The sequence below is a fragment of the Lycorma delicatula genome, chromosome 7 (assembly GCF_047948215.1).
Source record: "Lycorma delicatula isolate Av1 chromosome 7, ASM4794821v1, whole genome shotgun sequence".
Taxonomy (NCBI): Eukaryota; Metazoa; Arthropoda; class Insecta; order Hemiptera; family Fulgoridae; genus Lycorma; species Lycorma delicatula.
Genome location: NC_134461.1, coordinates 75,118,016 through 75,190,104, shown reverse-complemented (window position 1 = coordinate 75,190,104; position 72,089 = coordinate 75,118,016). Strand labels below are relative to the sequence as shown.

At 30.0% G+C, this 72,089-nt stretch overlaps 1 protein-coding gene across 1 annotated transcript; it reads left to right on the top strand.

The window, feature by feature from the left end:
* The first annotated feature begins 14,463 nt into the window (after positions 1-14,463).
* On the top strand, positions 14,464-53,800 carry Tbh (Tyramine beta hydroxylase). The gene is made up of 9 exons (XM_075371584.1): positions 14,464-14,899; positions 27,639-27,785; positions 31,861-32,127; positions 32,989-33,186; positions 33,651-33,735; positions 38,653-38,819; positions 48,672-48,854; positions 52,193-52,380; positions 53,406-53,800. Exons 1-9 carry the CDS (start codon positions 14,516-14,518, stop codon positions 53,629-53,631), a joined length of 1,845 nt encoding a protein of 614 aa, XP_075227699.1. The 5' UTR covers positions 14,464-14,515; the 3' UTR covers positions 53,632-53,800.
* Positions 53,801-72,089: the final 18,289 nt, after the last annotated feature.

Here is a 72,089-nt window from a genome sequence, read left to right as displayed (position 1 = left end):
TGTGTGTGTGTGTGTGTGTGTGTGTGTGTGTGTGTGTGTGTGTGTGTGTGTGTGTGTGTGTGTGTGTGTGTGTGTGTGTGTGTGTGTAAACACATAATTGAAAGAATTAAATATAATTACGTGTTTTCAAATGAGAAATGAAGGAAGGCTTATGTAAAATGTCTAGAAGAAATTTATCACTAAAGGTAATATATATCTTATTTTTTACAACAATCTTACAAACTGTTGTAATCTATATAAAACGAAGCTGCATTAATTTTATACTTTCATTGTTAGTTTTATCAGTAACTATGTATTTATATTTGACAGTAATAAAGAACCTGTTGACTCCTATAATTTTTGACAAGGTACAGCCCACCACTTCAATGCTCTTTGGCTTTGTATAAAATTTTCTGTTTTCACTGATGAAGCAAATGTTTGAATCAAACTAGTCCTTCAACTGAATAATCACATAGACAGTATTATTATTATTATTATACATTATTTATATTACATTATTATAATTACATTGACAATATTTATTATTTTGTTTATGAAAAAGATAGTTGTAATTTTCTGTTCACAAATTTAAGTTAGATATTTATAAAACAAACTAAAAAATCAGATACTTTAAAGTTTTGTGAAAATTGTCACATTTTATGATAAACAAGATAAAGACAACAGAAATTTTGAGAAGTAATGGTGATAGCACTGGCTAATAGAAATGAGAGTTGAAAGTTTATAATAATTGGAAGAAAAGGTAATTTTTGCAATGAATTTGTAAATACAGGAATTGCACTATCATATGTTAGATTGGACAAGTTAAATGTAGATTCACCCACATAAATACAAAGAATATAAATAGGCACAACACAAAAATAAAAATCAGCTTTTGTAAATCATCTCATAGAAACAGGACACACATTTAAAAATGCAAAGCACACATACATGTAAAATTACAAAATGCAAATTTTACATGTAGCAAGTGAAAATAAAATCTTAAAATCACTTGAAGGATTTAAAATTTACAGATATCTACATATTAAATGAACAAGTAAACATAGATCAATTATGTAATTTGACTAAACACTAAAAAAAGATTTCCTAACATTTAAGCAGAAGGGACAATTAATAACAACGGCAATAATAACTAACTGAAGAAGCAGCATAATTATGTCTAAAAGGTTCTCTAGAAAATAATTTTCATATTATTTAGTGAGCCATTACTAATATTTAATAGTTTTAAAGGTCTGTTACATTTCATCCATACAATTCTTTGAATTCGAAGATTAAGTAATTGAAATTGCCAATAATTAAAATCGAATCAAACCGTAAAATAGTAATTATTATTTGTTTTAAACCAATTAGTATGCACCAACTTAGACAAGAATCAGAAAAACTAAAGCAACTGTAAAAAACATCTTTAATATTACATTTTAAATTAAAAGATTAACATGAAACATAATGGCATGTAATTTTAGGTCAAAGAATTTTTTTTAATAACTACTGATAAAATATTTACAGTTAAGTGTTATTAATTTTTGTATAAAATAAACAATGTATTCCACAAAAAATTTATCTATAAACAAAATAGAGGATGTAATATTTTGCCTTGGTTTTTTCAGACAGAACGATTAGACTGAGTAACAAAGGAGTGGCTGAAATGTAATGCACCGTCACTCATAACTCATAAATAAAAGGAGATAATGAAATGAAACAAGTATAGCATAAAAGTACATTTTATTTCATACAAAAACTTAAATTTATTCTTCTACATAGTCACCAATTATAGCTACACATTTTTCCCAACAGTGAACCATTTTTCTCATTTTGTCAGTAAGAATGCTCACGGTCTTGCCGTGATCCACAACCTCACAGTATCCTTCAGTTCATCATTCGTTCTGAAATTAATATTCATAACATCCCTCTCTAATTGCAGAAAGAAGTGAAAATCCTAGGACACCAAACCTTTTTTGGAGTGTGGGTCTAAATTTCAATTTACGAGGGCCTTGGTTTCATGCTATGTGTGTGACTGAGCATTATCATGGTGCAAATTTATTGGCTCCTTGGATTGTCAAAAACAACACACATGTCTCCAAAATGATTAATATCTCTATGTATCACACAAATTTACAATTGACCCAACTTTAGATCGTCAGTCACATATTCGTGTTTGGAATCACTGAACACAGTCAAGAGTAGAGGTGTTTTGAGTTTTTTTTTTTATTGTGGAAAATCACAGTGTTATATTTGATGCTCTACCTTCTTTTTTCTTGATTGTAATAATCCACCTACATTTCTTCCCACCTGATAATACTGAAAAGAAAATTATCTTGCTCCTCATGATAATGTTTCAGAAATTGTTCACAATATTCCTTTGCTGTTGTTCATTTTCTTCTGCGAGTTTGTGTGGCACCCACCACCAACAAATTTTACAGTAGTTCAATTGCACAATAATGTGTTCTACTCATTCTTTCAGAATGCCTATCTGGATGGGATTAATTGTGCGATACATTTTGAATAATTCATCCATTTTTTTAGTGCTTCTCATTAATCACAGAAACTGGTCAACTACTTGTCAACATTCATCTTCAATATTGGCAGTACTAGCTTCTGATGCATGAAATTTTATTCTTCATCTACTCACAGAATTTCAATCAACAGTTTCATCTCCGTAGATAGCTTTTAGACAACGATGAATGTCACTAGCATTCACTTTTCACTGTTTAAGATTCAATCATTACATGTTGTTTTGAAAACTTTGACATAACAGCAGTACTCAACTGCATAACATCAATGACTGATAGAAAATGAGTATGCATGGGTCGACAAGTTTTGGGATATTAATAATAAGAAATTTTAAGATAGCAGCACCTGTCACTTTGTGCGAATTGTGTTCTTCCATTATGTTCCAGTGTACATTTTATTTCAGTGGCCCTTGCATTTGTCTGATAGTATATTCCCAACAATCTGTGGGAAAAAACAGTTTATCCTGGGGTATAAATGAATTGTTATTTTTAAGATATCAAAATTAAATTAAATATATACTTTACAAATTAAAAAGAAATTTATGTGTTAAGATGGTGATTTTGAAACTTCATCTGGTTAGTTGACACACTTTAAGCAGATTCGCAGTATTTAGCAGAAAAACTATATGATAATACAACTGCTGTTAAAAAATTTTTACCACATCTCACAGATTTTTATTAAAAGAGAACTTCTAAACCAGTAAAAACTATAACACAAATGGGACTAAACTTAACTGGAAATGTTTACTTTAAAAAAAAAAGACCTTCTACCTATAGTGATACAGAAGAAAACAACTTACCCACACATTATTACACTCAGAAAGAATTTAGGAAGAGTAAGAGAATATTTTGTGGAATAATTAAAAATTTTGAATGATTCTAAATTATTTTTTAGACCATTTAAAAATGATTGCCTATCTGTAAAAGCCGTCATTCTTTTAGAATATTACACCAAAACAAAGTGGTTATTTTTTCATAGCAGTAGGGTGAAAGAGTGACTTCCTCAGTAAACTGATTTTGTCATAAATTTTCTATAGAAATGTAAAGAAAAATGAAATATTCAGAAACCATTAAAAAAAAAGTCTGTTCCTGGTACAATTATGAGATGAAAATTTTTGTGTTTTATCTTTTAAGTTTTTTTATTTTATTTGTTACTTTACAAACTTTGTATTTAGTTTTTCTTCTTTAAAAATATTGAGTCTACATAATATACAAGTCTTGAATGGTGCAAATATGTTATTTCAATTATTTTTGCTACTACAGTTTAGATGCAATAAAATGTTATCCAAAATGATTACTAAAATAGATCTATAAATAAAATTTCTCAAAACTGTTTGTTTATTTTAAATTTTATTTTAGGGTTTTTTTAATATTTATATTTCATATTTCCCTATTTCTTTATGTTTATTTAATAATTAAAATGTACAATTAGTAATAGGTCATTAATTTTTCAAATGGTTTTGAAGGATTTTTTGTAGTCTATCTTCATGAATTTTTACATGCTTTGCCAAATTTTGCATTATTCATGGATCCTGTCACCACCATTATTTTATTACTGTAATATATATGGTTCCAGGCTAGACAGAAAACTATGATCTACACAGATCAGTGAAGTTTCTCTTTTGATTAATCATCTACACACTCCCATCCATTAGCTTTCATCCATGTTCTCTTGAATAAAAACATAGGAACTGCATGGATGCTGTCCTAGACCTATCTATCTATGGTAAAATGCTCTAGTAATCTTCTATTAATGGAATCTTCTAGTAATCATTACGGCAGCTGCTTCTTTCTTTCCTGGGACACATTAGTTGACAACTTGTTATTCCTATGTGAGAGTTTCAGAGAAAATAAATCTAGTAGCCCAATTGCAGTTTGGGTAAAACAATGTCTTCTACTCATCTAAAATCTCTTTATAAAATAAATCTCACTTTTATTCTGTAAATTTACTTCCTATCGCCCTAAACTTAGTTGATTATATTAACATAGATATTTTATGAAAAAATTACTTACTTCTAAATTGACAGAGTTGTGCTTATAGCAAAAATTTTTCACATTATTTTAGAATTTCTTTTATTATATTTTTAAAGTAAGTTTTTTTTTTTAAGTCTAATACTATTTTTTTGTGCTCTAAAACACAATTAAGTAACGATTAATAAACTTAATATCATTATCTAGTAAATCATTATTAATTTTAAGAAAACAGATCAATTTATAGCATACTACTATTTTTATAGTTTGAAACAGGGCTTTGGAGTGACCACTTTTTTGAGTTGCTCTGCTCCAACATCAAAGTATTTGCTCCAGCTCTGCTCTGTACTCCGGTTAAAGTATTCTTATAGGAATTACATTAATTTTTTCTTTGATATTATAAGTACATATAAAAAAAAAAACTTGTTTATGTACATCTAATATATTTATTATTAAAAAAAAATTAACATACAACCTAAAATTTATTCATTGATTTTAATAAATAAAATGTCAGACAGAAAATCGTCCTTCATTGATTGCTTATTATCATTTAAAATTAATCTTAATCCGGAAAATAGATGCTCAACACTTGCTTGAGAAATTGGTATACTTGAAGCAACTCTGCATACCTTTTTTGATGTGCTCCGGATAATGGTCAATGGCTTCGAATACATTCACCTTTAATTTTTTTTTATAAAATAGAAAAATTAAAAGTGTGAGAAGGTCTTTCACACATCCAATGGCAAATCAAAAGGCAAATACTAATTCATTTGGCTGAAGAGCCAGCAATTGTTGAGCTGTCACAGTCAACCTGTAATATAATAAAAATAGATTCGGAAGACAATGATTTTGAAAAAGAATTGGATAGAAGAGAAAACAGTCTTTGAATTTTCACTAAACATAATAAAGATGACAACAAAATAGACAAATATAGTGAGGAAGACTGCAATGCAATAGAGGATATGGAGAGATTAAAGGTGAATGTATTTGAAGCCATTGACCATTATCCAGAGCACATCAGCATTAGGTCGTTGTCCATGAGGAAAATTCACAACTTTATCTCCATAAGGCTAGAACCTTGATCTATGACTTAAAACCTGCGATAATATGAATGCATCTTGAAAATTTAAAAGCAATTGGACAGTTGGTTCTTGTGTAATGCTGTTGCAAATGACAGAACCTCCACAAACATTTACATTTATATAAAAGATATATAAATCTCACAGAGCTAACTAGGAGATATTGCTTTGTTATACGTTATCAACAAAGCATTCATATTTATAACTTAAAGGTAAACAACGCTAACAAAGATTTCGTTTCCATCTTTTTAATTATTACATGACTGCCCAAACAGGAGTATAATGTATTTAGGGTATATGTATGTATGTAAGTATGTTTGTTGAACATAACCTAACAGATTAATGGCTTAACCGATCTAGATCTATGACCCCATGTTGGAATCCTTACATTACCGGAAGTGCCATAGGCTTTATAAATACATAGATAATATATGTAGTAGTGGAGGTTTGCCGGTTGAATCATAAATTTTAATAAATTGAATTAATTAACTGTGAACTGGGAGCTTCTATCACTGTGTGAACTGGGTTTGAACTGAATGATTGAAATCAATCGAATGAATACTTTTTTTTTAACCTCCAGGACCGCCATTAGGTATTGCTTCAGAAGATGAGATGATTGATTTTTAGCGTGTGTGTAAATGCCATGCCTGACCGGGATTCGAACCCGGGAGCTTCGGATGAAAGGCCGAGACGGTACGACTCGCACCACGGAGGCCGGCTAATGAATTGTACTTCAAAAATAATAAAATTAAATTTACGTTCTTCTCCTTCTTCTTTTGATCTCTAGCTGGCGTTTGGTTGGATAGACTCTCCTAAGCCCGTACGCTGTTGTGGGTGTCAATGCTTGTCTGATTTCACAACAAGACGCTTCCATGCGTGGCAATCCACGGCCGTTGTTCTTGCCTCATTAAGGTTTAGTCAGAGGTTTTTTTATATCATTATCGATCTACTTGACCCACGCTTTCTTTGGAGCTGTTCACTGGACTCTGCAATGGGTGGGTCGTTCATGCAAGAAGGGTTTATGTGGTAGTCAGTTTTCACTCATTCTGCAGACCTGTCCAAACCATCGCAGTCTTCGTTTTTGAATCTGTTCCTCGACTGTTGGCTGTTGTTCGCAGCGATGGAGGATATCCTCATTTCGGATGTGATGCATGTGACATCGCATTTGGAAAACTTCAAGCTTGCTTAGATCTTTTTTTTTCTTTTCTTTTTCTTTTTCCGGGGGCGTGTCCTTTAACTCAAAGGAGGCCTCCTCACCCACCGGCTAAAAATCCGGCACGGCAGGTCAGCCGCCTCCCGGTTGGATCTTCTGTTGCCTGCCTCAAATCCCCAGCGGACAGTAACCAGGCCCGAATATGTCGTTCCCAGCCCGCCCGCCAGAGACCGTGTATCGGTCATTAGCATTGCCTGTCTTTAACCACGGGAAGGGGAAGAACCAGGCCCGGCTCAGATCTGTCCACGTTAAATACTATTTTATTTTAAGTAAATCTACGTTAAATATAATAATATTTAATAAATTTAAAATGTTTCTGTTTAATAGTAATGAGTTGCGTGTGAGGCTAGAATGATGAGGTGATGTGAGTATCTCATGCGAGGCTAGGCAAAATCATCACTATCAACTGCTAACAAACAGTGTCCCTATGTGGCACTGTTTTGTGAGATGCAATAAGGTGCTCTTATAATATTTCTGCAATCAATCGTTTGATTTTCAAAATTTAAAACAGATATTTGTTAGTAGGTTGAAGGCTAACTTTTTCATGCATCAGGTACACTCTCGATCTAACAGATCACGACTATTCAGAAATGTTGTTTTATCTTCGTAAACAATTTTCCAATTTTCAAAATACAAATGAAATTCAAAATTAAATACAAAATCACGATGGAACCAAACCAGAAGAAAAAGCGAAATGTTTGTCAACAATGTTTTTTCGGTAGTAGTTTTTTTTTTATTTTTAATATTTATTAATAAAATATAAACCCTCAAAAAGTTTATGTATTATTTTGGGATTCTTTCTATGTTACATAGAATCCCAAAACAATATATATATATATATATGTGTGTGTGTGTGTGTGTGTGTGTGTGTGTGTGTGTGTGTATGTGCGCGTGCGCGTTTATATCTTACTGCTAAATATCCTGTTTTTACTTATTTTATTAAATTAAACTAACCACAGTTTCCACAATGACTCATTCATTTATAAATAGACAAGCTAAGAATACTAAGGCAATTTCCTTATTATTGTTTTTATAAGAAAAAACTATAAAACAATAACAGTTATAAAATAATATATTATTCAAAGTTAATTAAACTTCATTTATATTTTTTAAAAATGAAGATGAAAGTAAGTACTATTTTTTTGATTTTTTTTTTTTTTTTAATTTTATGTGAAGATTTTCCGTATTTTTTATATTTTTAAACAACGAGGTTCATTAAATAATTAAATACACAAATAGCTGTTGAGGTAAAACAGTTTGTAAGAGCCTTATGATACTTTCAAAAAAGGAACTTGAAAACGCTGTGGTGACTTTTTATCAGCTATTTTATTAAAGTTGATTATAACTTCAAAATTTAATTTTACGATTATAAATCTTCTTGAAATTAGCGAATTAGTTGAACAGTATTCTGTGATCAGTTTTTTGCTATCCGAAGGCGAAAATACGGTTAACATTTACTTTCTATGACCAAAGAATACGGACAAAGTTGTATAAACCGCAGAAATATATATAAGCGGATAGAAAAATTTAAACACTATCAAACGTCAATGAATGACGAGTACCGTTCTGGAACGTCAACTGAAGTTTCAACTCCAGCGATTGAAACTCGCATAGAATCTCTCATCCAACAACACACGGATTACAGTTAGATTACTACTGAATACTTGTTTTACCGTACTCAAGCTTGTGGTGGTAATATTATGAACTGTACAAACACTTACTTGTAATTATTCTAAAAGAGTTTGACAGATAACTATAAGGAGATTGTACTTTGCACGTACACAGAGCTGAAACTATAGTATCAGAAGAAAGGTAATGTTTTTTGCACAGTTTGGTAGTTTTTCGATTTACGCCATCCCACTTTTTCGCATTTTTTTACATAAATATTACTTAATAAAGCATGTTTTATAATAATTGATGAATAAAACATTAGAGAAATACCGTAGTAACCCTATAACTCAAAAAAATAATATTATTTTGTGATAAAATGATTAACGTAAAAACATAGACGTCATTGAACTATCACACACATTTATTTCTCTTATTCGCTATATCAATGACGAAGAGAGTGCTACAAAATTTTTTCAATAAAAAAAAATAATACAAACTACAAGAATTGGTAAAAAAAAAAATAAAATGAAATGAAATTGAAATTTCATTTAAAACATTCGTGTTGAATGTGTAGGAAAAGATCTTGCAGAGAAGAATTTGATTTGAGAAAAAAACACGTGGCCACGGTTAGTAGACTGTCGCTACAAAACATTGTACTGTTTATATACTGTTGTGGTCATGAATACGAGGTGTGATAAAAAATACGGTGAATAATTTTTTATTAAAAAAAGTAGTAAGGTTACATAGAATTCGATTTAATCTCCTTCAAACTACTGTCCTTGGCTAGCAATGCACTTATTCCAACGTTGACTCCATGACTGGAAGCATTTCTGGAAGGCGTCTTTCGGAAGGGCTTTCAGCTGCTCGGTCGTGGCCCTCTCAATGTCAGCAATGGTGTCAAAATGTTTTTCTTTAAGCACAGTTTTAATTTTTGGGAAGAGCCAAAAGTCGCATGGTGCTAAATCCGGTGAGTATGGCGGATGTGGACAGACAGGAACACTTTTTTCGGCCAAAAACTCGCAAATGAGAAGCGAGGTGTGACACGGCGCGTTGTCGTGGTGAAGAAGGAAGCCATTGGTCCATTTTTCTGGTCGCTTTCTTCGTACGTCGTTTCGCAAACGTTGCAGTACACCCTTATAAAATTCAGAGTTTACAGTTGTTCCCCTTGGAACGAACTCTGATCGCACTATGCACTATCGAAAAAAACAACGAGCATGACCTTGATGTTGGATTTTGACTAACGTGCCTTTTTAGGGCGAGGAGATGAACTGGTTTTCCATTGGGAACTCTGCATTTTGGTTTGCAACTTTCATCTCCAGTTACAATTTTGGCCATGAAGTCCGGATCTGCATGAAGACGACCCTTCAACTCCGTGCAAATTGACACACGATTTTCCTTCTGTTCATCACTCAAAAGTCTGGGAACAAATTTTGCACTCACTCGTCTCATTTGCAATTCATTAGTTAAAATGCTTTGAACGGATCCGTTCAAGATGTTAAGGTCTTCCGATAGCTCTCGAATAGTCTTTCGCCTGTTTGAACGAACCATTGTTTCCACTTTTTGCACATTTTCAACTGTTTTTGAGGTTACTGGACATCCCGCACGCTGCTCGTCTTCAACAGACTCATTTCCGTTTTTAAATCGGTCATACAACTTGTACACAGTCTTCAAAGTTCCACATTATCGCCGTACACCGATTCTAACATTTCGTAAGCGTGAGCTTCTTTGGCACTCTTTTGCAACTTAAAACAAAACTTAATGTTAATGCGTTGTTCAAAATCCATGTTGCGCGACAGACACGATAAACACAACCTCACTCTAGCGGCTCTGGCAGCTGACTGGCAAGCTCAAACGTTTTCCAACTTGTCCCTGCCTGTCTGTTGATCACGCTATTGGACAAATGACAGCATATGGATGTAGCGTCGGCAGCTGCCGCTATAAAAATTCATTCACCGTATTTTTTGATCGCAACTCGTATACTACAACTAGGTTTTACTCGAAATAACTGCAGATGTCAAGTGAAGCGATAACGGACTGGAAAATGTACCTTAGAGAGAGAGAGAGAGAGAGAGGTGTGTGTGTGTGTGCGCGCGCTGATCATTTATTAAACAAAACCCAAAAAAGGTAGATAGTCCAGGAATGACGGTAGAAATAGACGAATGCTCATTTTCAAAAAGAAAGTACGATAAAGGTATAAATCTTCCAAATCAGTGGGTATTTCAAGGTAATTCAACAAAAAAAAAAACACGTGATTGTTTCATGTAGGCTGTTCCGGATCGTAACAAAGATACATTAATTGAGACAATAACAACCTGCATTGAAAAAGGATCAACAATAATGTCTGATAAATGGAAATCCTATGATGGTATTTCTCATTTGGATGGATATAATTTTCAACATTATACAGTAAATCACTTAGAAAATTTTGTCGATCCAATCACCGGTGCTCAAAAACAAAATACCGAAAATGTGTTCCAAAAACACGTATTAAAGAGGGAAAGTAGAGTCGCTTGACGAAATGGTTGGATTCATATTTGTGCGAACTCAAGCGTAATTAATAATATAAAAATGAAAATGAATTTAATTTTATATTAAAACACGTTAGCGAATTCTATCCAATAAAATGAAACCAAACATTTGGTTTGGTTTGGCTGATATACATACGATTCGTCAGTACAAGGAATCAATATAATCTAACCAAACTTAAACTACGCTTTCTTCGCTCGCTTATCATGACTAATTAACAGTAATGTTTTGATTATTTAAAAAATAAATTCAGTAATTATTTTTTATAATCTAGTTGTTTTTTTTTTTAATATGTAAAGTATGAAGAACGTTTAAAATGACCGGTATAAAACAGCATGTTGTGTGTTTTCTCTATTGTTTTATTGATCGATTATTATAAAACATGCTATATTACGTAATTTTTATGTGAAAAAATACGGAAAAGTGGGACTGTCAACGAAAAAGCACCCACAATATTTTAATTTGTGATGAAGCATTAATTCACCATTTTGAACTGGAATCAAAAATTGAGGGCATGGAATGGAAGTGCACCTGTCAAGAAAAACGTTTGGATCCTACCATCAGTATGAAAAAACATGTTGATAATTTTTTGAGATGCAAAGATTATCATTGGAAAACACAGGATTGTTTTGTCGAATTTCTAAAAGGATCAGTGAACGATAAATAGTGCATACTACTATGACATTCCTATCGACAAAGTGAAGACAGAAGTCTTGAAAAAACGCTTTGGATTTCAGCGCAAAGGCATCACTCTGGTTCACGAAAACGCTCAGTCATAAACAGCTCAGATACCTCGAGAAACCATCAAAAACTTGAATCAGGAAGTAGTTTCTCACTTCCTATACAGTTCTAAACTTGGTTCCATCGGATTTTTATTTGTTTGGTCCACTCAAGGAGAAGTTACGCGGTAAGAAATTTAATGACACAGATGACGTAAAAGAAAATTCGCTAAATTTTTTCCGGTATAAAAAAAAAATTTTTTTTGCAGTAGGCATGGAGAAATAAGATGACTCAGAGAAGGAACTAGTATACTAATGTTGGTGGAGATTATGTCGAAAAGTGAAAAAAAATGTTCCATTGATTAAATAAACTGTTTTAGCTTCAGAAAAATTTGTGTCTTTAATTATTTAATAATCCTCGTATTTAGAATATTCTGTAATAAAAAAAAGGATTATCATTTAATATTTAGTAGAGGTTCTTGAAATCGTTAAGAAAATATAAATCTGTCGATCTCTATAATGATGTGATATCGCCTCATACTTTCATTTTGGAAATTTTTGATTCGAATGCCGAATCATACTTGACTTTTTTCATATTTAAAAAAAATTCTATTCTATATTCTGAGGAATAAATTTCGATCTTAAGTGATTCTTAATTATTCAAAAACAAAAATTTTAAGAAAAAAGTCTGACAGTAAAGTTGTAATACTTTCCTAGCATTGGTTACTTATTCTTATTTAATGGAAAAATAATGATAGAAGAAAAAAGATATCTTAGATTTCTTTTCTGGGATGGGGGTAATTTATTGAAACGTTTTATTGTAAAATTATCATTATATGTTTAAATAAACCAAAAAAAGTTATAAAAACTCAAATAATCGGTATTTTTCTGTTCCCTCACCTCCAAAATCACCTTCCAAGAAAACTTTTTGATTTTTCTAACGTTTGCTACGTTGAATGGAAGAAACCAAAATAAATCTATTGAAAAATCAACTGTAACTAAATCAAATGTAACTAATAAAAAGTTACCTATGATTTATCTTTTGACGGTGGAGGGTGAATTTTGATAAAATTCTATTGTAATTATTATTAAAAGTTCAGGAAAACTAAAAAACGTTTATAAAAGATTAATAAAATTTATATTCTCAAATTCTGATCGGTTCCCCCAACCCAATATTGCCACCAAAGTACTATTTTGGATGACTTGCACTACCTTTTTTTTTCTTTGTTAAAGAGGTGGGGAATCCCATTTACGGACGCCTAAGTAGTGTCGGGCTCGCTAACAGGTACCGCAAGGTGTTATTAATATGCGTATGTAAACCTGCGCACTACCGACTTAACCGCCACCCCTGGCTACCACCCTTCCTGGAACTGCTGACAAAGCATTCCTTCTGGATGCGGGGGGGGGGTTTACACGCCCACTCACACACTCATACGTCATAGTGCAATCGCATCATAATAGGAAAATCAACAGAAACACATCAGTTACAGCAAACAAAATACATCACCATACATCAAGTTACAGAAAACAGATTATGAAAGTACATACAAAGAAAAAAGTCACACAATATATATAAATACAAGAGAAGAAAAACTCAAGAAAACTACTACCATGCCTAGGAAGACGTAAATAAAACCCTTTAAAAAATATACAATAAATAAAAAGATTTCTTTTTTTAATTTTTAGAAAAGGGGAAAAATAAAAAAAAAAATGATAAGGTAAGCATGTCTGCATGTACTGAACTTACTATAAAGTAGGATTATGTTCGCAAAATTTTGAGAAAATTGACACCAAAAATCAATCTACCTCACCATCCTAAAGATATTGACCCCAAAATTTTACCAACAAATTGTCCCATATTCATGAGCATCTGTACAATATTTCATCAAAATCGGTTCATCCAGTTAAAAGTTATTAAGCTTCAAACATGACACACGTAGATTCATATGTACGAACATTAACTTTTTTTAAAGTTTTTTGGGAACCCTGGGTCATGAAATGTCGAGAAATGTAAAAAAAACTCCATATCCCATTTTTTGACTGATTACTATATTCTCCTTGCATCGCAGCTCTAAAGCTGTGATGCTAGGAAATAAATAATGTTTAAAAATTAATAATGATCAAAAGGAATTATTATTTAATAAACTTGGAAGAAAAAATTTCAAAACTTGAATATAAGAATTTAAAATGGATCTAATTGCTATAAATTTGAATTAATATAACAAAGATTATATTATGAAAAAAAAACTGGTAAAATAGTTGTAAAAATATAAATGAATTAGTTTTGTTCAAGAATAATAATAAATAATAATTACAGGCATGATAAAGGTAAGGTAAATTAAAGCTGAGCACCCATTTTGATGAAACATGGTACTTTTAGATCAAATAAGATTGGTCAACATTATATTCATTAGCATTTATTATTATTATTAATTTCACTTTTAAAAACCTACAAGGAAAAACTGTAGAGATAATAATGCGGAAAACAACACAGTTTAAATTGTAATCTCTTACTTACAAATAAATAATAAATTGAAAAAAAATATTTTCATTCGAAATTAATGTATTAATTATAATTTATGGGAAGAATGAGAAACTAACAGAACAGAGCTAAAAATAAGGGGTCCTTTGAGTAAGGGCAGAAATATTACTATCGCACTCTGTTTACCGTCTCTCTACTTATCCAACAAACAAAAAGGGCGGAGTGGTTAAGTTTTGCTCTTAGAATATGGAAGCAGCAGTAGCGTGGTGGAACATTTTATTAGAAGTGGAGGGGGAATTAAGACTAAAAAGAGGAGAGTTTATGGGGGTATATCAAGCGAGTAGTTTGATCTCAACGCGCGTCAAGTTTAAGTGTGTGCTTTAATACGAAGAACTTTGTACGCCATAATGTTCAACTTATGGTTCATATTATTTACTACCTGTTTAATGCATGTAACGATATCGATACAATTTGATAAATTACCGTTAATTCAGAATTTAAAGAACAAACGGAATGAAAAGCATCATGAACATAACATGCAATTACAATACAATAACGATATTAATAAACATCGACAGTTACAAAATTTCTATCAGATACCGTTAGATACTTCTGGTAATATTAATCTTTATTGGACTCTTGATTATAAATTAAAACAGGTTAATTTTGAAGTACATGCCAAAATAAAACGGAAACAATGGATCGCTATTGGTTTTTCTGATTACGGAGATTTGGAAAATGCTGATTATTGTGTTTTATGGCTTAATTGGAAAGGAAAATATAAATTCCAGGTAATTAAGTATTTATTTATAATAATAATAACCCAAAAATTTGAAAAACAAGTTACCCCATCATATACATAAGTGTACAAAATTTTACCGAAATCGGTTTATCCAGCCAAAAGTTATTAAACTTCAAACATGACACACATGCATACGTACGTACGAATATTACCCATTTTTTTACGTTTTTCGGGATATATGGATCATGAAAGTCGAGAAATGCAAAAAATACTCCATATTCAATTTTTAATTAATTATATTTTAATTTTTATTAATTTTTAATTAATTAATAAATAATTTTATAATTTTTATTTTTTATAATTGCATCAATAATTAAAGTCATTAGCGATTTATCAGTGTAATGTAACTCTGTACTGGTAAATGAGTCAGTCTTGAACAAACTCAGGCCGACTGTTCCTGAAACCTGTGGTTAATTGAAACCTAACCACCACAGAACACCGATATCCACGATCGGTTTCATGTGGCATTTTAAATCCGAATAAAAGTTTTAGGCATGAATTTTGATTTGACGGTTTTAGGATTTGAATTTGAGAACTCTCGACTTCAAAATTAGCTGATTTACGATGACGAGTTTAACACTATACCAACCCGGTGGGTTATTATTATTTTAATTTATTTTTATTAGTTTTTAATTATTAAGTGTTAATTAAAGTGTACTATTAATGTTAATGTTTACTTAACTATTTATTAAAAATTAATTTTCTGGTCGTTGTCAGTAGTTAATTTAGTTAAATGCATATATACTTTCTGAACCTACAAAGTAAATTGTCCTGACTGACTGATTCAAAATGTCGAGCAAAAATTACTAAAGATAAATTGATGAAAATTTGTATACATGTTCTTGTTATGGTGTAAGTGCACTCTAAGAGAAAGGATTTTTTTGGAAATTCCTAGTTTAAAGGGACAAAATGGATTTTGAATTTTTTTTTAAACCCGGACATTCTTTTTAATTTCTCGGTAACAAATGAAGATATCTCAACTTAATTTTTGTTGTGTGTAATTTCCACGTGAATATCTAAAAACCAATTTCCAGATTTTTCAAAATTCGACCTTGGAAGACGTGAAGAAAGGTAACAAATTGAACAATTATTGCAATTTTTCTCAATTTCAGACTACAGTAAAGGAGATATTCACTAGATTGGGGGTAGCAAATACTCTTCAGATAAATATCTAAAAACCATATTCGATTTTTTTGAATTTCGATTTTTTAAGGGGTGTGACTGTGTACGGCAGCGGGGCGGCTCAACCAACTCAACCACTGTTACTATATGTAAAAGGTTATTACCTGCCTCCGATTACTTGACTAAAAATATAAAATGAAAGTAATTAAAATATTTAGAAATCATGAAAAACAGTACGGTCACTTACTAGCAGTGTTTGTCAGATAACACTAAGAACCGGGCAAAATACATTTTTGTCCGTATGAAGTACGGGTAACCAGTTATAACTAATATTTTTAAGATGGAGGCCGACTGTTTTGAAACCCACATTCTTAGATCACTCTCATTTATGGATGCTGTACTGAACCAAACTGTTGCTCTGAAAAAATTACAACATACTGATATTTTTTATAAATTGAGCGGACTTTAATTGTTATTTATCATTATTATTTTTACAAGTTTAATGAAAACAGCCGGTTCAAAAAACAGAGGCCTCTTGCTAAATGGGAAAGGCGAGCGAAGCGAGCCGTAATCGGCTTAGTATCCCCTAACCGCGACGGGAATGCTAGTATACACACAAAACATGTAGAGTGATTCATAATCAACACCTAGGATTTAATTAATTTTTTTTGAATTATGTGAATATGACACATAAAAAAGGGTGAAAATTTAAAAATAATTGGAGAATGGAATGCAAGCACTGGAAAAGGAAAGAAAGGAAATGTTGTGGGTGAATACGGGCTGGGCAAAAGGAATCAAAGAGGGGACGGACTTATTGAGTTTTGTACGAACTGTAATTTAGTAATTGTCAACACCCAGGTTAAAAATCATAATAGAAGAATATATACATGGAAAAAGTCTGGTGATACTCCAAAGGTGTCAGATAGATCATATCGTGGTTAAACAAAGATTTAGAAATCAACTCGTCGACTGCAAAGCATACCCTGGAGCAGACATTGATAGGAACCATAATTTAGTGATAAGGAAATGTAGATTGGGGTTTAAAAACCTGAAGAAAAGGTATCAGATGAATCTGTGGAATTTTGAGAAGCTTGAGGAAGAGGAGGTAAAGAAGATTTTTGAGGAGGACATCGCAAGAGGATTGAGTAAAAACGATAAGGTACAAAATATATAACAAGAATGGGAGAATGTTAAAAAGGAAATTCTTAAAACAGGAGAAGCGAAATTAAGCAGAACAAAGAGAACTGGTAGAAAGCATAGGATATCAGAGGATATATTGCAACTGACGGATGAACGTATAAAGTATAAGAAAGCTAGTGATGAAGAAAGTAAAAGGAACTATCGACAATTAAGAAATACTATAAACAGGAAGTGCAAATTAGCGAAAGAAGAGTGGATTAAAGAAAAGTTTCAGAAGTGGAAAGAGACATGAGCATTGGTAAAATAGATACAGTATACAGGAAAGTTAAGGAGAATTTTGTAGTACATAAATTAGAATTTAATAATGTGTTAAATAAAGATGGTATACTGATTTAAATTCGAAAGAAAGGGCGATAGGTGGGTGGAACATATTGAAGAGTTATACGGAGAAAATGAATTAGAAATTGGTGTTATAGAGGAAGAAGAGTCAGTCAAAGAGGATGAAAAGGAAGATACAATACTGCGATCTGAATTTAAGAGAGCATTAAAAAATTTGAATGGCAGAAAGGCTCTGGGACAGATGGTATACCTGTAGAATTACTGCGCAGAGTGTGCAACTGGTGTGTAATATTTATGAAGAAAGGGAAGTTCCGTCAAACTACAAAACGAGTGTTATTGTCATAATACCAAAGAAAGCAAGAGCAGATAAATGTGAAGAATATAGAACAATTAGCTTAACTTCTCATGGGTTAAAAATCTTAACTAGAATTCTCTACAGAAGAATTAGGGGAAGACCAATTTTGTTTCAAGAAAAGTATAGGAACAAGGGAAGCAATTTTAGCGCTCATATTAATAGTAGAAGGGTATGTTCTTTTGGTTGGGTTTCAATTAATCATACATCTCAGGAATGGTTGACCTAAGACTGTACAAGACTACACTTCATTTACATTCCTACATATCATCCTCTGAAGTAATACCTTACGATGGTTCCGGAGGCTAAAGAGAAAAAAAAGGGGGGGGGGGTACTTCTAGCTCGAATTGATTTGACACCGTCTGTCATTACTGTTCCATTTTCTTTTAAACGATGGCAACTTCCTGTACGGTTAGGATTTTACACGACAATAAGCAAGGCGCAAGGACAAACTCTGGATCAAGTAGGAATTTATCTACCTGAACCAGTGTTTAGCCATGAAAAATTGCACGTTGCCCTATCACGAGCAGAATCTTTTAAAAATATGAAAGTGGAAATGAAACCTAAGGGTCGACATACAGTTAATGTTGTCTGGAAAGAAGAAGTATAAATTACAGTAAATTATTTATTACAATTTAATTTATTTACTGATGATGCGAAGTAGCACGGGCTCCCTAGAATTTATTTTTCATTAAAATGTGGATACATTATAAGTAAGTATGTCAGGAAAAATAAATAATTTTTATTTTCAAGATGAAGGAACTCCCAAAAAAATATTTAAGATATTTTTATAGATTCAGGTGGATTTTTGTGTAGATTGAAATGATTTAAATCTTAAATTTTGATATTAAAGAGAGAAAAACCCGTATCAAAATTAGGTTAAAGTTTTGCAGCCTATCGTATTACAATAGATGAATACTTACGCGTTCAAAGAATAATTTTACTACTGCATAAAGAGACGACTTTTTCGATTGTTCTTGAAAACTACGGAACCAATCATTACAAAATTTTAACTGTACCTTTCTTATGACCCCCGGAATGTTCACCTCGGTTCAAACCTCATTAAATCTTACTGCTACATAAATTATAATTTAAAAAAAAACAAAAAACCTATAAATAAATAAGTTAGAATTTATTTAATTTTTGTTAAATATTTGTTAAATTTAATGTCATTGTCTATTATGTTGGCGATCCGCGAAAACATCCTCACGCGAGTAAAGAAGCACTATCTAGATTTTTATATCCTGAACTAAGAAGTTCCATCAAGGTAAACGTACACGTAATCGGCATTGATTAGTCTTTAAATTTTGTATTAATATTTTCATAATTTCTAAGCCGGCAAGGTTACAGATAGTTAAAAGAACTTCTAAAGTTACTAGAATTTAACATCATAAAAGTGTGAATCTACGTCAGATCGTTTTAAGGGACTTGAAGAGCAACGTATACCCTCGCTCAAATTTCAGTTCAATCTTTGAGAAATAAGTTGTGAATAGAGGAAACTCTGAAAGAAGATCCCATACGTAATTATTAAAAAAACTGTTTCCAAATTTTATACGCATGTAATGCGGGCGAAGCCGCGACGGAAGATACTAGTTGTATATACTAGGAATAGTTTAGGTTGATCGATAGATGACGTAACACTCGAAAATTATACTCCATGTTTTGGTACGTTAATTTATTTATACACACAGGTCTAAATTTCTTAGTAAAAATATACACTAACAAATGGTAAAAAAAATCTGACAACACAGTTATAAGACTTCCCCGTCACACATGAAAGTCACTTTTACACTTATTCATTTATTTAATTTTACCGCTCACCTGTGGTGTCACAACATAGCGGATGACTACAACAACTGTACGTCAGTGCTACACTAGCGCTCCTTGTGGTGACAAGGGGTACTATTGTTGTAGTATGCCCACTAGTATAGAACAATTTTTTAGTCTGGGTTGCGATTTTGCAAAAATTATTTTTTGCACGATTTATATTTTGTAATTGTTAACAAATGTACCTAAAAAAAAAAAATGACCTCAATTAGGCGAAATATCGAGATGATAAGGGTGACCTTGCTGTAAAATTTGAAAATTGAATCGCATCAATACCCCATAAACAGAACTAATCTGTCAAAATTTTCCAGTAGTTCTGGAGATATAAGATAATTTAGAGTGACGCCGAACACACACGTACATACCGGGGAATTTCCATCCGGTTTTTTTTTGTTTTTTAGGTTCCTTAGGTGTCAATACATCAAGATCCGATGAAAACCACATATACACAAATTTGACCGATTACAATACCTTCCTTCTAGAGTTATAGCGCTATCTAGACGGGAAAGTAAAAATAACATCGACCAAAGAAATTTGTAAAACATGTTAGCTTGTCCATCTCGTTTTTATCGTCTGATAATAATTATCATGTGCCTCCAAAGTTAGTTATGACCGTCAGTTTATTTTAATTTAAAAATCCTCCGGGACAACCGTTAGATATTACTTCAGAGAATGAGATGAATGATAATTTTTGTAGCGTGTGAAAATGTCATGCTTGACCGGGATTCGAACCCGGTACCTCCTGATGAAAGGCCGAGACGATACCACTCGCACCACGGAGGCCGGCAATTTATTTTAATTATTTCAGCTATACACAGTACATAACGGTAAAAAATAATTATTAATATATATAATTTGAAAAGAATATATTAAGTGTTCATCACGCAATTTTTTTTTACGTAAAGGAAAATTTTAATTTTAACTATTTTCTTATAATAGCGTCAGTTATAGATAGTTTTAATACCTCTTCATTGGGATAACAAAAGGAAGGCCTGATTGTAATAATACAGTATATCCTCCCTATAAATTAATTATTTTTAGGATATTACTTTAATTATTTTGCGAATAAAACAAACATATTCAGTTAGCAGATGAAGTTCAGATACATATAAAGTTTTTACCGCTCACACATTTTTTTTACAAATAAATCCGTACCCAATCGTCATCTGCTAACTGAATACGAAGTCTAAACCCTGAATTCTTAAGTAATATAATGTATACATAAATTTTAAATATCCAATGATTTCTCTTTTTTAGCCGTAATTGATCGATAAAATACATTTTTTAGTCGATTTCATATTTTAAAAATAAGTTGTATTAAAAAGCTTATCTTTAACTTCTTGTTCCTGTAAGAAAATATTTTGTTCAATATGAGTTTATCTATAACGTATGAAAACTACAAAAAATTTAATTGAACAGTTCAATTACGGTTACAAAATCAGGAAAAAATTTATGTGCAATCTACTTACTTGAGATTTGAAAGTACCATCTGTTAAATTTCTTGTCCAGTAATAAGATAATTTTTCAACGTGAGATTATTTTAAAAATATTTGACAGATCAAGAAATGAATTGTACCGTTAAATTACAGTTAAAAATAGAAAATTCCGGGATGATTAAAATTCATATAACTTAATAGTTAAAATTTTTACCGACAACATCGGTTCGGTATTAAACTTCCATTTTTAGTTAGTAGATGCAAGGATTTTGGCGAAAAATGAATTATTACGATAAAATAAATAATTTCACAGTAAAACTGTGGTTAAAAACGAGAAATTATGCGCTAAAAATAAATTTTTAAAACTTAACTTCATTTGCTTACTGAATACGACCAGTAAAATCCACTTCCTAAAACTTTTACAATAAACTATGTTTAAAAATACAAAGTATATCTATTTAGAATTTTTTCTTTCTTTTAATTTAAACATGTATTAAAAACAGTAATTTATGTACTTCTAAAACTCCACAGATGTAATAAATAATTAATGAGGGCAATTTAATAATATTAACTTTTTAACCTGAATTATAGCATAACATTGCCAGAAGGAAACAGAAAAAATGCCCACGAAAATGAACTGCAATTCGTAGTTTACAAAAGTAAAGTAATAACATTATCCAACGATTTTAGGGGATATTATGATCAAACAAATGATGATTTTATGTTAAAAAAAAAAATGAAGGCTATTAAATGTTAAATGAATATAACACAAAATAGTTATCAAATATTTTGCGTATGTCTATTTTCGCTCGCTTTGGCAAATAAGCCAAAAGAACTTGATAGTTACTAACCTGTTGGAGAAAATAAAAATCCAGGGTTATATTAAAAATACTAAAAACAATTATAAAAATTAAAAAATACGATTGCCAAAAAACAAGTCGAACTAAAAATAACGGCAAAAATCGAATTAAAAAAAAGAAAACAAGGTATGGAAATAAAGGACTAAGCATCGTTATGAAGTATTTAATTAAATAAAATAATAGATAACCAATCAACTTTCAAACAGTTCTAATTTGTTTAAATATATTTTTCATGTTGTAGAAATAGCGGCATTTAAGACTGTCTAATGATTAAGTTTTCACCAGGTCTTACATAGATAAGAAAATTTTGTCAATCTACGAAAATATTTAAATGCAGTCGGGGGGGCTTTTTAATATAGAATTACTATTCAGATCTGTTTAATATAGGACAATTACTATTCAGAGCTCCCCGACTGCATTTAAATATTTTCATTGAAAGACAAAATTTTCTTATCGATGTAAGACCTGGCGAAAACTTAATCATGAGACAACCTTAAATGCCTGCTATTTCTAAAACATGAAAAATATATTTAAACAAATTAAAGCTGACTGAAAGTTGATTGGTTATCTATTATTTTATTTAATTAAATACTGCATAACGATTGGTAGATTTTAGAGCGAGGTTGGACTGTATGTTCATAGGTGATGAATGAAGACAACGCCTTGCTGGTTGAATAATAATTTAATGAATTGTCGTCTTGACAGTTAATAAAATGAATTGTAACATAACGTATAACTTGACATATAAAAAAAAATATATATATATATATATATAAAATTAAATAAAACATTAAAGCTAACGTTCATCCGAACAAAGAATGAAGTCCATCCGGACTAAGAGTATGACGTGACCGTCTTGGATCAGATTCGAGCGCCGAATGCTAGTAACTATGAGTAACACTGATTGTCCATCCGGACGAAATGAAAAACGCGACCGTACTGCGCGGGATTCAAACGTAGAATGCTAATACGGCTAACTCTCCGGTGAGCGTTAGCACCCACTAGATCACAGCACCGGATGGCTCAACGTGAAACGGAACAACGATGTTTAGTCCTTTATTTCCATACCTTGTATTGTTTTTTTTTTTAGATCGATTTATTTCCGTTTTTTTTAGTTCTATATTTTTTTGCAGTTCTTTTTTTAATTTTTATAATTTTATTTAATAATTTTTAGTGAGCATCGAGAAAAATTCACGATTCGATCTAACGTATTGAGCTAAATGAGGAAACTGTAAACATTTCAATTTATTTATTTAATTGGCGTATGCCAATCTAAACTTATAAATTTCTCAAGTGATTGAGTACCTCGATAGACTTTTTATCGTGGGATCATATACCAATTTTCTGGTATCCAAACAATTAATGGCTAAACTCTCCAGATGACTCTCGTGCAACTCATTGCTACAAAGGCTTGGCCCTTGGCAAAAATGTGAGTGCTCAGATCTACGACAGCTTTGTCTACGGTAGTATCTTGTAGTTTACTCACCATCAGAATCCTGCAAAATATTATTAGCAGCATACGCCGTTCCACTTTTCCCTGTCCCCGAAAAGCATAAAATTCGACAATAGTGTGTTCGATCCTAAATTAGATGCTGACAGCATAATCGTGATCTGTTAGATCCAGAGAGTACCTGATGCACACAAAAGTTAATCTTCAACCTACTAACAAATATCCTGTTTGAATTTTTTTTTATCAGACGATTGTTTGCATAGATATTATAAGAGCACCCCATTTTTCACCTCCCAAATCAACGCTCCAGGGGCACCCGTTTGGTACCAGTTGACGGTGATGATTGGTCTAGTCTCGCATCATCTTAACATTATAGCCTCACACACATCCCCCACGGGAAGACAATTATTAAACGGAATTTTTTTAAAAATTTATTTAATATTATTTTATTTCACGTAAATTTATTTCTAATAATTTTCTAATATTATTCATTTAATTGATTTGAATAATTCAGTTCAAACCCCCAGCTAACAGAGTGATAGTGGATACCGGTTTTCTTTGATGTTGGTTTTCAATTAACCACGTATCTGAGGAATAATCGACCTGAGACTATTCAAGAGTACACTTCATTTATATTCATACACATCATTCTCCGAAATAATACCTTACGGTGGTTCGGGAGGATAAACAGAAATGCAAGTCTAAAGCTAATACAGTAACGTACTTCCGGTAATCTAAGGATTCCAACGCGGAGACACATCTAAATCGGTTCCGCCATTGAGCTGCTACGGTGCAATGAACATCCTAAAAATTTCAAAATAGTTCCCTTACGACGTATAAATTCCGAAATATATATTTTCTTGCTCGGTGTGTACAATTTTTTTTTCTATGATGTGATATGTAAAAATGTCTTTCTTCTTAAGAATGACTAGGATCAAAATATAGAAATTAGTTTAAATTAATAGTGTAATTTTTTTTTTTATTATAAAATTAAATTAGTAAATTAACAAACAAAACACAATTACACAAACACACACATCTAGGCAGAGCGTGTTAAATATTATTTTATTTCATTTTTCGGTATTTTATTCTCAATTTATTACAATTTTTTTTTATGTAGAAGTAATATTTTTAATTTTTTAATATTATAACCAAAAGAAAAAAAAACATTTTGTTAAAGATGAGAATTTTTGTGCAGCACATTCAATCAGTAATTTTTTTTTTCGTAAAATCAGAATGAAGGAGTACAATATTTTCAGTTGAAAATATTATATTGAGTAATATAATACAGTACAGTGTATTGTACTGTTTAGTAATTGTGTATGTTAATAAAAAGTCAATCCATTAAAATTTTTTGAAGACAAAAATATTTTTATTTTTGTACTTTATATTGCAATATTTTTATTTTAATTATAAAATTAATATACACAATCACAATGCCCTTCTTTAAACATTATCAAAACAACACGAGAAAAAAAAATTTAGATTACAATAATAAAACAATATCTTCTTTTTCTCCTTTCAAAAAGTTCAATATAACAACAACTGATATATGGAAAAACGAATTAAAATTTTATATAAAATAATATCACTACTAATAGAAAGGATATTAAATCTGACATGCCACTTTAAAATCCCATAATTTTACTCTGAATACATTTAATGTTCATTTCATCGTAAAGTTTATAGTTTCATATAAATTCTAATATCTTGAAAGCTGACGCAATCATTTCCTTCGGCACTGATTCTAACAGGTATTATAATAATCCAATAAATTCTGAAATTAATTCTTTTGTAATTTAATTATAATTGTAATCCAGTAAATGTAAAAATCGTTAATAATTAATGCTTAACTGATTACCTTTTCTTTATATAATGCAAAAGAAACGTGCTGCTAAGTAAAGTAAATTGAAAATAAATAAAAAAATGTTCGAAAACTAAAACCATTATAGGCATTTTTTTTTTCATATGCTACATTATATTCTTACACACAAGGTGGTGAATTATCATCAATAAAAAAAAATATTAATAATAAAAACATTCTCATTAACTGGGGAAGTGGTTCAGAAATTAATTTTTAATCAATTTCTGGGTTCTGGGTTGCAAATAGTATTTAGTTTCTTTGTATATCAATTTTTTTGGGGGATTCAGGACAAAGAATTGTTTTATGAGGGATGCCTTCAATCTGTAAGTGTTTTTCCAGGGTTTGTAATATTTACCATTATTTTTTTAATATCATTCTGCTTTTGTTATAAGGAGATTCACTAAAACTTAATGAAACTGCCCTTTTGGTGTTTGTTATTTTGCAGATATATAGTAATAATTGGTATGACTTAAAAATAACAATTAAAAAAATGAACATTTATTTATTTAAATTTTTGGGAAGTAAGATTATTAATGTTGTAGTATACATTCCATGATATCTATATGTATCAGTCTCTCTCTCTCTCTCTCTCTCTCTGTGTGTGTGTGTGTGTGTGTGTGTGTGTGTGTGTGTGTATGCAAATGCAACTAGATGAAATTTTTTACCAGGAAATAACAAAATTGAAATTTTAAGTTAAATCGCATATGTAGCTTAAAAAATATTGTGTTTATTTTTGTCACCTTCTTAATACTGTTAACCTGATTTGTAGTAGTTCTCCTGATATAATATAGTTGAGTGAAAAATCAAACACAAATACTGAATAAATAAGTACATTACATATGCCATCTTGATGAATAACATTAAGCACTAACCAGCAGTTACCAGTATTTCAACTGCATATCTAAATCTAATGCAAATTCAGTATATCTGCCGAAACATGTACAAGTCAACCTTCCAAGTATTTAGTGAAGCTTAATCAAAAGCAACAGATTTTTGGATGGGTATTGCTCATACTTGTTTTGCGTATCACATGATATTTGGTGTATGGCCAACTCAACCTTGGTGCCGATTCCAACAAACTCGGCATGGAAATCAGACTGCCAAGTCAAGAGTAGCCAACCACAAAAAACCTCACCAAAACAAAGAACAACTCTTTTTCAACATTATAGCAGAGGTCACAAGCAGAGCAAATGTCACCCAGGCAGAACAATGGTAATCACAAATCCAAGTTTTGCTCAGTGGTTATTAGAACATTACCTCCACTCTCTCTGGAAGCTAACATTTGCCTGCTGTGCCTTAAATTGTGACTGGTGTTTGCGAATGCGTTCTGACAGCTGTGAAGCCAACCTGCAAACACCTAGAATTTAGGCCCCTACATGATCAGATCTTTGTGTCAGCGATCAAAAAAATATTGACCAGAATGCATGCCTTTGTTTGTTTACTGATGCAAAAGACAGCACATCAAATGAGCAACCTAGTTATATTTGGTTCTATAAGATATATTCTACCCGCTTAGTCCTTCTGCATCACTGCAATGAACTGTCTCATTCTTCACAGACCAAACTGAACTAATGCTTTGCCAATTGTTATTTTGATAGATCACACACAACTCTCTTATGATTCATATGTCAACAGAAACCTAGTAATAAGCTTTAGTGCTGTTCAGCTACTAAAAATTTCAGTTGCCAGTCAAAGTTTAGCAACCATACCAACTGAGGAATGGGTGAATTAACTGGAATTAACTTGCCTTCATTAGAGCTGGATGCCCAGCTTGTTGAGAGCTCAACTTTGATTTAAAAATGCAACCTTCCTGTCAGCTCTCTGTGATAAAGAACATTGCTACTGCACAAATCAAATCGTTTTATAACTTCATAATCTTCATTAATATTTTTGATTTTAATTAATTAATGAGAAGGCTAGGGCAACATTTCACTAATAGATCTTAACGGCAGTCTAGCCAAAATTTATATTCTGAGCACTAACTTATGTTATTTTGTACTTCGTTTTAATGTTTTTACAATGGTTTCAGAGGTGCAATATTTTCTCCTGATCACCATTTGTTGATAGGGAATATTTTACTATCACTAGTTATAAAGTTAATATTAATATATATATACTCATATATTACTATTAATTAAAAACTGTGGCTGTCGAACCAAATAAATCAAAGATATATGGAAAAACATATCACCTATTACGGTTCTCTGATATTGCCTCTGGATTATGTAACTACTTGCAGTGGTATTGGTGAGGTTCAAACCTGTTATATATAAGGTAACTATAGTACACATTATATTTTATTTAATACAATGATTTTTTAAATTAATATTATTCACAGGATGCAAATTCAGATGAGAAAGGAATTCTATCAACTGAAGAAACGCAAAATTGTAAGGATTTTCAATTAACATGGATTGGAAATTGGACTATATTTTCGTACTCCAGAAAATTTGATACATGTGATGACAAAGATTATGTTATAGAGGTAAAACATTATAAATAATTAACACTTCAAAATATCTTATTAATGTACTTATATACACACATAATTATGCAAAAAATATATCAGTAGTAATTAATTTAATGTAAAACATGTATATACATTAAAAGGTAATAGTAATGAAAAAATTAAATACAGCAATCTTTAATTTCTCTACACGTTATGATTTTACTATACATAGCTCTAAAAAAACAAAATATATTCCATTGGAGAGTGGACTACATATTGAACTTGCCTTATATTTCTATGAGGATGGTTCAAATATAAAGTTCATTCCCTTCCTATGTATCTATGATGATGTGCTAATTTTTGCATGTATAAACTTGCACTAACCTATTTGTCTTCTAGTTTATGTTATAAAAATAAAAAGAAAGAATACCTATGTTTTTTCTAAACTCTTGACCACCATCAAACATTTGTGAGATTGTGGCCAATCAGCCCAAACAAACTACCAACACAATTATCTTAGAGGCTATGAATTAAAGTTCAGTGTGCTTCAGGAAATGCTGCATATGAAATTAAAATAAGAAACAGAAAAAAGAACACTGCAAGGTGGATTTCTTGTCTTGTTACCACTAGAGAAGAAGGAAGAATATTTAGCAGCCTTGGCTTAACTTCTTTAATATTTTTAAAAGGGTTTGATGTTTCTTTTTATCTGATGAGACTAGAAGCCACTATTTTTTTTACTGAATCAGAGAGAGCAAGAACAAACAAGGTGAAACATATTTCTGTAGTAAAGTACTCTGCCAAGAAAAGCAAAGTTTCTTCTGCTTAGAAGACCACGGCTGACATGATCAAGTAATCAAAGGATCTTAATTTTTAGACTTCTTTCCTTATCACTCAAAAACCCATTGTACAGTATTATTCAATAACAATGATTTTCAAATTATATGCCAAAAGGGAAGCTAAATCTTACTTCTGTTTCCTCCAGGTGGTACTTATTTTCATTATTCTGTTTTAATTAAGTAACTCTCTCAATTGTGATGTATAACAGTATCCACCATACTGCCCTGACTTGTCTTTGTAATTATTACTTGCTCAGACCATTGGAACAATTTTCATTAAAAAATTAAGCATAATGACAAGGTTATTGAAGCTGTTTATTGAAGGTTATAAAGCTGTTTTGAGAAGAAACTGAATGAATTTTTGAGAATGGTATTTAAAAAAATTTCCCTATTAGTAATAAGATAAAAGAGACTACACTGAAAAGTAATGGAAATAGATTTATATTTTCATGTATATAAAATTTATATTAAAGGATTGCTGTTATATTTGCACCAAAATTTTATAAACTATGTAATCGGTAATGTACAAAGCACATATAATGATATTGATATAACAACCATTAATGACTAACATACACAATTCTTATTTACAGTTATAATACTGTTCAAAATTATTTTCTATGTACAGAATAAAAATTAATAAAAAAGGTAATAAAAAATTATGATTAACAAATAAACTAAGTTTTTAAATAATGTAACAATACTGTTATGTTTGGGAACTGTTAAAAGAGCTAATTAACTGTTATCAAAACGTATATGATTAGTCATTAAATCAGATTAAATTTTTAAAATTTTGTTAATTGAATATTTAATGAGAATTTTACTGATTATTTCAAAATGTTCATTGTTAAATGATGAAGAATAATGAATAGTCTTCTTATATATAAAAAAAAATTACACATAAAGAAATTAATAATCTTATTTAACTAAAATGGTAATTAAAAAAAAAATACATTAATTTTTACTTCCTTGTATGAAGTATAGGAAGTATTGTGATCACAAAAAATGTCTGTTTTCAGATTTCAACATTAATATCCATTTTGACCATCCCTGAATCCATGTTGACTAGTTTCAGCGTGACATCTGTACATATGTATCTCATAAAACTCAAAAACAATTAGCCATAGGATGTTGGAATTTTGAGTTTAGGACTGTTGTAACATCTAGTTGTCACCTCTCCTTTTGATTGCAATCGACTGGACCAAAAGTGTCAAAAAAAAAAAAAAACGCAAAATCCAAAAAGTCTGGATTTTGGACTTTTTATTAACTGCAGTAATAAGCCCTCATTGAGAGATTTTCACCTATATAAGTGCTAGTGGTAATTATTTTCATTGGTTCCAGAGTTACAGCCAAATAAAATTTTAATTAATGAAATATTTTGATCTTACATGGGAAACGCATATCAGTTGAAATTCGACTTCATTTCATTTAAAAAATGTTTTTTTTTTAATCTATATATATTGATTTATTCATAATTATAAACCTTTGTTTTTAAAAAAAAATTACAATAAATAATAATTCAATAATAACAATAAAAAAAATATATGAAAAAAAATCATAAGTTATTAGTGAAATAGAGATTTTATATACTTTTAAAAATGTATATATGCAATTTAATAGGTGTACAAGGAAGTCATGTGGTGTCCATATCAGATTTTTATACAGGTTTAAGCATCAAGAAAAACGTTTTTTGAGTAATAACTTTTGATTAAATAACTCTGCAAAAATCTAAACTTCTTTTGTTTTGAAGGATGCTGTCTGGGTTAACAATATGGCTGTTTTCAAACTATTAAATTGTAAGGGATTTAGTGTAACGAATTACTATGAGACTTTTAACATCTTATTAAATCTCTAATCAATAATGTGTAAGTACAAAACGATTAGTATTTTACGAGTATAAGTACACAAGAAAAAAACGTTACCAATTAATCCAAGTCATGTCTGAAGAAAACTATAACTAATTAAATTTTAACAAACTTTTGCTTCATGCTATACTACTTAACACAAAAATCTGGTGTGGATACTACATGACTTCCTTGTACGCCTGTTAAATTACATATACACATTTTTTTTGCTGCACTTAATTTAAACTTATTTCATTTGAAAGTGAGATATGATTCTCCAATTCTTTAATAAAGTGGACAGTTACACAACTGCAGTGGTGGACACCTCATTCCATTAGATTTTTGTGGTGTCCGTATCAGCATTTTATATTAGTTTATATATTAATTTTGTTTCACATCACTCAAGTAGTTTTGTGGTGTAAGTGAGAACATGTCGGATCTGTAACCGTGCACACATCGGTTCGAATCTGACTTCATATACATATATTTTTTTAACTTTTTTTTTTTTAATTTAAAAATATAGATTTATTAATAATTATTAACCTCTGTAAAAATTTTTGAATTAAAATGAGAAGTACATAGAATTTTATTTCACAAGTAACTGATTTTTTTCATTTTTTTATTGTTATTGAATTTGTTTTTTGTAAACTTTGTTTTTTAAAATCAAAAGTTAATAATTAATAATAAATTTAAAAAAAAACTGGTGTGGACACTACATGACTTCCGTGTACGTCTGAACTAAATTACATACACACATTTCTTTTAAATTAAAAGTACATCAAATTTTATTTCACCAATAACTTCTGACATTTTTTCATATTGTTTTTCTTTTGTTGAATTATTATTTATTGTGAATTTTTTTTTACTATCAGAAGTTAAGAATTATTAATAAATCAATATATTTAAATTAAAAAAAAAAGGAAATGAAGTAGATTAAACCAAATGTACTTTCCCCTTGTAAGATGAAAATATTTCATTAATTAAAATTTTATTTGGCTATAACTTCAGAACCAATGAAAAAAGTTCCACTTATGATATATTGTTAAAAGCTCTCAGTGAGGGCTTATTACTGCAGTTAAGAAAAAGTCAAAATCCAATTTTTTTGGATTTTGGTCTTTTTGGTCAAGTCAATTGCAATCCAAAGGGGAGGTACACAACCAGATGTTACAACAATCCTAAATCCAAAATTTCAACATTCTACGGCTAATCATTTTTGAGTTATGCAAGATACATATGTATATACTCATACATACATATGTACGTACGTGCATACAGACGTCATGCCGAAACTAGTCAAAATTCAGGGATGGTCAAAATGAATATTTCCGTTGAAATCTGAAAACCGAAATTTTTCACAATTACAATATTTCCTTTACTTCGAACACAGAAGTAAAAATTAAAAAAAAAATACACAGTAATTAATTATTGCAGGATGGTACAACACATATTATATGGGCAATTGGAAATGGACTACTTCCATACGGTTTAAATGGTTTAAAAATAACAGCAGCAAAACAGCACGGTTTACAAAGGACACAACTTTTAAAAAATGTCAATGCTTACACATATCTACCTCCTGATTCATGGAGTTTTCAAGTGCTGGCTGATAACACAAAAGTACCAAATAAGGAAACTACATACTGGTGTCGGGTAGTAAAATTGCCATCAGAATTTAAACAGAAACATCATATAATTCAGGTATGAAAAAAATTAATATATTAAATTATTACAAATTAATCACCTTAAGCAATAACTTATGGTAAAAACTACCTATTCTTAAATGTACTTTTTCTATAAAAATTTATGGCATATAAACAACATAAATCATTATTATAAATATTGTGAAACCTATTAATAAAAAATCATATTTATAAAATAAAATATGATCAGTGTTAAGTATACTTACAAGAGAGAAATCAAAAGATTATTTATGATGGTGAATGTACGTAGTCATACTTCAAGTCAATCAATTCTCTGCCAACCTTTTTGTTTACATAACAACCCTTCCAGCTTGGTATTATCAATTAGTTGAATCTTTCTCTTCCTCTCATTCTTTTGTAAAGTTAACATATAACTAAACAATTAAATAAAGTTCATAGTTTATTATTGATATCATTAATAAAATTGAACACTGAAAATTGGAGAATTAATAAGATGAAATACTAAGATAATTCTCATTGATTTGACTTTTTTTAAAATGATATAACTCTTAACATTTTTCCTTTCAAAGTTATAGTAAATTTATAATTATAGTGCTACGTAAAGAATAGTGAAATTTTGTAGCAATGTGCATCAAACTAAGAATAGACATGCAACATGTTTGATCTTATAAATCAAACTAGATTTAAAATAAAATTTATCACAAATAAAATCTATGTAATCGATTTTTATTAACAATAGAAAACACAGTTTAATTAATTTATATCAGATTATTGGTAATTTACTTCATATCATAAACTTTTATGTGTACTACAACACAGATAAATAATGGTTACAGAAGAAAAAAACTACACTTCTCTAGATTTAATCAAATTCTTCATTATTTCTTTCTTATTTTAGTTTGAATCAGTGATACAGAAAGGCAATGAACCATTAGTACATCATATGGAATTGTTTCATTGCGAAGCACCAGCAGGTAAAGAGATACCACTATATGATGGAGACTGTATGGGAAAGGACAGGCCCGAAGCAACTCAAGTTTGTAAGAAAGTTATAGCTGCATGGGCAATGGGAGCAACACCGTTTACATATCCAAAGGTAAATAAATAATAATTATTATTTTATTTTAAAGATCTGTATTTAATTTTGTATTTGATTTGTTGTATAATTATTGTATTTTCAATAAAACAATTATTTTTAATACTTTTCTTTAAATTAGTAACATTGTATAATAATAATAATAATTGTATTATACTTCAATATCATTTTTAATCTCCTAAACTTTGACTGATTCCTGAACCCAAACAATTATTTTTTACTTACAACAATTTTATATATATATATAAAACCTATATGTATAACCTTCATCATTTGATAATTTTAAATTGTCTCAATTTTAACGTTGTCCTTCATTTTCATTAAAAAATTAACCCTTTTAAGACACAGTAAATTTCATTACAACTTACAGTTATCATGGATTGTAGACTTATTTACATAACAAATAAATTACATTTTTTTATGAATTTATCATTTTAATTAAAGAAATAAAATATATATTTCAGGAAGCTGGACTTCCAGTGGGAGGACCAGACTACAATTCGTATGGGATGTTAGAAGTGCACTATAATAATCCAGAATTGAAATCAGGCAAGTTAAATTTAACAATAATAACAATTTTTTTATAATAATGTATCTCATATTCTACAAATTATGAGGGTTATTTTTTTTCAAGGTCTGATCGGTCACGAAATTAAAACCACAGTGAAAATAAATAAAGTATTTATTTTTAACAAGTACTTACATAGTCACCACTCCGATTTAGACATCTGGCGTAGCGTGGTACCAACTTTCCAATACCCTCGTCATAGAACGGAGCTGCCTGTGTTTTCAGCCATCCTTTCTACACTGGTCTGCAGCTCGATGTCTGTGTCAAAATGTTGTCCTCCTAGCCAGCGTTTCATGTGAGCAAAGAGTGAAAATCGGATGGAGCAAGTCCAGGCTGTATGGTGGTATCAAATACTTCCCAACGAAAACGCTGCAGGAGCTTCTTTGTCACAGTTGCAGTGTGCAGCCGAGCATTGTCATGGAGAAAGACAATGCCTGATGACAACATTCCTCTCCGCTTATTCTGAATTGCCCTTCGTAGACGTTGAAGAGTCACGCAGTATGAGGCTGTAGTGATGGTCAGGCCACGTTCCATGAATTCCACCAAAAGAACTCCATTCCGGTCCCACAACACAGTAGCCATACACTTTCTGTTGGAGAAGGTTCGCTTGAACTTCTTTGGTTTACTGGGAGAATGAGAATGCATCCACTGTTTGGATTGTTCTTTTGTTTCTTCAGTTTCAAAATGGACCCATGTCTCGTTCCCTGTGACAATTTTGTTCAAAAAATCTTCTCCTTCATTGTGGTAGTACTGGAGAAACGTTAGGGAGGCGTCCATTCTCATTGTTTTGTGATGGTCGGACAGCATCTTGGGAACCCATCTCGCACACAGTTTGCGGTACTGAAGTCTCTCACTCACAATGGTGTGAGAGACTTCAGCTGACCTTGAAATTTCAGGAAACTAATCACTCAGTACAGAAATTGTGAACCGACGATTTTCTCGAATTGCCTCATCCACTCGCTCAACGAGATCATAGGTTGACACTCGCTTCCTTCCCTGACCGCCTGCATCATGAACATCTGTATGTCCTGCTTTAAAGTTCCTGCACCATTGTCGCACTTTGCTGTCACTCATTGAATTTTTATTATACACATTACTTATTCGTCAATGAATTTCAGCTGCATTACATCTCTCAGCCTGAAGAAATCAAATTACCGCACGCACTTCACACTTGGCGGGAGATGCTATTGTTGTAGACATGTTTACGTGCTAGCTGCATGTTCAGAACTAAACAAAGTGACGCGGCGTGCTTGAAGGCCATACTACAGACGCTCCGCAACACATATTCGCAAAGGTTCATCCGATTTTTGCGCAGGTTTTTATTTCAAAACTGATCGGACCTTGAAAAAAAAATAACCCTCATATATATATATATATAAAAATAATTACATTGTTTTACAGTATCTGATAACCCAGAAAAAGTAATAAGTAGGTAAAATAACAAAAACAAAATTTAGTAATATTTATGAGTATATTACATCCAGTGACTGATATTTGACATTAAGTACTCCTTCAAAGTAAATTTTTCAGTTTCATAAGAAATATATTTACCCTTAACAACTAGCAAATACAAACTGAACACACATAACATTGACCAAACCACAATTTGTAATTTTAATTTCCTTCCTTATAGAATGGATGGAAAATCATTATTTTCCAACAGCAAGCTGGAAAAAAACCAGGGTGAAGAGTTATAGAAAGAGTTTAAGTACAACAAATATCTTTTTCTATAAACCAAATAATTCTTACCACACAGAAAATAAATCTAGTACAATAATCAAGTCATCATTTATTAAAAAAAAAAACAAATCTGAAACTTAATTGATAGATTCATCAAAATCTATTAGATTGTAGGAGCTATACAGATACTAAAGGCACCTTATGATGGTTTTGAAGGCTAAACAGAAAAAGAAAAGAAAAGATACTGATGATAAGAAAATATTTCATTATTATAGGTTTTTATAAAAGCATGAAAGTTTGAATAATTTCATTTTATTTATACAATATGAAGCTTTTCATTGATTAGTTCACTGAATGAAAAAATAATTAAGAACCTGGATCTAAAACAAAAAGAAAAATCTGACTTTCAGAGTGTTTCCAGGCCTCTTATATCTTGAGGGAATATCTTGAGGTATAGAGAACAGTTATCTTATAAATCAAATTAAATTTAAAATAAAATTTATTATGTGTAAAATCTATGAAATCAATTTTTATTAACAATAGAAGACACAACTTTAATTAATTTATATCGAATTACTTTATTAGCAGTTTATATTAAATTATTAGCAAATTAAATTGCTAATAATAAATTGAATAATTAATTATTCAATTAATTAATTACACTGATAGATAATAAAAAAATTTTAATGTTTTTTTAAGTGTGATACCATTTCTTGAATTGTTTTTTTGCGTACATTACAGATCTGTAAATACAATTTTTCTATCACCCTTAGTTTTAAATAAATTATGCTTCAAAAAAAATTAAGGGAAAATATAGTTAAAATCTGTAAAATTAGTAGTTTTGCATGGCCATACCTGTGTTAGAATGATTTCGCAGACGGTTTTCTTTTATAAATATCCTCAGGCACATCCCGAATTAATGTCCAACAGTAATCGGCTAGCATGTTAGTATTGCATTTCTCTTTACAGCGGCTTTCCATCACCGAAATGGCTTGGTGAAAATGTTCACTGTGTTCGTCTCTTACATCTCTGAGGTGACATCCCATAGCTCTGTATGAAATAAGTAAGAAATTGATTAACAATATCATGGTAATTGTCGGATTTTTTTTATGAGAAACTTTTTGCAAATGTCTTAAAATGAAGTCCAAGGTGCACTTTCTACATTATTAACATTGAGTTAAATACATCATCTTTGACCAACTCTCTTATTTGAGGACCAATAAATACTCTTTCTTTCATTTTTCCTTCACTTACATTTTTACAAATTTCTAATGTACAAAAATCCAGATTATCTTTCTTCATTGCTTTTACAAAACTTTTCATTAGTCCTAGCTTGATAAGGAGAGGGGGTAAAAATATTTTTTTGGGTTCAACTATGGGCTCATAAATAATATTTTCCCCATTTGGAGTTAAGTTGTCTCGTTTCTTCCACTCTTTGGTAACATAGAATTCGCAAAGAAAACACATGTATTTAGTATAGCCTAACTGCATGCCTAACAAAATAGCTACAACTTCAAATCACCACATACGTTCCAGCTATGTTTTTTATAATTTATTTTTTCAAGAATGTTATCACATCATATGTCTCTTACAAATTAATACCATTAGCGATTGGTATCGAAGGATATTTGTTACTGTTGTGTAGTAGACCACTTTTAAACTATACCTGGATGTATCTATGAAAAGGCATCAGTCCTCAGGTTTATGAACTTCTCCTAAGCGCAATAAACCAGATTATTTTCATCAATAAAGTACTGAGAAAATTCTTTTTGTCGGCTTTAAAAGCCCAAAATTGTTGTAGTTTTTGGAAGTAAATTCCAACCTTGCAGTCTTGATGCTAATAATTCAGCTTGAGTTTTTGATAAATTTAAATCCCTTACAAAGTCGTTTAATTATTTTTGTAATATAAGATGTGGCTTATTGGAAGATAATTTAAAATCAAACTCATTGTTGTCTTCTTCAGTACTGCCAGATTCTTCATCGCTGCTTTTGAAACATGCATTCACAGGTAGCTCGGGAACTGAAATAATTTCACTGTGAGGTACAGGCCTGATTGCAGATTGTAATGAAGGATATTTTACAGTATGTTTAGATTTTTAACTCATGTGTTAAAAATAACAATTGGTTACATGATCCTTTGGTTCACGTATAACAAATGGCAAAGCCTTCTGTGTGTATTTCAGCCATCCTCTTAAACATACAGAACAATTAGTGCATATTATATGAGAAGCCCACGTCCTTATCCTGATCACCAATTTTTCACTGAAATTACAAATGATATACTTCTTTAATTACAGGTGTAATGTTTTTTTTCTATTTAATTTTACAGTAAACTCACCACATACGTATCAAAAGGGATCCACTCATTTACACAATTTCAAGGCATTATGTCCTTGCACTATTAACAGATGTAAGACAGCAATAAGACAAAACAAAATTAATTCATTCCTAAATCCTGTGCTTAATACAAACAACACAGCTGTGTTTTCAGCTACATGTTTTGACTTGCACAGACATGATTAATCTTGTCCATGAAGGCTCACTCTTCAGTATTAGATAAGATGTCATAATATGTGACTATCATTTAATTCTTTGTCTAGTATTGTTTATTTATAGCTTACAAATTATATTAACAAAGTTAAATAATAAAAAAAAAATGAGCTAGCAAAGTACAATATAGGAGCTTAAAATGCTAACTATAAGTTGAAAAATGAAAAAAATCCTTTATTAAAATTAAAACATTTTTCAAAAATGGTAAGTGATAGAAAGATTCTGAGTTTATATTCGTTTTCAGCATAAAAAAAAGATTAAAATCATGTATTGCATTCTAGGAAACAAAAATTATGCTTATTAGTGTTATTTATTATTATTGCTAATAATAAATGGATTATTAATTATTAATAATTAACTTTTATGTGTACTATAACATCAAATATATAATGATGGTAAAAAAAAAAACTACACTTCTCTACCTTTAATCAAATTCTTCATTATTTCTTTGTTATTTCAGTTTAAATCAGTGATACAGAAAGGTAATGAACGATTAGTACATCATATGGAATTTTTTCACCGCAAAGCACAAGCAGGTTACAAGATACCCACTATATGATGGAGAATGTACAGGAAAGGACAGATCCAAAGCAATTCATATTTTTAATATGAATTTACATAACTGGATATTATATAAAATTTTAAACTTAACGATTTGTTTTGTTTAGATTGGGTGGATAGCTCAGGAGTGCGTGTTCATGTTACGGATAAATTAAGACATTATGATGCAGCAGTCATGGAGCTTGGTCTGGAATACATAGATAAAATGGCAATACCACCAAAACTAGAACACTTTGAACTAACTGGTTTCTGTGTTGCTGAATGTACTGGAATAGTAAGTACAAATGTCAAAGTTATTCTAATATAAATAATGGTTATGTATAATATGATGCCTCTTGAAATACTGGTATTTAATTGATATCAGCATGGATTTAGATCTCAGAGTATACTTTATAAAGGCAGAAAAAACAACAAAAGTACAAAAAGTTTACAGTGATTTTATATAAATTTCCTCGCTTAAGCATAAGTGTACTATATCCTACCAACATGTCACAATCTCCTACCAACAGGTAAGATTGTCTAGTAGTTGCTTGATAAATTTTAAGAAAAGTAACAAAATATACACAATTTATTTTACAGTATTAATTTAAAATTAAAACAATTATTTATGATAACTTAAATACTTTTTCAGTGTCAGTTAAAAATGGAAAGCTTTACAAAGAATGAATAAAAAGAAGAATTTGGTGTTTCTAATATGTAGATAAGAATTTATTAATCTGAGAATTCATAACTTAATAATTATTTACCTTTAATATTACTAACAATTAAACAGCAATTAATCTACCACTCAAATTAATTTTAACTATTAATTATTAGTAGTTACTAAAAAAATTATTACTTTCAACTTATACAGTTGTAAATTTATATTATTTTATAACTACGCAGATTTTAATCAGTCATTAGTGAATCATGTGTATAAAATTTTAGTTTTGTAATTAAAAGCAAATTCTTTCTCATTCAACCTCAATTAAACATGCCAAAAATGTGCTTAATTAAAAAAAATCATCATAAGTTGAAACTGTGCAGATATCTACCTCTACTACCCATTTTAAATGGACATATTCTTATTAAAAAAAACTTCTCTTCAAGAAGATTGTTTATAAAAAAAGATAATGTTTTATGAACACTAATATTTTTTGATATTAAAAATTTATAGATAATTTATTTGTAAATTTTTAACTTTTATTATTAAAAGTCAAACTTTTAACTATTATTATTATCACAGTAATTTTTTACTGGTTAATAGACCCACTGGCCACAAGGAGGCAAGGCAAGGGGTTAAAACTGTTGTGTAACTAAGTAAAATCATATCATATGTGGCAACTGCAACTTGGCACATGTCACAGCTTCAGGTTCATTACTCATCAAGTCCAGAGGTTATATACTTCCTCATCAAAGCACACTTGTCTAGAATCACTACATTCTGCTTTGGCAGGAAGAGGCGAGGCTGAATGCCAATGGCCCTGAGTGACTTGTGAAGTGAGTGAGGAATCTCTTCAAGTGCGCCAATGATGATGGGCACTATTATAACCTCTCCCTGGGTCCAGACCTCCCTGACCTGATCCACCAAATCCCTGAACTTCGACAAAGCTTCTTGGCAAATTTCTTCTAGATGTTAGCGGCCGGTGGTATCGTCACATCGATGATCCAGGTGATGTTTTCCTGTTTTTTAATCACAACAATATCTGGACGATTACGGGCCACTGGCTTATTCATGAGGACCGCGCGATCGTAATAAATCCTATAACAGTAATTTTCCAATACGAACAGAGGAGCATACTTTTAATAAGAAATGAACACATCAAGAAGTTCCAGGTCTAGGGCTAGCCTCTGATGGAGAATGCCACCTTATTGTGTCGGAACATGTATTCTTTTGGGGCCACAATCTGGCAGCCACTAATCACGTGCTTCACAGACTCGCTTGTACTCCCACACAAATGGCAATTACCCACGACCACCGCAGGCAGGGTCCTTCACTATGTGCTTCCAATAATTGAGCATGCTGACTACCGAATCCTGGATTGCAAACACAAATCCCTCAGTCTCAGCAAACAATCCCGCACGCCATGCATCCATCTTCTGTTTATCATCAGGAACCTTGTTCACAGGGCATAGTTATTGTCGCTAAGGCAGAGTGGAGTCAGACCTTGCTGAGATGATAGCAACTCCTCTTCTTGCTCTGTGATTAGGCGCTTGATCAAGCCTAACTATGTTGTACCCTTTCAATCTCAAAGTGTCAGTATTCCTTAAATGCATCTGTTGTAAACAAACACATAAAGGATTTTACTCTCTCATTACATATATGGGATCAACTTCTACAGTTATTAGCCCTCATCACATCCTTAAAAAAAGATTTGAATCACCGTGAGGTTCGTCATATGTAAGGGTGTAAAGAGTCGTTACATTTTATTTGAAAATACCAAAATTATTAAACACAGAACATTAATGACAAACACTGAGAACAGGGTGTAAAGATATTAAAAACAATAAATAAAACACAAAACAAAATAAAAAGAATGTTTTACAATATCATCATTATTCATATCCATTGAAATCTTTTCCTTCCCATCTTTTTTAAGCACCCTCGAGGCAACCGAAACTGCCGTTAAGCAGCACATAAGTTTCCCCAGGATGCTGTGGCAGTTGACTCTTCTCTATAAATTGTTCTAAAGGGCTTAACCCATCAGGTTCACAGCCACGTCATAGAAGCAATTTGACCACCTGTTCAGAACGGCGAAGAACCCCTCGTCGGGGAGGCTGCCCTTTCTGGTCCTGACATATCTGGCTCCAGGCATGACCTTGCACATACCCTTTGCCACACGCTCTCAGTCCAGCCTCAAGGGTACCCCATGCCATCATTGGATATGCCCTGACTCTCCCATTCTTGCAAGCAGGTGAGCTCAGGCGTCCTAGGCAAGAGAGATGGATACCTTCTGGCCCTATACATGCCACGCTTCAAAATTCCCCTTGTATACGTAAAATTAGACTACTCACTTAACGATTCTTTAACACAGCTTTAAATTACTTACAGACTAGTTAGTAGTCCACTGGTGTGTAAATAAGCAACTATTTTTTCTTCTTTTCCACCTTCTAAATCAGCAGCAATATTATTTATTAGTCCGAACCTCTTTCTTAGGTACTCATATATGATACACTTTTCCATTGGATGCCTTTTTGTGTTTTATTACAAACACTGTGCATTGGTCTTTCTTCGCCTGTTAACAAATATGATTTTGTTATACAAGACTCGACCGATTCTGAGTCTGGTCACCACCGCTTTTTCTCGACGAGTGCTTCACATCGCCTACCATTTATATGGAGTTCTAACTTTGTTCAATTTGACATTTAATCTTCTCCAATCATTACTCCATCTGTTTTTTATTGTATTAGTTAGACAATTTTTAACATCTGCCACTCGTAGAAGAATTCTATCAAGGTTATCACTGTTTCCTTTCTGGCAGCTTTGTCTGCTTTCGTTTCCTGCAATACCAGCATGCTCTGGAGTCCATATAAATATAGATCGCTGACCTTGTCCATTTAAAACATACAAAATGGATAGGATATTTACGATATGGACGTCATATCCTTAATACTCTTCTTCCGAATTGCAGTAAGTGCACTTAACGAATCGGAACATATAAGCACTCACTCTTCGCAGAAATGTTCAGAGAAGCGAAGAGCTTGCTGTATGACAATAAGTTCTGCCGTATAAACACTTATCATATCTGGCCGTTTCCAAAAATGGGCTTCTCTATTTACATATATGGAACATCCAACACCGTGATCGGTTTTAGAACCTCAGTATAATTTTAACGTATTCTTCGTAACTACTGATAGTTGATAAAAATTCCTGTTGGATGATTACGGCTGATTTCTCTTTTATTTTTCCACTGAAGAAATCCAATCTTGTGTTCACCGCTGGTAAGAGCCATGGCGGCATTTCTCTTTTAGAAATTGCTAACGGAAAAGCAATTTCATATTTTCTTATCAGTTTGTGATACCGTATTCCAACTAATCTGGAATAGGTAGCATGACGTTCGTATAATGCAGCCAAAGTACGATTGTTGAATATGTTATTATTTAAACGGATAGGAAAGGCCCATATATTTGCCGCATATCTTAGCAATAGGATCTCTCTTCTGTAATATAGTGGCATTATTTTGGCTTCCGACATTAGACAAGTCGCCGGACTTGTACGGAATGCGCCTGTGCCATACCGTATTCCGCTGTTATGTATTACGTCTAACTTTCGTAAAGCGAATTTTTAGCGGATGAATATACAATAAATCCGTAGTCGAGTTTCGACTGAACCAATTCTTTATACAACCTCAGTAGTATTTCTTTATCCGAGCCCCAGTTGACCTTGGATAAACATTTAATAATGTTTAGTATTTTGCATTTACCAATCGTCCTGTATATGTAATCCCCATGCAAGGGATTTATCTAATAATAGCCCTAAAAATCGCACATTATCCCTGTATTCTACTGGATGGTTGTCGATGGTCAAAACAGAACTTCGGTGGGGAGTTCTCTTCCTACAGAAGTGTGCACGCACGTTTTCTCTGGTGAAAATTTGGAACCATTATTCCTTGCTACTTCATAGAGAGCCTTTATCGTACGTTGTAATTTGCACTTCAACGTAGCTGTTGTGTTGCTGGTATGTACAATTTCCAGATCATCAACATAGACACTTTTGCTGATTTCTGCTGGAATGGCTAATATTAGTTCATTAATGGCGATCGTGAAAAAGGTACCGCTCAACGGTAAGCTATGTGGTATGCCATTTTCCAATCTTTTTTCTGTTGAATATTCTTTGTTGGCACGTACTTGATATTTACGTTCATTCATATAGTTGCTGAGTAATACTGGCAGATTGCCATGGATGCTCATTCATGTAATTGAAGCATTATTCTATGACGCCAGGTCATATCGAATGCCTTCTGCAGATCAAAGAAGACTCCGACGCAATATTTTCTTGTGATAAAGCTGTTGTATATGATGTTATCTAAGTTGATCATTTGATCAGTAGTAGAGTGGTATTGCCGAACATCTGCTTGATGCGAGGATAAGAGATTTTCTTTTTCTAAAATACAAACGAGTCGATTATTTATCATTTTTCAAATATTTTTCCCATAGCGCACGTCAAAGAAATAGGACGGTAACTATTGAGATTTGTCAAATTTTTATCTTTCTTTGGCATTGGAACAATATGTGCTTTTTTCACTGCTGCGGGTACATTCCATCCCGCCATATCTGATTATATAGTTCTAACAATCTACGGTTTGTAGTGGTATTCAGCTGTCTGATCATGTTATAATGAATTTCATCCGGACCAGCAGCTGTGTTGTCTGTTTTCTGCAACGCTTTCACAAATTCTTCTATTTAAAAGGTACATTATATGAATAATTTATTTCAGCTCTGAAATTTAGTAGACCCTCAAATTCTGTTTTATGCATTCTAAAATATTCATCGTAGTTAGCCGTCTTGCTGGCTTCTTCGAAATGATTGGTTAATAGCTCTGTAATGTCATTTAAAGTATCTTTAACGTCATCTTTGTATTAAAGGCAAGTTATGGGAGCAAAGCATGCACGTCCACAAATAGCCTTCACTTTCCTCCAAACAACTGATTCAGTTGTGTTTCTGTCAATGGAAGACACATATTGCTCCCAGGATGGTTTTTCAGAATCTATCATAATCCTTTTTTCAAACGCCCTCATTTTTTAAAGGCAATTAGAATTCCAAGTTTTGGACGTTTCTTAAAAACATTATACGCTTTTTTTTCTTTTAATAGCTTCACTTATTTTATTGTTCCGCCACGGAACGGGTCGCTTCTTGAGTTTCCCAGGTGTTTTGGAAATATACCTTGATGCCGAGTCAAGTATGGAATTAGTTATAGCGTTGACATCGACTTCGATAACTCCAGTTGTTTCAGGGAGTATCTGTAAAGCTCGTCCAATATGCCTTATCAAACAGACATCTTTTGGAGATGGGATATATTTTTTTTGTAACGTCAGTTACAATTTGCATCGAAAATGATCGCTTCCATGTAGAACCTCCAAAACGTGAGAAGTGTACCTCGATCCACTTATAAGTGCTAGATCTATACAGGGCATCGATCCATCTCTGGCACTGAAAAAGTTCCAAAATCATCATTTAAGAAAATGAAATCTGAAGTCATTTGGAACTTTTCCAATTCTCTTCCACGGGGATCTACTCGATCCCGCCGAGGTACACTCCTACTGGAGGTCCGGTCCGGTAATCCGGTGGAACCGGCATATGTTCTGGCAGAGAGCGGTTGCACAGTCTCTGCACTGTCTCCAGACCCCTACAAACCGAAGTTTTCACACCATTACGGCTATTAGTATTACGTTACAAGGATGTTAGTATTATTAATTTTTCATTAGTATTACGGCCTGTAGGTGGAATCAGGCCGAAGAAATTGCCATCTCCGAGGAAAAACACTCGGTGCCCCGTTAGCCAGCGTTATGTATAGTACATATGTACAGCTGTTTTCGCTCTGTACGTGGAACGTAAATGTTATGTTCCGGACCTGGGGATTATCTACCTCAGGGCACTATTATTATTATTATTATTATTTTATTTTTGAAGCTTTAGGGGCATCGACTGCTATAGTCATTAGCTCCTTTCACAACAAAAAAGAAGAACATGCTATTCCCTCCCGGTAAAAACACTAGCGACATAATCAATAGACTTGTCTTGTCAATAAAGATCATCTAATAAAAAGACTTATCGTGGGATAAAAACCCCAAAAGAAACACAAAAATGACAAGGGTGTATAAATGGTCTTTGCCACTTAAAAACAAAAAAACAGTTCTTATGAAACGTTATCAAACAATAAATTTAAATCAAGTAAACACTGCAAAAAAACACCATTACAAAATATTAGAAAAAATAATATAAAAATATACTGTCAAACACATAATGACAAGAGTGTAAAGGGCCCTTGCCACTTAATTTCACACACCATAGAAGATGTTCAGAGAACATAAAAAAAGACACATCTTAAAAACTCTCATGTTATACAAAAATAAAAACACAAATTATATTAAAATAAATTCTTCATTTAAATATAAAATTGATCTCTTATTAAATTTTACTGCCTCGGTTTACCTTTCGGCCATCCATTTTTACTCCTTTTCTCCATTTTCCGAAGGGCCTCAATGTTGATATCCATTATATCCGAGTCCTCAGAGTTGGAGTCTTCAGTTCACCACCATAAGTCTCGGAGAATCTCCTACTGCCAGCATTAGATGATACAGGCTCTGCTGGTAAGTCAAAAGTACATCGCAATTCAAACTGGATGTACTCATCACTAGAATATGTGGGGTGGTCGATTGCTTCAACGTCTCCGCTAAAGGCCTCCGTGCTTTTGGAGGCTCCACTGTTGTTTTTTTAAAGTCTTCCTTTTCCAGAATCATCACTTCTGGTTTTGTATATCCCTCTGTAGGGATTTTTACCTCCTGCAAGTTTACTTTAGTAGGTTCAATCTTCCTCTCAGTTACTGCTTTAATTGTAGGCTCAAATTTGGGCCTTACAGAGCTGTTTTCAACAGATCTTTCTACTTTCTTCTGCGATGGCTTCGGACTGTTTCCTCTTGATGTTCATTCTATTCTCAATGATACATTCGACCATCTTAGCTAAAGCTGGTGCCTATTCTGACAACTCATCTTATGACTTTATACAAGCTGTAGGAGCAGCCACAATTTGCACGTATGAAGCTGTCTTTGGCATTCTGCCAAGCACAAGTTTCCTTCCATCAAAGTAGCTGGCTTTCTATGTTGTCTTAATCTCTTGGACAGCTACTTCCTGTTTATAAATAGGACAATTCCTAGACCTTGCAGAATGGTGTCCATGACAGCTGACACAGAAGTAGGATCCCTGCATGGGTCATCTGGGTGTAATGGTTCACCACACACACATATTTGCTTTCTTGTACAATGAGCCGCCATATGTCCGAATCTTTGATACCCAAAGCAACGCAAAGCATACTTCAAAACTCACTGTACAGGCACTTCTTCCATTTTTTTAAGCTTTATATAGCTTTAGGTTATGCTTCTTAGACCACACAAAACATATACAATATCTGGCTAAGTTTTCTTCCTGTTCTTTTATCTATCGGTTAAACTTTGTTTATTTTTTTTTATAATTATTTATTTATTTAGTTCCTCTTTTATGCAAATTAAGACATAAAACATCTGCTTGATTATTAATCTGTAAATTTATGATCATTTTTCTCCAGCTTTCTAATTTAAAAACTTTAAATTTTCTAAAATATTCATCTTCTTCCTTTTACACGATTGTAAATCGGTTTCATCGAGTCTTCCATTTTCAATGGGGTATGTCCTTCTAGAGCTGGACTAGAACCACTCAATGAAACTGATTCACAATTGTGTAAAAGGAAGATTGAATATTTAGAAAATCTAGAAACTTTTAAATAAAAAAATAGTGGTAAAACAATCATAAATTAACAGATTAATAATTAAGCAGATGTTTTATTTAGGAATTTTAATTTCCACAGAACAGGAAGAAAGACTAGTCAGATAATGTATATATTTTGAGTGGGGTAAGAGGGATGACCTAATGCTACATAAAGAAGCTTTACAAAGTATAAGAAGTGCTAGTACAGTGAATTTTGAAAATGGAGTATATTTAAAATGTGTCAACAAATAATTTAATTATTACAAAGCTAAGAAAGGCAGATCATTGTACTCAATACAAAAATATGTAAATCACATCTTGTAATAAAGTAATAACATAACCGAATTCAATAACAAAGTGATATCAAACTGAATGATCTTGTTGGTTTCCTGAAGAGGGTGGTTCATGATGAGTGGCAAAGTGATTGGAATGCTATCATGAACAATAAACTTCACTCAATTAAGATCACTGTTTCTCCGTTGAACTCCTAAAGCAGAAATAACCATGGAGAAGAGGTTATTATCTGCTGTTTGCGAATAGGGCACACTCATGGATATCCAATGACTCAAACAGATGCACCAGTTTGTGCTCGTTGACTGCGAGCTGACAGTGCACCACATCCTTATTATTATATGATATAATGATTATTATATGATATGCAGCACTGCGTCTCATAGCATGCTATGGGCTAACATGTAAACTATTAGGGGATAATGAAATGTTTTTATCTTATATTTTACAATTTCTTAGAGCCATCCGTTTATATTCTAATATATAAATTACTGCAGCATGTTTCAATTGTTCATGTTATTTGCCATAATGCAGATGGTAATTTTATTATTTTGATCGAGATAGATAATGTTACGTAGCTTCAAGTTTTTAGTTCACTTTTAGGATGCGTTAAAGGCTTTTTACTTTTTAATAATTTTCAACTGTTAATTTTTATTTATTTTTTACAACAAATATATCATGTCTGGGCAATACACGAGAGTGTTTATCACTCAGAAAAAACTTTCATATATGACTCTCTATTCCCTGTTCTTTCCTGCTGTCTAACCACAGACAAAGTGCTATTTTGTTCTATTCAGACTGAGCTTAGTGCTATTTGGCAATTACTTCTGAACTCTAGCCTTCTGATCACATTTATTAATTTATTTATTTATTTTACCACAAATTACTGCAAGTGTATACTTAGTTACTTAGTTAACAGTTGTAATTGGGTTCAAAGCAAACAATCTATTCCTTTTGTTTTATAATAGAAAATAAATTTTGTAGCACCAAAATACCAAGCCTGATACTTGATCTTCACTATTAATTGCAGGAAGTACAGATATCAACAAATCATCCATCAGTCAGTGATCAATTCGGACTAGTGTTTATGACTAACTTTGATTGGAAAATATAGATAATCTGTCCAACCATAAAGTTATACATAATTTAAACTTCATTTTGACAATACATAAAACAGAAGATTACAGGAAATTAAAGTGTACATATGAACAACTTTATAGTTGTCCATAAAGAATTATTAATGTGTTTACATTAAACTTTATTTAAGTCACAATGCGATTTTATCCACGTAATATTTTCTTTGCATATATGTCACCTTATAATTTGTATAAACTTATTAATATTTAACAAGTTCAGTACAAACATAAGTAAAATTGATATTTTAATAAATTTTCAGAGTTTACCTCAACATGGTATAACAGTTTTTGGTTCACAATTACATACACATTTAACTGGAATACGTGTACAAACAAAACACATTAGAGATGGTTATGAACTACCAGAACTTAATAGAGATAACCATTACAGTCAACATTTTCAAGAAATAAGGCAACTGAAACGGCCGACTCGTGTACTACCGGTAATGTATTTGTTTTAATTATATATTACAATGACTGATAGTTATTATATTCCTTTAAAAAAAATCATTATTTTAAGTGCATTTCATATGAAACTATAACAGAAAACTGCAATGTAGATGGGTAAAATGTCTTGAAGTGTCTAATTAAAATGTAATTGATCCCAGTTTATAATATTACCGTTGTAAAAAAAGACAATTAAATAATTTCTTAAGATATTGAGATTTTAAAATGAAGATAATAAGACCAAAATAATAAATTCATATTCATGGATTGTTTTTATTAAATTAATTATTATAAATCTCTTAAAACCTCACAAAATTAGGTTTTTTTCTAGAAAAATGAAGAAGAAAACTGATCAGCAAGAAATAATGAATCGATGCAAATTGAAAGTAAAGTTGCTAAAAAGAAACTAATGGACATTAGTCCATATTCACATTAGTCCTTATTTAATGCACATATACACAAACGTTTTGGAAACATGTAATTGTTTTAAAATAATCTACATAATACATTCAAAATTTGCTTTTAATATTTTTAGCCTTACAGCCATAGTAAATTTAATTTTTTATAGACTTTGATGATTAACAACTTACCTAGTTTTCTTTTGGGTTTATATTAATTAATTATAAATTTGCAAGGACATATCACATTTACATTCATAGCCAGCCATTAAGTTCCCATAAAAAAAAAGAGAAAAATAATATCAGTGTCTTAAGAAAATGAATGGTAGTTTTTCATTTATATTATATATTGCTAACATGATAAGGTGATTCAACTTAGTAAATTGCTGTATTTGTAAATACTAGCTAGTAATTCCTGCATTAGGATTTATCCCATTTGTAATGAGATGACAATTCTATGACATTTCATTCACATTGCTATCCATTAAGAATCATAACATGATGCTGTAGTAATGTTATGTAAAAAAAAAGATTATACACTTATACAATAATGTTCTCTTTTAATTACAAAAATAAAATACAAATATGTTCAAACTTACACACCTATTTAAATCGACTAAATCATTTTTTCAGATCTTTTTTATTTCCTTATCTTTATGGAATGTATATTGATTTTCAGCAGCACATTACTTGGGCTGAAATTTCTGAAGTTACGAACATATTATTTAATGTAATATTGTAACAACTAACACATTACTGTGTATAAGTAATAAATACTTTACTCAGAGCAGTATATAAAATACATTACAAATATCATATCAGGAAAGGTAAGCGAGCAACATCAATGAAATGAAATTATTAATCTAGAATTTCCCTAGATGAATAAGATACCTGATAAAACCTTTATCAGGAAAGCATCACAAAATACATAATTATAAAAAAATATGGATTATTAAAATTTATATTTTAATACTGATAAATAATAATAATGAAATAAAATTAAGAAAGTTTGTGAAAATAATAAATAAATAAAGTAAATTAAAAAAAAAGATTACAAAGTTGATGGAAATTAGATCAACATTTTATAAATTATTATAATTTTATAAAATGATTATGAAGTAAATGTTTTTAAAATTAAATTTAAAGGCTTAATAACGAAGTAGTATTGATTCTGTTTTAAAAAATCTGATGTGGACAAAATATGACTACTTGTACGCCTATTAAATTACATTTACACATTCTTTTTAAATGAAAAGTACATAAAATTTTATTTCATTAAAAACTTCTGATATTTTTTCATATTTTTTGTTAACATTGAATTATTTATTATTCATTGTATTTTTTTATTAATAAATCAATACATTTAAATTTTAAAAAAAGTTAAAGAAAAAAAGTCTTATTTGAACCAATGTGCTTAATATCTCTATTGCTTTATATCTCTACTGAATATCTCGTTCAATATAGAAAGAAATGTGGAAAATTTGCTATCATTGTTCAAGGATTTTACCGTTTCAAGGTTGAAAAATGTTAGAAATTGATTTTTGGATATTCACGTGTATATTACTCACACCAAAAATCAAGTTGATATCTTCATTTATTACAGAGAAATTCAAACTATGGTAAAATTTAGTGTTACCTCATTTTAATCTTTGAAACTCAGAATTTCAAAAAATAATTTCTTAATGTACACTATACCATAAGATGAACATGTGGTCGAACAATATGTCACCTTGGTTCAGTACTTCGGTGAGGTTTAATTATTCTAAATATTTTATTAATCACTGGTTCATTCAAATAAAAGTCTTTATTTCATTTATAATATAAATTATTTTTATTATAATCTTTGAACTTTTAATTCATATATATATATATATATATATATATAACATTACTGTATTAATTAATTATACATTCATAATAAACACATGTTGAGTTTGAAAGATGGAACAAGACTCACTAACAGTAAAGAATTAGACAAATTCATTTAATAACAGTAACAAAAAAAATGAGAATTTTAAAGAGTAAAAGAAAGAGTGAAAATTTATAGAGTAAGAAAAAAGTGAAAATTTTATTTTTACAAATAAAAAAGGAGGAAATGAAACCTGAGTCTTAAAAACATGTAAACAATTTCCATAAATTTATGTTAGTAGTTTTTTGCTAATTGTTGATTATGAATCACTCACGATGTATTTATATATTTATATGTATGCATATAAGTTGTTCATTTCAAGGAGGCTCTTTTATATGGAACAGTGGTTGCCAGCATATTTTGTTGGTTGGGCTTCAATTAACCATATATCTCAGGAATGGTCTGCCTCCTGAATCTGTACAAGACTACACCTCATTTACATGTCGTACAATTATCCTCATTTCATTGGGTCATTGGAGTTGCTTATTATTTACTAGTTGAACAGACTGCAATATACTATATTAGGAATACTAATAAATGGTGGCTTTATTTTATATAATTTAAATATTTTCATTCTTGACAATTAATGTTTAATTTAAGATTTCAATTTGTAAGAAAATAAAGAGTATGCAATATTAAATTAATACCATAGTAAAGCTTTCCATTCCAGTGTGAACAATATACATATAACAGCCACTGTTATGTTTTTATGACTAAAGAGCATAAAAAAAAACTTGACTGCGATGGGAAATGCAACCATATAGTGTGTGCAAAGCCGCAATGGAGATATATTTATATCTCCATATATTTATATATATATATATATATATATATAAGAAGATATATTTTATATATATATATAAAACTGATATTTTGAAAAATTCTATCAATTCATGCATTTATATTTATATTTTTTTTTTAACCTTTGATAGCAGAAAAAAGTGAGAAATTATGTTCTAGGAAAATCTTTTATTCTAATAAATATGAATAGTATGCATATTTCATATTGCTATATTTTAAATTACAGGGTGATGCACTAGTAACAACATGCACTTACAACACAATGAATCGTGATAACATTACTTTGGGAGGATTTGCAATCACAGATGAAATGTGTGTTAATTACATTTACTACTACCCAAAAACAGATCTGGAAGTATGCAAGAGTTCAATATCTGATCAAAGCCTTGCTTCATACTTTAAAATAATGAACAAGTGAGTAATAATTATCAAGTTTTTAGTAGAATAGGTAACAACCTTCAGAGAATAGGTAACAAACATTTAGACAAATGGAAAATATTTAACTGCACAGCAAATGGAATTATCAAAACTGTTTATCTCAGTCACTTTCCTTGTAGTGTTTATCTATTTCCCAGATGACATTAATTCTATAAACAATTGCTTTAGACAACTGAAGTTGCAAAGTGTTCTAAAATCTTCTTTTTTATATAAAAATACCAGCTTTCATTTTAATCAGTCATAAATTTAATTACATTTACAAATAACTCTTATTTCGTTCATCAATGAATGTCATTACTCCTAATCTAGACATTATTAGACTTATAAAAAGAACATTGATAAGATAAGTGACAAAACATAAATAAAAGTAGGTCTTATTTTCTAACAAAAATTAATAAAATCATAAACAGTAATAGACATCTATAAATGTAACAAACTGATTTGTAGTGTTTCCAAACAATTACTGCAGATAAACTGAGAACACGAGAACACAGATTATTTTCTATATCTAAATAAAAATAAAACAAAATAAAATATCTTTATAGTATTATCCAGCAGAAGATTAGTAACACAGATATATATCTATATTACTATTACTTAAGTTTTATTAATGCTGATAAAACTTCAGTGCTCACTGACAATGAATAATTTGATTTATTTTTACAAGTAGAGTACAGTTTGTTTTGACTGCGTTGTGCAGCTATACATAAACAAGGTGAGCGGCGCATATACATATACAACTAAATGTCAATTTGAAACAAACAAATAGGAGGGTGGTAGCTGAGCCAATTACAATAAGTAATCTCTAAAACTAATGAAAAAATTAAATTTAATACAGTGTGGGGTACTACTACCTGTGTTTGGTTTAGATGATACTATTAATTAAATTTTAATAATATTTGTTATTTATTTTAAAAATGTAATGTTAAACGATAATATAATTATAAACATTTATTAAGATAAAATATTACACATATTTTCTTTTCTTTTATTGATTACAGGTTAGAAAAACAAAAAACAAGAGATGATTTAGGAATATCAGACAACTACAAAGCCATAGAATGGTCACCATTAAGAGTAGAAGTGTTAGATTATTTGTACAAAGAATCACCTATATATATGCAATGCAATCAATCCAATGGTGAGAGATATCCAGGCGACTGGTCAAACGTTCCAACAACAAAAATTTTATACCCATTACCACCTAAAAGAAGAAACTGTCCTTAAAGATTCATATGAAAATACACAAAAAAGGTCTATTTTTCAGCTTTAAGAATTATTGCAAATAATGATTATATTATTTCAAATTAATATATATTTCATTGATTATTTAAGAAATTAGAATAAAGAATATTAGTGTAATAATTATTACAATAAAAATTATGTTTAATTCAAAAGAAAACCAAATTTAATATTATAAAAACTGACTCTTTTTCATCAAGAGAAGGTAAAAATCCAAATAATTGAAAAGATATATTTACAGAATCATCAATGGTAATGGTATAACGTTGAGTAAATTAATTTCCAAGTAAAATAAAAGCACTCAAAACAAAAATTATATATATATATATATATATATATATATATACACAGAGAAACATGATAACAGTACATCAAACAAAAATAAGAAAGTTATTCAGTTTAGTTTTATCTTAAAATTATCTTATTATATTTATCTTAATTATCTTATAATTCGCTTTGCTTTATGAAATGGAATCTTTGAAGACAACAGCAAAAAGAGTTTCCTGGTGGTGTATGTGTGTGTGCATACATGCATGTATAAAAATAATTGAGAATTATTCAGAAGATTGAAAAGATTCTAAAATTATCAGTACTATCAAAAGTTTCAAATTTATACCACATAATTCCTTAAGTAATATATATTTTTTTAAATGTATCTTATATGGGTAGTGAGTGAAAAGAAAAACACTAGTAGGATGAAACATTTCAATATGTTTTGTTTCCCTGACAACAACCAAGTTTTTCTGTAATGCAATGGACAAGCAATACCTAATATCTGAAACAACTGGACATTAAAAAGAGAGGAGAAGTACTTTTAAGCAAAATGTACTTGATTAAAGTATTTTGGTACTCAGAATTGTTTATGAAAACTATGAAAAGTATTAATGTTAAAAATGTTTTATAGTAATTAAAATATTTTCCGCATGAATTGAATTTTATCACTAACAATGCTATAGAACATTAAGGCCAGGCATATACTAGGAAATAGTATTTATCAACACAGTACAGTGCAGAATGGTTTTCTGCACCACTTGCTTATTTAATGACAGAGGCATTAAATAAATCAAACCCATAGAGAAGTTATTTAGGTCTGCTCTGGGTCACTTAGTGTTTATGTTATGTTATAATCTGTGCCACCAAGCCACATAATTCCTGACAATGTAAAGCATAATTCCTTTACAAATGTAAAGCATTTGTCAAAATTAGCTGAATTTCTTTTTCTTTGGTACTTATTTTTATCGTTTCTATAACTATCTCCAAATTGGATATCCTGTTTTGGTGTTATGATGATGATGATGATAACAATAATAGCTTTTTTTGTCTTCATCTTTACAAAAAAAAATTAACATTTATTCTAATAAATTACATTCAGAATCAGGTAAAAGACATATTGTTAATTTATTTTAAAAATATTATTAGATTTTAATTTATGTACACCAAAATTTTCCTTAACTTTCCTGAATGCTCCATCTATTTTGCCAATGTTCATTTCTCTTTCCACTTCTGAACACTTTTCTCTAATCCACTCTTCTTTTGCTAGTTTGTACTTACTGTTTATAGTATTACTTAATTGTCGATAGTTCGTTTTACTTCTTCATTACTAGCATTCTATGTTTCACCATCAGCTGCAATATATTGTCTAAAATCCAAGGTTTTCTACCAGTTCTCTTTGTTCTGCTTAAGTTCGCTTCTCCTGTTTTAAAAATTTCCTTTTTAACATTCTCCCATTCTTCTTCTACATTTTCTACCTTATCTTTTTTACTCAGACCTCTTGCGATGTCCTCCTCAAAAATCTTCTTTACCTCCTCTTCCTCAAGCTTCTCAAAATTCCACAGATTCATCTGGCACCTTTTCTTCAGTTTTTTAAACCCCAATCTACATTTCATTATTACTAAATTATGGTCGCTATTAATGTCTGCTCCAGGGTAAGCTTTACAGTCGACGAGTTGATTTCTAAATCTTTGCTTAACCGTGATATAATTATCTGAATCCTTGCAGTATCACCTGGCTTTTTCCATGTGTATATTCTTCGATTATGATTTTTAATCTGGGTATTGGCAATTACTAAATTATACTTCGTGCAAAACTCTATCCAATACTCTATAAGTTGTCCCCTCTTTCATTCCTTTTGTCCAGTCCGTATTCACCCAATATATTTCCTTCCTTGCCTTTTTCAATGCTTACATTCCAATCTCCAACTATTATTAAATTTTCATCCCCTTTCATGTGTTTAATTGTTTCGTCAATTTCTTCATATACAAACACTATCTCAACAGCATTGTGGGCACTTGTAGGCATATAGAGGTTTACAACTGGTGTTGATGTAGGTTTTGATTTTATCCTGATTACATTGATTCTATCGCTAAGCTTTTTGAAATACTCTACTCTTTCCCACTGAACATCACTAATTCCTACTACATATACATTTATCCTATCCATTTCGCTCTTTAAATTTTCCAACCTACCAACCATTTTTAGACTTCTAAATTCCATGCTTTGACTCTCGTAGAATGTTATTTTTTAATTTTCTGCTGATTCCCTCCTTAATAGTCCCCACCCAGACATCCGAACAGGGGACTAGTTTACTTCCGGAATATTTTACCAAGGAAGTCACCTACATCTTCGTTATATGAAAATGCAGAGAGCTACATTTTTTTGGAAAAAAAGCAGCTGTAGTTTTCCATTGCTTTCAGCTGCGCAGTACTCAGAAGATTGAGTGATGTTGATATGGCCGTTTAAGTCGTCCTGACCTATGCCCTTAACAGCTATTGAAAGAACTGCTGCCCTCTTTCAGGAATCATTCCTTAGTCTGGCTCTCAACAGATACCTCTCCGAAATGGTTGCACCTTTGGTCCAGATACTCTGATCACTGAACACTCAAGCCCCCTCACCATCGGCAAGGTCTCATGATTCATAGAGGGAGATATCACACTAATCATTTTAACTTGAGCTCAAAGCATTGCTAAAATCTAGTAAAGAGATGTTTTTATGTCAGTTCAAACAAACCTGGATGGAGTTTACTCTTAATGTCTACTGACATATTTTTGTGGTACTATATAAAATTAATATTACATGAAATATTTTGATTGATTTTTAACTGGAGAATTCATTACTCAAATATGTATAATAGAACAACATTAAATAAAAAATATAACAGCATAGTACATAATGAGCAATACCATTAAAGAATAAACTCATTCCTGATAAAATACTTTGGAATAATAAATGAAATTCGCTTTCATGATTCTCAAAATCCCATAGTCCCTCCTCCATCAAATTCAAAATTTCTATAAATTTAACCTACGACAATAATTCAATAAATGTAACAGTAAACATAATTAAAATGAAAATATTTTCATTTTTGTTATTTCCATAATTTTTAACTACTGTTAATGATATAATTAATTCCAGCAATTAAAAAATAAAACATATCTTAAACCCTATGTCCATTCATCATAAATGTAGCTGGTCACCACTTGTTGATATTAATCTAAATTTATTATTTTGAAGAGATAATTTCACTATGAACTTAATTCATAATTTGATAATTCTGACTTTTAGTTAATCTAGACTGGCAGTTCAATATTACTATTTTGAGTAGTAAAGAAATTTCTGTTATTCTTTTCCTCAACTATTTTGAGGAAAAGAATAACAGAAATATGGAAATAACTTCCCTGTGAATGTTATATTCTCAGTTCAACCATTGAAGGAATAATTGGGTAGTTGTTACACTTATTAAAGAGTATTATGTGTTTGTTGAAAATGAGTTATTTATTGTTAAATTTTTTCCGAGATTTACTACTTTCAGAAACCAAGACTCCACAGTCTTCGAAAAAGCTACCTCAGACTCTGGCAAAGTCCTAAAATAGCTTCTACCTAAGAATAAAATGAATTTTTACAGTAAATTTAATAGTAAAATAATAAGTAATAAATAATAAAGTAAACTTAATAAAATTAACGGTTCTAAACCAGTAATCTTAAAATTTGAATACTGTTAACTGTAAATGCAAAATGGGACATAAAAGATAATGTATACTTTTGTTTAACTAAACCAAACGCTGTTACCCATTAATTCCAATTTATAGGGTTTCTTCTGTAAATAAACAATAATAAGATTCTAAAAGTAAAGATGTTAAACATTTTACTCGAGTACTTTATAATCAACATAAATTTAAATTTACAAATATAGATGTATATATATGAAAATTCAGTATGATATAGTAAAAATTCAATTTATTATTATTATACAAACAATTATGATTTTAAGGTCGACAACCTCCTTGGCAAAGTGGTAATGTCTTATAATTTCATTGCAAGCTCAAATCCTAATCAGGCTTGGCATTTTTCATAACTACAATATTTCCATATAAATTACCATATTCCCATGCACTAATTTCATGATATATCTGCAATACCAGTGTTAAAGTATCCCCATATTTATTAGCATATATTTGTATGTATATCTAGTTATGGCATAAAATTTAGAGGAATTTAAAAATTTCAACTTAAACCTCTTTATTTTAAAGGTTATGTGTCATTTTGAGAAAAAAAATGTTATAAAACAAAACCTTCATGTTATTTTAAAAAAAGCCAAAATTATTTCAACTAAACTTTTCACTAAGTCTAACTGAGACTGGATACTAGACCCTCTCTATCTTTTCACCTCTTTGAAACTGCAACTTTAAATTCAATTTAATGGTCCTTTGTGAAGGACCATTACCATATGAAATTTTAAGATCTACACCCCAATCGATCCCTAATTATTAACCCCAATAGATGTCAATACAAACACACATATGAAAAAATAATTTAACCTCCTTTTTTCATTTTCAAAGTTTTATGACTCATTAAAACCAAAAAAACAAAAAAGGTAAGTTGATTTCTGGCATAATCATCATACTTTTACTTTGTGATAAATATACCATATTTTAACTACTAGAAAAAAAAAAATTATTTATTTTACTAAAATCTGGCATTTATACTTTTTTAATAATAAAGTAAGATCTCTATGGCAGAGTGGTAACATCTCAGCCTTTCATCCTGAGGTACTGTATCGAATCCCGGTCAGGCATCGCATTTTTTTATGCTAAAACTTTCCATTCTCATAAGGCAAAATGACCAAAGCAGTTGATGCCAATCCTCACAAAAAAAAATTTATGCAAAACATACTGTAAGATAATCTTTTATAACATTAAAAGTTAATTACACAATTAACAAAGAGAATTAAATTACAATTTAGAAAGAAAAGTTGTAAATATTTTTTAAGTCTATAAAAAAATTTTCTTACCATAAAAATTTATCTATCAGCAACAAAAATATAGTGCATGTGCAACATGTTTCTTTTGTAGGAACAGACTGATATTCAGCAAAGTTTCCTCACACTGTCCAAAAAAATAAAAATAAAATTCGAAAATATTTTAAATCAACAAATATACTATTTATGAGTAAAAGTAGTAACAAAAAGATTTTAAGGAAATATTAATGGAAACACAGAATAGATGAAGAAAGATCTCAATTATTTTAATACAAACTACGTTTAATAAATAAGATATTAAAAGAAATCTAACAATTAATATTGACTATTTCTAAGATGTAATATTTACCACCTCAAAAATAATAAATTCTAAAAGAAAATTTTTTCTATATCATATTAAATTTATATATATAAATAATATAAATAAATTTATATGATATAAATTTATATCATATAAATTTAAAAATATTATATTTCAATCAATTAAGGTAGAAAACCTAAGGTGTAAGTAAAGAAATAGGTTTTAGATGATATGGAAGAGAACAACAAAGAAAGTGATGTACAAGAAGTATAAATTGTGGCATCAGTTGAAGCAGCTGATGAAGAACAGGACGGATTGTTCTCTTTCATGGAGGTTTTAAGCCCCATATAGAAATCAACAAGAAATAAGTCTAGCCTGAGTAAAATAATATGAGTGTGCAAACATACCAGTGTATATACATATACTACTATATTTAGTGTAGGACTTATTTGAAGAAGAAGACATTCAATTTTTAAGACTCAAAACTGTTTGGCTTGAGTACAGAAAAGACATCACTACATACAAAAGTCAATTCTTATTTTTATATTCTCACCTTAAAAGATGGTTAACATACTAAATATACATATTTTATTTTTAGAACAATGTAGATAACTAACTATACTATATACTACATAATGAAAAAATAATAAAAATTTGCTGTAATAATTGATCATAATTCAAAGAAAAAAATTTCACTAGCAACATATCACTAAAACAAATAATTCGGATTCACTTCCCAAAAAAAAAAAAAAAAAAAGAGAGAAGGAAAACAAATGAAGAATGAAATGGACTTTCCATTCAAGCAATGATTTGTTATGAATTACAACTGTTATTTACAATCAATTACGCTAGCATCATAGAATAAAAACAGTGTTACTTTACTAAAGTTGTGATTTGAATTGATTAATGAATATAACATTAAGAATCTTCACACTATCATTAAATCAAAAAATCTGATGTGAACAACACATGACTTCCTTGTATGCCACCTATTAAATTACATTTACACAATTTTTTTAAAATTAAAAGTACATAAAATCTTATTTCATTAAAAACTTCTGATATTTTTTTATTTTTTTTTTGTTATTGAATTATTATTCATCATAATTTTTTTTTATAATGATAGGTTAATAAATTAATAAATTAATATATTAATTTATTAATAAATCAATATATTTAAATTTAAAAAAAAGCAGATGAAGCCTGATTCGAACTGATGTGCCTCCCCTAAGATCCAAATATTTCATTAATTAAAATTTTATTTGGCTGTAACTCTACAACCAATGAAAAGAACTATCACTTTTGATATATCACTGAAAAGCTCCCAATGAAGGCCTATTACTGCAGTTAAGAAAAAGTCCAAAATTCAAATTTTTTTGGATTTTGGGTTTTTTTGGACACTTTTGGTTGAGTTGATTGCAATCAAAAGGGAAGGTGCACAACTAGATGTTACAACAGTCCTAAATCCAAAATTTTAACTTCCTACGGTTAATTGTTTTTGAGTTATGTGAGATACATACGTATATACATACAGACATTAAGCTGAAACTAGTCAAAATGAATTTAGGGATGATCAAAATGGATACTTTCATTAAAATCTGAAAACCAAAATTTTTCACGACCACAATACTTCTTTACTTTGTACAAAGAAGAAAAAAATTGGTCAATAAATTATATAACATCATCAGTTGTATTGAATATTGAACTTGTAATAATCTTACAAGTATTCAGACTGTTATAGTCAGTAGATATGGAAAACAAAATCAGTCCCGTAAATACACTATTCAATTAAATAGAGATTAATTAAATTTTATTCAACTTCAGACAAGATTTGCACTGAAAAGAAAATAGGCAGAATATTTTATAAGACAAGAATATGACAAACAAATAAAGCCAGCACCCATATAGATTCAAAGCAAAGAACCGGAAAAAAGACAATAAAAGATTGCATAAAAACTAACATGATAAAGACTCATATTATAAACCTGGGGTTGACATTGCTGAACTTTCCTGATATTGACACAGAATTTACAATTTAAAACTTTCCCCCAGAAGCAGAATTGAAATTATTTTCTTACAACTACTTTAAAACAACACAAGAATTTTGTTTTTCATTTTAACAAAAAAATTAACTTTAAAAAGTGTATGATCTCTTTCTCTAAGGGTTGAAAACTATATCCACCACATATCACCTTAAAACTTTGTATCACTTCATTCAAACAGACAGAAAAAAGCAAAAAAATAAAATAAACAAATAAAGTAAATATTCGTTTTAAGGTTAGGAGTGTTAAATTGCCCTCAGATAAAGTTTGAAAACTATCGCCACACTTATAATGGCTTATTTAATGAAAATTTTCATACAGAGAGATTGAAATAGTAATAATTTAAGAAAAATATAAATTTTTAAGGCTGACTGGGTACCCATCTAGAAGTGCTGAACATTATTTCTACCGTGAAAATTATATAAAAAAAATAAAATTTCATGAGTCAGTAAATAAGTTTAAAAAACTTAAAATTTAATAATATTTATTAATATGAAGGAATTTCAAAAGCATTTTCATTGAGACAAACCATAAAGTCTCATACTTAGATTGTAATGATTCTATTATAGTGCAAGATTCTATTACAGTGATTTCAGCTTTCTAGGCTATACAGGCTAGAAACTCAAAAACTTATTTACTGAAAATTTCCATTATCTAAATCGAGGAAATATTTGTAGAATCAGATTAATAATTAAAAATAAATAATATTTTTCCTCCACAGGCTCCTTTTCAGTTGTCAATAATTAATTTTTAGTCTCAATAGAAAATTTTACAACAAAATTTATATTATGACAAAATTAATGTAAGGTAGTTTAATGTAATGAAACGACTAGCACTAGATAAGGAATCTTGGATGGCTGCATCAAACCAGTCAAATGACTGAAGACAAAAAAAAAAGTAAGGTAATTTAAGTGTTCACTGATAGGAGTATAATGTGAGAAAATTAATTTATTAACTAAAATGTAAAAGTCACTTTTATAATAAAAAGAGAAGTAACATTTATGCCTTTCATCCAGCAAGTTCAAAACTTGAATCCAATTATATATGCTAAAAAATTACTACCTCTTAAAGAATTAGGGAAACTGTGATTGGTTATCAGCTTTTTGTCAACAATGTGAATGAAAAAATTAATATCTTAATCAGATTTTGTTAACTGAATTAATAATTCAGTTCAAAAATTAGTAATAAAAGCACACAAATAAATTTTTAGCTTATGATTATTATTATGCTTTTATTAATAATTAAAGCATATTAATAAAAGCATTAATAATAAAAGCTCTTTTAGTATTTTTCACAGTAAGTGAGGAAATTAAAAAAATATATATAAAGCAGGAAAGAATCAAGTCACAATTTTGCAGAATTTTTCCTTTTTTATTTTTAGAAATACAAATTTTATTTTACATTTAAAATTGTTATATTAGCGTTTATTTCAAATTAAAAATCTTTTAATTTTGTCTTTTTCCTTACAAAGCTTCCTTAACTTCTTTTAACAGCAGCATAAAATCTGGCTCTCCAAAGCACAACTTTTTGGCACATATTTTTTATGATATATCGGATGATAAATTTTTACTTTTCCACCTAGACAGAGCTATAGCTCTAGACGGGAAAGTATTGTAATCGATCCAATTTGGGCTTACGCAGTTTTCGCCGGATCTTGATGTTTTGATACCAAAGGAACCCAAAAAACTGGATGGAAATTTTCTAGATGTTAATGTTCACTTATATATGCATGTGTTTGTGTTGCCTCTAGATAATCTTATATCTCCAGAATTACAGGCCAGACTTTGATCAAACTTAGATTACTTCTATATATGGGGCATTGATGCCATTAAATTTTCAACTTAAAAGGTCAAGTGGGTGAGGATGTTGAGCAAGATCACTCTCACTCAGTACCACGAGATTTCATCTAATTAGGGTCATATTTTTCTTATGCACCTTTGTTAACAATTAAAAAATAACAATATCTGCAAATAAAATTTTTGCAAAAAATGTTCGCACCCCACTCAAAAAATGCTGTTGTAGTTGTCTGCTATGTTGTGACATCACAGATCGTGCAGTTGATTCTGTACCTAGTGTGTACTAGGCTTGCGGCTACACCAGTCTGCTGACCATACAAGCGAAATCTGTTCCATGTAAGTTGTGAAATTACATTAGTTTAGTTAGTGCCGACTGCAGTTGCAAGTACCACCCCATCCACGTGAATTAAACATGGTATGCGCATACTCCTTACTTATAATCATTGAATTAAATAAACATAAAAAACATTTAAATAAAGTGGACTTTCCCAGAAAGTCCACAACTACAAGTCTACAACTGTGTCGTCAGCTTTTTTGATAATCTTGAACACCCAATTACACACTACACACATACACACGCACACACACATAAAACAAGAACATTTAAAAAAAATTTCAACCCTCTTTTATATAAAAGTATTATTTTCATAATTTGCTGGTTGAACAGTTTGTGAGGTGCATAAAAAAAATATATAATACACATGCATAAATGAAGAATTTTGCAATAAAAGCTTAAAAGTTTTGGATTTGGAAGATCCCAAAATATCAAAAAATTTACATCAAAGGTAGGTCATAATTTGTTCCTAGTACTAACAACATTTTTTTTCTAACACCCAAAAAAGTAAAATTTTATAAAGAGCAGCAAAAATTGGAAGAATGCACGAGAGAGAAAAAAAACTGACTTTACAATTTTACAATGAAAAATTTACATAAAAGTTATGAGGACACAGATAATTTTGTTTTCTCAGGTGAAAAGGTGAAGCCAATAACTTTGACCCAAGCTTCAATGCGAGTGAATGTGTTCTGTAGTAGTCTCTCTGCTGTGGTTGTTGAACGTTGCAGTAATATACATAACAAAAGCATCAACAAAGAACATGAAACATGTAGCTGCACACATTTAGTAATACTGTTGATGGCTATAGCAAACAAGGTGGTACTTAATACACTTCCTGAGGCACTCCATTCTCTAAGGTGACACTGCCTGATAAACATCTCCAACACGAATGCGAAAAGTTCAGTCATTTAAGAAACACCTAGTAAAAGCAAACATATTGCCCATGATTACCCATTATTTAAGGGTGTTTAGATTATCACATCACCAGGCCGTGTCGTATGCCCTCCTGATATTAAAGAAAATAGCAATGAGGTGCTGCCAAAGTAGGAAAACATTTTAAATAGCTGCTTCAAGTAACACTAAATAGTGAATGGAAGATCTTCCTTGGCAGAAACCATACTGTTCTTGAGATAAAAAGCCATGTCTCTCAAGTAACATGTAACACTGCGATTCATCAATCTCTCCATTACTGGTATGACAAAGGCTTCTGACCCGGCCGGTGGGAAATACACAATAGGTGTTGTAATGCCAAATTAGGCAAGTGTGAGAGCATATTGAGACAAATGTTGTCAGATCCAGGCGAGGTGTCATGCGAGTTTTTAAGTCCATGTGGCAACTCACTGAATGGAAATGGAGCATTTAACTCACCAACCGAATCACCAACGTCTAACGATAATACTTCCATCTGTTAACTTGTACCTCTGAAATTCATTAGTGTATGATGAGGTGAGAAAAACCGAGCAGAAACAATCGGACAAGATGAAAACAATCAGACACTGCAGAAGATGAAAGATCTATTGGCGATTGTTTTCGTGATCTGCAAATTGCACAGAGCTTCATCCACGAGTTCCTGTTTGCATCTAAGAATACCTGAAAACACACCGTTCTAGCCTTACGGTACAAATTCAGATGTTCATTTGTAGACCTACGGTTAAATTTGCGTAGTGTATAAATGTGGTAGTGTATTTTGTTCTAAACAAAAATTACTCATTTACTGGATTTATCATTTTATAAATCATGGTTTGTGTATAATCTGTTTTTTCAAAATTTTATTTTATTACAAGCTATTCCTTTTTTTATTCCCTTTCTGTATTATGGGATAAAATCAACATGTGAAATTAAAAGTTAAATCCATGTTTCTTTTCAGTGTCTATATTACAGACTTTTCCATCTTTAAGAGATTAATTTTTATCAGAATAAATCAGGACTTGGGAAACCATATGTTTTGAGGAGGTTTCTATTTTTAAGAGGTTCCATTTAGCAGAGGTTTCACTGTATATATTACTAAATATTAGAAATTAAATTGACATTATTGTATTTTGTATTTTATCAATAGATGATGCTTTACCAGTTGTATATATAACAGAAAATTTTCCTTTTTTTATAAGCAAATTCATATTTTTAAAAATGTTGAGTGATACATGCATTTTTAATAACTTAAATTATTGATAAATTCTATCTCATAAAATTGTTTACAATAACAACAGTACTGCATTTCTGGTAAAAACAAATTTGTTTGATATCATTTTTTCTGATTTTATATATATATATATATATATATACACACACATACAAATTTTAGTAGTATCAAATATTAATATGCAATTATACTAAGTAAAAAAGAAGAGAAGAAAACGTAACGATAAAAATGTTAAAAGAAACAAAAAGAGTACCATGTAAAAAGTTATATTATTTAAATTAATTTTCATATGTGAGTAGCTGAAGAATTACAGGGCATGTACCTCATATTTTTGTTTAAAATTTAACCTTCTTTGATGTTACATTGAATTATAGCAAGTTAAAATTTTATTAGTTTTATCTGCTTGATATTTAATTTTTTTTTTATTTTGATAGGTATTCATTTATTTATAACTTGTCATTATTTTAGTTTAACCCTATTTTAATAAAAATTATTCTTCTCACTGATAAGATATTGATATTGACAGTATGAAAATAATTACTGTTGCTTAATTATATTGAGTATTGCATTATTTTATATCATCAATAGAGTTAAAAGTTTTGTTTGAAAAACCTAAATAAATTATTTTATGAGACTGACAAAGAAAATTTTTACAAAATTCTTTCAGCAGGTATGAAACTCTCATTTCAATGCGTTAAGTTTTCAAAAATTATGATCCGAAACCTATGCTTACAGTTTCTGTGTAACTTCTTGAAAAGTTCTATTATAAAAAAAGGTCAACATTTTAGTAGGTGTTTCAGTGGTAATCTACTTCTCCTGGTCCGTTTCTAGAATTGTTTTTTGACCAATATGAATTTTCCTAATTCTAATCCGGTTAGTTCATCATCAATTAATTTCATAAAATTGTCAACATTGTTAATCATTTTAGGAATTTTTATACAGTTGAGATGCATTTTCTAATGTAGTAAATAATTATAAAAATATAAAAACAAAGTACTAATTTTACAAGATATTATGTCATAAACACAACTAAATATCTGTTTACAGAACTATTAAATACTATTGTATAAAATTACATTTATAATAAAAAAATTTTTATTAACTATACATAATGTTTCCCCTATTTTCTGGCATTAATTATTTCACTAGTTTGATGCTATTCTCAACTTTTCTGTATGATTTAAGCATTTTAATCTCAACATATTTACTTTGCATTATACGTTGATCTGTATGTCTTATTCATTAAAATCTTGATCCTTTTCTACAATTTTTTTTACCGAATATCTTTCCTCTTTTAACAAAATAAATTAACTGATATCTCAATCATCCAGTATATCTATAATTGGGTACTACTTTTAAGCATCGCTGTTTAAAACATAGCAGGTCTCTTTAAGCTATTAAGGCCATATACGTATGGATTATATTTCATATTTGCACTAGATGGATTTGCATACTGTTTCTTTTTTCTGCCTATCTAACTGTATTGCTGGCTGAAAAAATATGTTTATATATATTTTATATATATATAAAAATATTAGAAATCAATTGCAATCATATTTTTTGTATATGTATGTTCCTTATACATTATTTTTCTTACAAAATGGATTAATATTAATTTTTTCCAGTAAATAACAATTATCGGTTAATCTAACTGTAGATAAAAGTGAGATCGAAATGAAAGTATGAGATGTTATTGACTTAATTTTTATTTACTTTTTGTTATCTTTGTCTGAGAATATAAAATTCGAACATGTATAATATGAATTTAATTTCGTACAAACTTTTGATTAACAATAAAGTTTTTTTTTTAAATTTTGGAATTATATTTTTTCATTGGAGGATCAGGAGTAATTATTTAGTTTCTTAAATAAAAGATACAAGACTATCTTAACCCTTTGTTAATTAAGAATAATTTAGTACTTAATAGTAAATAGTAAATATCATGAATATAGTGTCATATAACAAAATAGAATGTATTTCTTATTGTTAAAAATACCTCTTCTCTTAAAAATAAATGATGAACATTTGGTGAGGTAAAATATGACCAAACAATTAAAAATTTCTCTCCACAAATTACGTACTTATTAAATGAAGTTATTGAGCATATACTCTTGAAAGTGTAAAATTTAGATAAACCAAGCCTTGAGGGTTATGTTAAATTTTTTTCTTGAAATAATTTATTTTGATTTCAAATTTGTAAATAGTATATTTTTATTAGCATTTTGAATTTTTAGTAAAATGAGAACAGAAAATTTATACTAGAGTATTCTAGGATTATTTTTACTTCATAAACCATTTTTCTTAGTTTTAAAAAGTTATGATGAAGGTTTATTGTTTTTCAGTTTGTATAAAATTTGTTTGTTTAAAGACAATAAAGCAATAAAACTGAAATGAAATATTTTTTTTACATAAAATAAAGTAAAATATTTGACGATAAATATTGTGCTATTTTTTCTCTAATTTTATTATTAATAATTTTGATTCAAGATTCTACATACTGTATTCTGTATTTATTCATCTTATTGTATTTTATTTGCTGCCTATTTATGCATCATGATGGGAATTTTGTTTTATGTTATTTCAATTAGCCGACAAAATATTCATATTTTTAATAAAAAATAATAAACACATTTATTTGTCCATATGTTTTACAGTATAAAAATACAATTTATAGAACTTGTGATTTTAATATATTTAAGAATAATTTGAAATCTCATTTTTATTTCATAGATTCTCATTATATTAAAAAATACTGATATTTACTACTTCAATTGTAATATTCTGCGTTAGAATTGGAATAAACATTTGCATTTTTTTTTTAAAGACCTTAGGTCAATTCCAAGAGAGAACATTTTATCTAAACCTGATGATCATAATCATTTCTTATCATTATTAACTCTTATTATATAATGACTGTTCATAATAGATCTTAAGAGATCATTCAGAACTGTGGTTAACCTGAGATGTAAAACACCAATATCTATATTTTAACTGAATGTATATAACCTGTTATGAGACAATACAGTTTAATCATATAACTATATAATTAATAACCAACGTAAATTCAAGACATAAATTACTTTAACAAATTACCCTGTAATTTATATACTATTTGTAATAAATGAAATATTCAAAGTATGTTGAATATACCAATAATTTCACTTGATATATTCTGGGCAGATGCATCTTAAGTCTTAATTATAAACTATACATTGCTTGTGTACATTATTAAATAATTATTACATATACGGTAAAGCCTCCCTTAATCAAGCCTCTCTTAACCAAGATAAGTGGCCACCATGGTCGAGTAGCAAGGTGCTTCTTATAACGCTATGAAAGGCTGAGACAGCCTTTCATCCAGTGGTTGCAGGTTCGAATGCTGCTCAGGCATGGCACTTCTCACTAGCTATAAATCACTCATTAAATCCATAATTAAAAGTAAAATAAAATAATAAATAATAATATTGTTATAACCATTTTTAATTCATGGAATATTTTTTCTGCTACCAATTAGATATTAATATGGTTTGTTGCCTGAATTCAAACAAAACTGACGATCTCTGTTAACTGTTATCTGAGCCAGCAACACCCCAAATTACCTCCATTTTTCCTACTGTACACACACACACACACACACACACACACACACACACACACACACACACACACACACACACACACACCACACATATACTAATTTTGTTCTGAACCTTCAAATGTTTTGTACATGTACTTTACATTATAGTTTCTATAATATAAAGTTAGTGATCTGTTGAAATAAAGTTTATCGGTTAGATTAAATTACCACAATATAAAAGTAGTAAATATATTTTACATAAAGCCCCATTCACTACTTTATCAGATTACTGATCTACTTTATTAATGATGTTATTTTGTGAATAAATATGATTGTTTCCATATAAAAAATCACTTCTATAAACAATTAAACATTTAGCTTACACCTCAAAGCTCTGTTAGAAATCTGAAGGCAGAATTTTATTTATTAAAAATTATATTATTGAAAACGCCATTCCACAAAATTTATATTTTAAAATATCCATTATATATGTGATTTACTTTTTACATGAAAGCAATTTAAAAATATTTAATTAATCAATTTTTTTTTTTATTTCAACTATTGTTTAGATATTATTTATAACCTACAAAAAACAAAAATAAAGGTTTACATATTAAGAACTGTACATGTGTATGTTCCCAAACAAATGATGGAATAATTTTCATGTATTTACTTTTAACAGTAGTAAATTATTTGTAAGACTACCAGCTATTTCAGAATATATTATAATTTGAAGCACAACGGCCATTTTTTAAATGCGTCACTGTGTTTTGTTAAAAATTAACAAATCAGTGTGAAATTGAACATTTCCAATAGTTTTGATTTTGTATTTCTAATAACACTAACAATACTGATACCATTTTTATTACATTTTATATTTCTTTAGACTCATTTATTAAATAGCCGTGTTCATATTTTTATTTTATTTACAAAATTATACATAAGAATGTTTATTCCAAACATTTCTTAGCTCAGTTTGATTATAATTGTTAAAAATTACGATTAGCTACTTATTTGACTCTCTGTAACCATAACTAAAAATTAAACCTGGCTGCATCTTTAAAAGGTATGATTTAAAAAGATAAGTTTTTAAATATTCACAAACAATATATTTTTATTTGAATTTTTGTAGCGAGGAAAACAGAAATTATAAATCCTATAAAGTTGTAAATAAACTAAACAGTTTTTACAACTGGGGGATTGAAGACTAATGAAAATAGAAATATAGTAACTTCAGAATGAGTAAATTTTTTAATTTTAATCTCACAATTAAATCAATTAATTACCAATTTATAAGCTAAATCTTATAAATAACTTTATAACTTTATAGGTAAATCTTTGCCCATAACTGGGTCTACAGTGACTACAGTCATCTGACTAAAACCATTTATGATTCTTAGCATACTTTTAAAGTCCAGCGTAGTCTTTTTAAGTCTTTTACAGTCCTCAAGTCCAATTGATATTTTTCATAGTAAAATGTAACATTAATTTGTAGTAACATCTGTATTGCTCTTCATTTTCGGAAGTAAGGTTAGTAAATATTTTAGTAAAGGTTAGTAAATCGATTATACTCAATCGGTCACTTAGATAATAAAAAAAAATTCTTTTATTATGTAGAATGATACAGATTAGATGAAAATTGAATGACCTAATCTGGATAGAGAGTGGACGTCACCATTGTTTTTTTTCAGTTATTTTATAAATCTTTGTTCAAATATTTTTTATATCTTTTGCTACTTCATTGACCTCTCCAGCAAAGTGTTAGCATCTTGGCCTTTCATCCAGAGGTCCTGGGGTTTGAATCCCTATCGAGCATGGCATTTTTAATGTCAAGATTTCCATTTTCATATTCCCATGCACACACTTTGAGCTAACATAGTGAATTAATTCATCAAGTAAAAAAATATATACATATATGTATAAAAAATAACATTTTTTTGTAAAATAATTAAATTCACTTTTTAAATAACTAGAATTGTGTTTCTAAGAGATCTTTTCAAACGTTTAATGCATTGATATTATTTTTCTGTTAGGCAGATATTGCCATTAGAAAGGAACTGCATTATAATACTGAAATACATTTGTTAATATAATTAGGATTTTTAAAAAATGAATCGTACTTAATTTATTATTTTATAAAGTATAAACTCATTTTATCATTTTAATCTTTGAAATAAGAACTGTTTTGTTTACATAATTTATTTCAATTTTTTATGATAAAAAATAAAATTTTATGCAATTACACATAATATTTACAAATAAGCTAAAGTTTTATTTAAAAAATATTTGTACATTGAATGTATCCTTTTTTATTTGCTTAAAGAATGAGAACCTTTAAGCCCTATGTATTTTTTTACACAACTTTATATTCTAAGCAGTTTACTATTATACTATTATATTATATATATTATAATACTAAATAAATAAATATATAATAATATATATTATATATATAATATATTATATAATATATATATAATATATTATATAATATATATATATAATATATATAATATTTATTATATTATAATATAATAAATATATTTATATTATACTATTATACTAAGCAGTTTACTAATTTTTACCACTAAGAACAATTAGTGATTGTTTGCTTTAAAGAGAAAACTACTAAAGCTTTTACTACCTATTTCTGCTGCGTTGAAAATATTTTTTATGAAAATAATTTAAATTGAGACATTTATAAATAAAAGTATTTAATATAAATATGGTAAAAATAGATATCAGAAAAGAATTATGTACTCTTTGATGCAATATCGATTGCAAATATTGCTACACAACTGAGGTTTCAATATTTCCTGTAGCCTGATAGAAAGTATGAATTATTCAGGTAATTACACATCTTCATTAATTCTGATCTTGAATATGTTATACTTCTGCAGTCTGATTTTGGATGTAATAAATTGTAGTGGTTACGTTTACAGTAGTAAAAATAAATTATCATTTACTAACTTTTTAAATATTTTTTTTTTTTAAATTAC

Excerpts from the sequence above, each read along its gene's own strand:
- Tbh (XM_075371584.1), top strand. The coding sequence starts at position 14,516 with ATGTTCAACTTATGGTTCATATTATTTACTACCTGTTTAATGCATGTA. Across the intron at positions 33,187-33,650 it reads CACCGTTTACATATCCAAAG|GAAGCTGGACTTCCAGTGGG; the intron begins GTAAATAAATAA and ends TATATATTTCAG. Across the intron at positions 48,855-52,192 it reads GGCCGACTCGTGTACTACCG|GGTGATGCACTAGTAACAAC; the intron begins GTAATGTATTTG and ends TTTAAATTACAG.